We start from the raw sequence: 70,562 nt of genomic DNA, 5'->3' as shown, positions 1-70,562 counted from the left end.
CATTTCTAGATAGTTATATGACCTTTCGTAAATCATTCCCCATGCCTTGGTATCAGAATGTCACACGGTTCTTGGGAAGAAGCTACAAAACAAAGAAGCCAGCACATCGGGCAGTAAGCAGATGCACACCCAGGTTCTAACTCTGGCTTTGCAGGAAGTGTCCTCTGCCTTCCAAGAAATAAACACTGCACAGAACTGCTCTATCATGGGATACCCTCCCAGGACACGAGCTCCTCCCCAACAGAGATGCTCCATCACTGATAAGTGTCTGGGATGCTCCAAAGGGCTTCCATAAAACAGACTGAAGATACCCCCAAAATGTTATGATCATACCCAAGTTGGTTCCAGGTTGCACAGAGCTGTGCCTTGTGTGAAGTCTGAGTGTTCCCTGGGGCTCCTTCACTATTAAAGTCTCTGTCCCTACATGGATGCCATCGGGAGAAGAAATAGTTCCAGGTTATTCTAGGAGAAAGTTTTCAGGTTGTTGAGAACACATTCTCAAAAGAGCTTTTGGGTCTTATACTCATAGTCTCCCCCTTCTGTGACAATGCAAGCTCTTTCACAGTCTCCCAAGGCCATGCTGTCACTAGCAAAGACAAAACCAACGGGACTGCCTAATCTGAGACCCTGACATTCCAAAACCATGAGCCAAACAACCCCCCCCCTTTTTTTTTTTTTTTACTTACAAACCAAGCTGCCTCCAGTGTTTCATTACAGTGGAGACCTAGTTAATGTACTGGCAGATGAGGGGTGCACACACCTCTCCTGACCCCTGGCCAGCACTCTTCCCACGATTCCATTAATCCAAAGACATTTTACAGAGAAATGTTTGGGAAGTATACCAAATCCAACAGTTTATCTACCACATCTCTCTTTTTCAGTAGCCGCATTGAAAAGCAACATGCCAATACATACTTTTGTAATTCTAGGAATGGGTATCTTGCTGGCTTTCCCTGGAGCACAGAGTACCCCAAACAACTCGGGGTTCTGATATAGTCAAAGCATCAAAGTTGAATGAGAAAAATGGGACCCAGAAATTTCCCCTGCATGTTGCTAGATACTAAGGCATGCCAGAAGACAAGAAGGATCCTGTCTAAATATTGCAACGTGGTGGAATCTGTGCCATTCTCTTGCAACCAATGGATCCGATGCTGTGTGAGTTCCATGCAGCTCAAAATTAGCCTTATTTAAAGAGGCTCACTCCGGCTGTGAACTATCTGTCACTTAATCACTTGGAACCCACTCCAAAACAGGTGTATATGCTGGAACAGGTTCTGTCTGAATTAGCCAGGATTTCCTTAACCATCCCAGAACAACATTATATTCCATACATCCTCATACTCAATATTCCTTTCAGATTGTCTTTATTCTCATGGCTGGGGATTAGACAGACACCACTGCCCATTGCCCTCAGCTGACAGCAAGTGAAAATGAATGGAAATATCCCAAACGTTGAATGAGGTAAGAATCTTCAAACTAGTGAGGGAGTGGGAACACCAGCATCATTTAAAAATCTTTATATAAAAGATAGAATACACAAGAGATGCTGATGCTGTGTGGATTGGAACCCCATTTTGACGGTGATGGTAAGAGTGGTACCTACAGAGATGGGGAACTTAAAGATCACTTATTACAATCAGCTGATTCTGTGGATGAGCAAACTCAGTCTTGGGATCACAGACGCCAACCCTAAGGTCACAATACTAGTTGAGGGCACACCAGGAAGCAGAAGAGGAGACCTCTGACTTCCAAGCTAGCACTGTCTCACTTGCATGCTGCCAAGGACAAGTACCATGTTCTGGTGACAATGTAAGCTACTAAGACTTTCTGTGAGGCCAGGGAGATGGCTCAGTGGTTATGAGCACTAACTGCTTTTCCAGAGGACCTGGGTTCAATTCCAAGCACCTACATGCTAACGCCCAACTGTCTGTAACCCCAGTTTCAGGAGATCCCACCCGGTCACACATACAAACGTATGGGCAAAGCATCAATGCACAATGAAATAAAAATAAATAAAAAAAATTTAAAAGATGGTCTACTATAGATTTAGCTGTGTCTGTGTGTGGCGGGATGAGCTACTTTAACCTCAAGTCACCCCTCAAAAAAAAAGAATGGTACACTAATTACTGTCCTGTCCACTGCCAGGACAAGCAGATACTCTGAAGCACACAGCCGCTCACAAAAACCAAGATGCTCACAGAATGAGGGGCCAAGAACACAGGTCTATCTTTACCTAGTTTCAAAGTACTGTGTTTACAGTGTTTGACATCTCCCATTCTGGTCTCTGCTGATTACAAATTAAGAATATGTTTTCAGAGTGGAATTTTTAAAACACTACGCGTAACCCAGGTAATAGTTTTGGACTCAGTCTAAAGAGAAGACACTACATCTCCCTGCTACAATGTCAGCACAGCACCTCCATCTAAGCCCTTTGACCTACAGATTCATTCTTGTTCACTCCAGGCTTTGTGCATGTCAGAAAATCACTCTATGAAACCTCTACTCTTGCACCCAGATTTTATTATTTAAAAAAAACACTCATTTATCTAATATGTTAATTTTTCCCACACTTAATCACTAGAGAATGTGCTACTTGTGGCCGGAAGTTCATCTGTCAACTCTTTTCCTTCATATCTTTCAACACATTTATTGACTGTCTAGCAGCTATATGCCCATTATATCTTCTATAGCTATCCCTGAGTTCAGCTTTTAGAAGGATCCAGTTTTAACCAAATAAATGAAGTGTAAGAGCCAGATGCATAAAAATCTCTGCCCAGTCAACTCATCCATTAAGACCATCCAAATTCTACCTTACAAGTCCAAATCATGCCCCCCCCCAACGCATGCCCTAATGTATCTGCACATAGACCTGTGATGTTATCGGCCCAACACATGTGATCTCTCAGCATGAATTACCATGGCAGGTGCTATATAAAGTTTCTACAGCAAACTCCTGAACACAGAGCTGCCCAAAACCTCAGGAGATCCAGCCCTAAGCAAGACTGCATCTAATCTATGGTCCAGATCGACGCTTGTCTTCTGCCGAGTGAAGCGCAGTCTGCCAGGCAGTCTTCAGTGACTAGAGGGGAGGTCTTACTGTGTTTCTCAAGGTAAGTATGGTTTTCATCTCAACTGTAGCAAATTTCACGAGTGTTCTTTTCCCGACCCACTTAGATCATTTGCTAGATGACATAAAGTCGCTGGTGATTATACTACAAAGAGTAATTATGTGAACGTTTCTTGTACTGAAGCAAATAAATTGGAGCCTTATTCAAAATTCTGCTAAGGAAATTTTAAATTACACACACTAGTCTATTCTCGAAAGAAAAGGGAAGAATGTATTTTCAGTAGGGAGTAGGGAAAAGGAAAGGCAGTTCTCCAGTTTAACATGAGACAATGGGGGCCACGGGCTGCGCATGACACAATTAAAGGTCTTCAGCTGAATCGTTTCAGTGCAAACCCCACACTGGAGACCTGCAGACTCCAGTCACGATGGAAGTGTCTGCCATCAAAAAACATTGGGTTTTGTGGTTTGTTTTTTAAAAGAATAAGGTTTCATGGTCCTGAAACAATTGGTGACCGTGGGATGTTAAGTGTAAGACATTTCATATGAAACCTCTTATAAATCAGCTCAAAACTTTTTGCTTCACAACACCTTTTGTGATACCAGGGTAGGGCTTGGGTCCTGGGGCTGGCATTTCCCCATTCTATTGACTGGCTGCGCTCAAGCAAATGGAAACATATGTGGGCATGATGAAGGAACGGGGCTCTGAAAATAAGTCAAAGAAATTCTCTTATTCATTTAGAATTCTGTATGGGCTTTCTTTCTTTCCTTTCTCCTCTTCATCAAGGTAGGTGACTTGGTTTCAAAAATTGTCAGAACTGAATGTTTTTGGTGCTATATCCCTCCAACAAAAGCCTAACTATATGGTGATAACTTTGAAGCAAAGAAGGAAGTGAAGGCTCCTACATTCAATCAGTGTGAGACCCAGACTCACTACTATCCTTATTCACTGGAACTATCATAACTAGTACACACACTGGGATTTGAAGAAGCTGCCTCTACATGTCACAGAGTACATGTCACAGGTCATCTGATTTATAGCCGATAGGACCACAATGAAGAGTGTGATTTGAGACACTTGAGAGCAGAAACATATTTGGATTTTTTTTTTTTTTTTTTTTTTTTTTTTTTTTTTTTTTTGGTGCTCTGACTTCATCCTTCATACAAACTCCTCTGCTCCAGACTTGTTTGCACAGCACATAGACACTGATTGTGTCAAGGTCATGCAAAAGCAGATGCCCTGACTTAAAGCTGAGCAAAGAGGACATACATTCCTCATAGGGGTCCGAGCTAGTGTGGGATTAGTTTAGCATACAGTCACAAACTGCACCCCTCCAGGAAGTTCCAACACACAGTTTCTCCAAAGGTGTACATTTTAAAGACTATAAGACTTTGAAAGTACCCAGCTTCAAAATGCAAAACTCATCCTTTCTGGTTTTAAATCCTGGTAAAACAATACCAAGAAAATAATTTTAAAAGTAAATTTCAACCAGTCTCTAGGGAAAAAAAAAGGGGGGGGGAGCTAAAAGTTCCAGAAGAAAAGGATTTTTCCATTTAATAAAACTGAATTAATTGTGGAAAGGGTGGAGAGTGAATCTGGTATTCCGTGGGATTGTGGGTAAACTGTGCTAAGAAATGCGGACAGTACTTATGTTTAATGATTGAAAAATATGATAGAAAATAGAGAATATTGGTGAGAATGTTTTATAAGGCTGCAATTTGGTTGTAGCTGATATATGGCTCAAAAATTACAATTAAATAGAAATGTTCAATATCACCAAGAAAGTGGGTGTGTTTTTTTAAGAGGGGAAAAATGTTAGCAATTGAAGAAAAGTAAAGTGTTTAGAAAACAAATAAAATTAACTTTTGCTTTTTTAAAAAAAAATATGGTAGGAGTAATGTTAAACGTTTTACAGAGAGAGAATGCCCACAATTTAAAGTGTCAAATGAAATTGAAGCAAAATTTAAAGGATGTTTGTCTTTTAGGTTCTTAAACACTTCCTCTAGTACTTTTTTTAAAAATGTTTAATACTTTATTTTGTTTTTCTCCCTTGTATACACAAAGTCAACGTTCACATCAGTAACCTAAAATGAGTCATTCTTCAATAAAGGTCTCTCACACTGAGCCTCAAAAGCAATTTACTGACATTTTTATTAATTATAATTCCACCCCTGCCCCAGAAGTAACAAAACAAGGCTGCTTGGGTCAGACTAACAATCATTAAACGAAAACGAACTAAATAATAAGTTAAAAATAAAGAATGCGTTCAAACAAAGCAAGAAAGTGTTGCTCATAACCTCTTCAAAATAGAAATCTTTCCAAGCCTCACCTCTCATTCAAAGTGAAAACTCCCCTACTTTTTGTAACAAGTAATTCCACATCAAATCTATTTCAAAGAAGCCCCTGGCTCCTCCCACAAGCCCCTTTACTTCACTGAAGCTGAAAAAAGGTCAGAGCCCGGTAGTATTTTTCTCCCCAGCACCCCCTCTGTAGCTTCTTGAATGTGAGCATCTACTCATCCTAATTACCGTGGGCTCAAAAGATAATGACACATTTTAGCCCCCACGCCTCTAAACTGAAAGATTGAAAAGATTCTGCCCAATTTCAGGGGAAACAGAGGTGCGTGGGCTCACACCCTGCAGCTTTCAACCCCTGCAGTCTCTGGAAGGTTCTCCATAAGTACGGATGCCACGTGTGTATCCAGTGAGTGGGCGGGGAGTGGCCCTGCATTTTCACTCATCTCTCTGGGCTTCTCACAGGACTGTTTATAGATAGGTTAGCTGTGGGTACAGCAAAATCCGTGGGTGGATGTTCCCATACATCCCCAGGAGCTTCCGCGTGTCACCGTAAGTAACGAATTCAGCGGATGTTTAGAGTGTGGTGTGAGACAGGGACGAATTGGTCGCGCGTGAAAAAACCCGCGTGTGAAAGTAAACACAGAACTCTGTCCTCAAGGAGCAGTAAGGTCCAAATTCGTCTTCCCGAGTGGAGACGGGCTTAGGAAGCACCGGGCGGCCCTCGCCACTAGCAATCTAGATACTCGGTCGGATCTCAGGGACCAGAAGAACTGGACCGCAAACCAAAGAAACCAGCCTTTTCTGGAGCAAAGGGCGGATCTCGATTTCAAAGTAAAAAAATAAAATATAAATAAGTGTGTAGGGAGGGCGAGTCTTTGGGGGTGAAGGATACCTGGGATCAGGGAACTGTGCAATGCCGCAGGGGCGCAACTCTGACCGCGGCACCGGGTGTTTAGAGACCCGGGACCCAGCCAGCGGTTGGGCAGCCACCGAGCGACCGGCTGCGCCGCCCCCTCCCCCGCCGCTTCCTCTCGCTCTCAGCCCCTTCCCCCACATGTGGGTGACGTCAAAATTCCGCGAAAAAGCAGCGTGTTGGCTCCCCAAGCAGAGGCGTGGTTCCATCGGCCCACAGTCCCCTCCCTCGGGCCCCCCGGGGAGGTACCAGGACCCCCGACGCCATAGGCCCGACGCCCCCCCACCGTACTCTAGATTTTACTGGCAAATTCACTTCTAAAGAACAAATGCGTTTCCAGGGCTATTTTCGGCTGGGTGAGGCGTGTCCTGAAGCTGAATCAGACAGGAAGACGGGGAAGTTTGGGTCTTTAACTTTTTTTTTTTTTTTTTTTTTTTTTTTTTTTTTTTTTTTTTTTTTTTTTTTCCAAGGGAGAGGTGCGAGGTGGGTGAGCCGCCTGCAGGCCCTAGCTTCTGAATCCATCCCGACCTTATCCTGTCACCAGGGCTCTACCTGGGTCCGCGCCGACACCCACCCGAGGGTCGCTGCGGTGCACAGCCTGTGTGACTGTGTTCACCAGGTCTGCTGTCGGGGAGGGTCCTGAGTGCGCTTTTGCACTTTAACCTCTTGGTCCCGGTGTGGAGGCCTCCAGTCCTGGGTCCCTGCACATTTCCCAACTCTGCCCCACCCCCTCCCCTTCCTCACAGTTTAACCCGGGTTTTTATGTGTCCCCCCCACCCCCCTTCTGAGCCTTTTCTCAGTTAGCACTGCACTAAGCAACCGTCGGGTTTTGGAGGTTTGATTGCCTGGCCACCCATTTGTCCATGAAGTAACAAGTGCTCTGTTCTTCCGGGGAGCCAGGGATGAGGCGATGACCCCCACCCCACCCCCAATCCTGGATCGAGATGTCCCTGCTCCGAGGTGACGGGATTCGAACCAGTGGCTCGCCAGATTGGGACGTCCTCAGGGTCACCTGGCTTGCTGGTATCCGCCAGGTGAGCTTGTTAGATTGTGTGCCTAGGTGGCAGGTTCCTGCAGAAATATGCCTATAAACACCCAACGCCCGGCTGCACCTCACACCTACGGGCTTTGTCCACTTTCCAACCGAAACTGCTAGACGCAAGAGGGAGGTAGACGGGAGGGGGCACGTCCTGGAGGGATATAAGTCCAGTAAAACTTGCATTTGGTTCAAGTTTATCACTCTACCTGCGTCCCTACCCTGTAAAGGATCTTTCCACCTTCAGGGGTTAAAAAAAGGGTGGGGTGGGAGGAGAGCTCTGATTCTTATTAACCCCCGCCTCCCCCCGCAGCAGAGCACACTCGCGCTTCTGCACACCCGAGTCCACATGCAAGGAAATAATTACACTTGCCCCTAAGACGGTATGCTCTTTTCCATGTACTAGCTGGAGCACTTTTTATTTAAAAAAAAAAAGAAAGAAAGAAAGAAAGAAAGAATAAAAAATGAAAGAAAAGAAAAAAAAATGAAGACTTTTTTTTAAACACGTGGTCAAGAGTGGCGACCGACAGAGAAAACACAATTTCCAGTCTCAACCTCTCAATGGACATGCTGCCAACCTCCGCACCCTCTCACGCCGCACCCCACGTGCTGGGGACGGATTCGCAGCGAGGTTCACCTTCGGGAACCCTCATTAGTAGGAGGGGGGAGAATGGGGGAGCTGAAGCGGAAAGCCTCTCCGTCGGGAAGTGCTGTAACTTTGCCGTCTCCAGACGTAGGAGCCTCTGTCCTGCGACCCTCTTCTCCCCTCCTCCGCGGCCCTCCCTACTGCAGGCCACCTCTCCCACCCCCAGGGTCCCCTCCCCGCTGGAATTTCACTGCAAAGCCAAGAGTGGGGGATGGAAGAGGCGAGGGGCCCTCCGCTGGCTCTGGGAGGACCTGCCACCCAGACTTTGTCCTCCGGGTGGGCTAGTCCGGACGACGACCACCCGCCTCTTCTCCGCCCCCTGAGCTCCGGATGCTGTCTTCACCGGAGTTACGGAGGAGACTGCATGGTTAGCCTTCGAGTGGTGTGGAGAGACTGGATGCCCCCCAAGCTCCTCTGTTGGGGTAGATGGATACCTCAGTACACCTCTGGCACCCCATATTTTGTGCCCCTGTCCAGGAGGGGTGTCAGATCTGCTTCTCCGAAGTGGCCCTGGGGAAGTTTTGAGTCATTGCTTTATGAGGTCGTAGAGCGTAAATTCACATTTCTCTGCAGGATGACACCAAAACCTCTATTCGGGAAGCCCATCTTGATTAAAACCAACAGGTGATGGACAGAGTGCTCTAGATAAGCGTCACCTTGGGCGCAGGACTGTTCCGTCTTAAATTTACAACTTCAGTTTCTCAATGAGTTTCCCCCTCCACCCCCTAAAGCTAATGGCTTCCATTGCAATTATACATTTTCCGTTGCCCGCCCATTCCCTCCCCTTTCTTTACATGCAGTAGATTGGATACTAATTCCCGTTGCCATTGACAGGGTCCGAGGAGCCCGGGCCCCTGTGCGGGCCTAGCCCGCCCGGGTCCCTGCTCTCCCTCCGCCCTCCCCCGGCTTCCTTTTGATGTAGCGGGAAAGCGTCCTACTTTAAAAAAAAAAAAAAAAAAAAGTAATCTGCCCGGTAACAATCAGCGCGCAGTAGCAGGAGCCCCAGAGCTATTGGCTATGCAAATAGAGGGAGGGGAGACGGCGCCCCAAACTCTTACTCACCCTTTTAAAGTGATATCCCCTCCCCCCGCCCACCCCTTCCGCCCCACCCTCGTTTAAAGGGGCTGGCCCAGGGCCGGAGTTAATCGTTTGCACCTCGGCTTTATTGCCTCTCCTCTCGGGCCTTTCTGAAAGCCCACGGGTGTTGCCCCCACAGCGTGCCGCCGCACCCCTTCCCGCCTCTGCTAGCCTTAGGCGTCTCTGATGCCTCCGTTCTTAAGGAAGAAGGACTCAGTGGCCCTCTGTGTGCCCAGAGAGGTGCAACCCACGCCATGCTATCTGCACGTGCCAGCGTGGCCACCATGCGCGGGGGGGGGGGGGAGGGTGGCGCTGGGTCCTCGCCCCTTCCTCCCCAAGTGGAATATAGTTAAAGGCAGGGGTGGGAGCAGGAAGGAGGTGAGGAAACGCCAACGTGTCCCCTTCTACAAACAGCCTTGACCACAGGATGCTTTAGAGTACATGTCAGAGCCGTCCCAAAATCCTGGCGGATGAGGCGCGAGCCCCCGCGGGGTCGGGGATTGAGGGGCTTAGGACTCAGGAATCTCTGGGGAAAGGAAGGGTGGCCTTGCTGGTGCAAGGAGAGACAAACCTAAACCCTCCCTCTCCCCCTCCCCGGCCCCTCCCGAGCCATTTCCTAGAAAGCTGTATCAGTGTGGCCACGCTCGGCGCAGACACCTAGGGCGGCTTGTCAGCAGATGCAGGGGCGAGGAAGCGGGTTTTTCCTGCGTGGCCGAGGCCCGCGGAGGAACCGCGGCTAGCCCTGCCCCCGGCCTGAGGCGGCCCTGAGCGGCTGGCCGCGTTGCCCAATGGCGCCCCCCAAGAACAGGAAGGCTTCCTCAGGAGGGTCATATTTTACCAGGCTTGAGAAGCAGCCCTTCCCTCCAACATCCACCCTTTCCTCCTCTTCCTCTCCACGCACGTGGCGCGGAGCCGGAAAACAGCTTGAAAGTTATCAGGAGGCCAAGCTTCAGGGACATAACCTTTAACCCTGGGTTTGTGAGGTTGCAATTTTCTCAGATCAGCCTTTCCTTATTCCCCATTCAGGGGTCTACTTCTAAGTTATCATCCACATGTTAAATCAATCTACCTGAATCTTGAGAAGTGGACTGTTTTCCTGATCACATTGCAAGCCTCCGTAGTTAGAGGGCACACCCCCTCCCCTTAGGCCCCCATGGTATGCCTACAGAATGTCAGAAAGGATAGAGAATCAATAGGAATCCATGGGGTTTGTGGGTTCCCCTATCCGGGGCCCCTAGCATGCGGGGCTGGATAGAGGGAGAGGGCCTCGGAGAACTAGGGAGAGGAGTTGGGGGTGGGGAGCGGGGGATCGTGTTTGAAGTTTGGTCAGGCCAGCTGCTGTGCTCCTTAATAACAAGAGGGAGGGGGGAGAGAAATGGGAAAGAGGGAGGGAAAGATTGAAAGGAGGGGAGGGACGCCAGGGGAGGGGAGGAAAGGGGGAGGAGGAACCTGAGAGGGGGAGGAGATCTAACTGCCCTTCCAGCTTGCGTCACTGCCTCAGAGAGAGGAGAGCGAGCAGAGGAGAGCGAGGCAGTTCGGAGGGAAGGACCGGTGCGAGCCAGGCGGCCCTAGAGGCTCCGCTCGCCCCCCTTCCACTCTTCTCTCTCCCTCCCTCTCTCTTTCCTCTCTCTTTCCTCTCTCTGCCTCTCTCTTTGCCATTTCTTTTCTCTCCCAAATCTCCCATTCAGCCAAAGGAAGGAGGTAAGGGAAGCACACACACCCCCGCCTCCAAAAAAATAATTAAAAAAAAAAAATTACAGTCGGGACCGAGTGGTGGCCGGCTGGCTATGGAGCTGCTGTGCTGCGAGGTGGACCCGGTCCGCAGGGCCGTGCCGGACCGCAACCTGCTGGAAGACCGCGTCCTGCAGAACCTGTTGACTATCGAGGAGCGCTACCTCCCGCAGTGTTCCTACTTCAAGTGCGTGCAGAAGGACATCCAGCCGTACATGCGCAGGATGGTGGCCACCTGGATGCTAGAGGTAGGTGTGCGGGCGACGCTCTCAGGGAGAGGCAGGCCCAGCCGCTCCATCCCTACCTCCAACACGCAAAGACCCTAAAACAGAGAGAGGACTACCCCTGCGCTGGCCTCCCGGAGCTCGTGCGCGAGGTAGCCCCGCACTCTTGGGAGAGATGCTAATTCTGTCCTTTGCTAGGTTAACTAGCGGAGGAAAACGTGGGTGAGGCGAGGATGTCCCCCCCCGGGGGGGTTGGCATCCCGCGCTTGTGTGCCTTCATGTGGCTTCCTCGTCTTCCCATTCCCATTTCTGACCTGTGCTGTGGAAGTGACTCTGGCTGCCTTCAATGAGGCCCCAGGGGGTGCTGAGACCTAACAATTCATACCAACATATAAAGACCCCCCCCACTCCCAAGATTGGGGCAAACCCCCCCCCTGAGCCTTAGGACTCAGCGTTGGCACTTTGACGGGGGTTGGGGGTGGAGGGGAAACAGGGAATTCAGGAGAGCCCCGGAAGTCACACTGAATAAAAACGTGCGTTTAGGGCAATCTGAAAGAACCGCTGCTTTAGCCTTGCAGTCTTTGCCGAGAGAGCAGGGTGCCCACGTATGCACAGCTCTGGACCTGCCGTGGTTTCGCCATGTTGCTTTGCAAACTCCATTTACAAGGACTGGCAGCATTCGCCGACTCCCCCACCCCCTCTCAGCACCCCATGATCCTGGGCACCCTCTTTCTGACCGTGCCCTCTTCCCCAGACCTCAGTTCACCAAGGTTACTTACAGTTTGGCTGCTTCTTCAGCGCGCAGATTTGGGTGGGGTAGGAAGCTGGGGGGGGAGGAGGTGTGTGTACAGCGGGCTAAGGGGCACCCCCAAATGAGAGGTCAGAGTCCCGCATTCCTCCTTGAGGGGGGTTCCCTGGTTTCGTCTCACCCAGCCCCCAGCGGGGCACAGCCTTCCCTTGTGGGCCGCAGCCGAACACTCTGCAAGTTTCCCCAGTGCGATCCAGAGCCCCTGGGGTGGAGATACCGACCTTACGGACACCCGAAACCTCTATTCCAGGGAGCCTGGAGCCCCTCTGGGGTTTTCAGGCCCACAGAGCATTTCTAGAATTTTTCCTCGATTTTTTAATAATTTTTTTTGAAGCTGTCCCCTCTGCTCCGACTCCAACTGCGGCGGCTGAGGCGCGCTTCCTCCTCCTCCCTCCCCCTCTCTTCTCCACCCACCCACCGAACAGCGGCCCCTGGGCCGCCGAGACCACCCTGGGCATTTTTTTCAATTGTCGGGAATGGTAGAATAGGATCTGGGGATCCGAATGAGACCAAGAAGTAGACTCTCGGAGCCTCCAGAATATTTTTATTGATTTTTTGAAAAGATGACGAAATCCAAAAAAGAGAGTGAGTTAGTGTGCCAGAGGGAGCGGCAGGCGGCGGCGGCGGCGGCTCTGGGCTTTGCCTTGGGGTTTGTGGAGACTTTAGTTCATCACCTTTTTCAGCTTTGCGGGAATACCCGAGCCCCAAGGGCTCTTCGGATTTACCCCCAGTGTTCTCACCTCTATTCTTACTATCCTTTCTACTCTCCTCCTCCTCCCACACACAAAAAAAATAATTCTTTTTCTTACCATGGATTATGCTTTTTTTTTCCTTTCCATCTGTCTGATACTATTTTTTCACTGTCCCCTTGGACCCCACCCCACACTGATTGTAGGTCTGTGAGGAACAGAAGTGTGAAGAAGAGGTCTTTCCTCTGGCCATGAACTACCTGGACCGTTTCTTGGCTGGAGTCCCGACTCCTAAGACCCATCTTCAGCTCCTGGGCGCTGTGTGCATGTTCCTAGCTTCCAAGCTGAAAGAGACCATCCCGCTGACTGCGGAAAAGCTGTGTATTTACACCGACAACTCCGTGAAGCCCCAGGAGCTGCTGGTAATGCTGCCCTCCTTGCTCCTGATTCTGCCCTCCCCCATCACCCTAGGACCACCACACTAAGACTGTCTCCTGTAGTAGGAGAGAGCAGTCTACCCATGTTAGGAGTGAGCAGTACCTCATGGAAATTTGTGAGTGTGAAATTCTGTTGTTGAGTGAGTGTGTGAGTGTTTGGGGGGAGGGGGCATACATGGAACATTTTAGTTAATGATGTTTTAATTAAGGTCCAGATTTCCACTGAACCCTGAGAACACAGTCTGATTTCTCACATGCTAGTTGCGTTGTTTCCCAAGAGCCTGGAAGTGTAACAGGTAATGTCTTAAAAGACCAATAAAGTCTCACAATGCAAACATAGTAGCTGATCACTTAAGTATCGACAAAGCACTAAGTATGAACATATCAAATTTATGCAAAATCAACATCTGGCTTTATATTGGTGGGATCTGAAGCATGAGATTTTGGCTCCAAAAGGCACAGTGACCTGGGGGTCCCATCTGGCTCTCCCCCTCCTCCCCGCCCCGCCATCTACCTTTTTTTTTCTCGTGCACTTTCCCTCCATATTACTGCCACACACTGAAGGTTCTGCAGCTCTCTTCTGCAGTTTCTAGGGCCCACCCTCAGTGGTTTGCATGCCTTCTTTCTTACACTGAGAGAAGACCCCCCCCCCCCTATGGACTCCCTCCGCCTTGCTGCCATTGCCTGGGCCTGCATAATCTCCTGGGCAAAGACTGGCTTCTTGAAGTAAGCCCTTTGTGAGAAGCCATCCTTTCTGGGCCTGTGCTGCCACCTAGTGGCAGACATGTGCAAGACTGGGGGAGGAATTAGGGAGAATGCAAAGAGGGGCCTGAATGACTTCACCTTTGAACCACTGCCAGATTTCAGCTGCTTCGGGTTTGGTCTGAGAGGCCCCTAAAGGTGCTTTCTTCTGGAAGATCTGCTTCTTTCAATAATGGTGTCAGAGGACGAGTTTGTGCTCACATTGCCCTGGAAGAAGGAAGGCTGGGATTCAAGCCATTTCTGGTTTTTGCTTAGTTAAGGTTTTTATCCTTTCTGCAAAAAGCCCAGGCAGAATTGAAAGCTTGGGGGGGGGGATTAAAATTGAAGACCACTTTGTCTTTCTCAAAAACAAAACAAAACAAATAAACATGAAAAAGAATCTTCCATGTGGCTGGTGTGCTGGAGGATTTGTGGTATTTTTCAAGACACCCTAATTTGTCTAGGACCAGTGAAGCTAGCTCACTTCTCCAAACAGATGTGCCAGCTTCTCCCCTCCCATCCAGAAGTTATGCACCCTAGAAGCGCCCTCCTGTTTTACATGTGGAGGGAGCTTACTCCAGGACACACCCGTAGCTACTTCAGCTGTCTAGTGTTTTTTTGTTTTTATTTTTATCTAGTGCTTTATAAAGCCTGTTCTCAAGCTTAGCAGATGGAGCCAGGTGAGCTGAAGAATTATGTCGCAGCCAGGAAGTATCTGCATCTTGCACTTTGGAAGCCTACCGATTGACTGGGATAGTTCCCTTTTGAATACACTCCCTGCCCCCTGCAACAAAAACAAAACAAACAAAAATCGGGGCCTTTGCATAATTCACGCCAACCTCAAACTTTCTGCCTTTGAGAGGTAGAATCCCAGATACGTACTTCCAGGTGCACATCTTCTTAGGGTATTATTTTATTTAGTCCAGTTCCTTTAAATATGATTTCCCATGTTCACTTCACAAAAGGAGAGAGACACAAGGTAGCTTACTAGTGGGGTGCCATGGAGCCCCATAAAAGAGAAAGTTATAGCCCAATACATGGGCTGAAGAATGTTAGGACCCCGTTTAAGCACCTTCATCTTGCCTCAAGTCACTATCTGCGAAATGAGGTCACAAGTGACCACCTCAGGCCCTTTAGCCACAAAGTCAAAAGCCCAGTGAAGATTTAGGTAAAAGGGTGAGTGTCATATCCCCAAGACTTCTGCATGGTGTGTCAAAGGGGAAAGTGTTGGCGGCAGAGAGGAAAAACGACACTTTTCCCCACAGGCCAGCTAATTGGCTGCCAAGAAGTTGGGCCAAGGAAGCTTATTTTGTTCTGCATCTGCAAGCATCATTTTTTTTTTTTTTTTCATGAGGAGTGAAGAGACTATTAGTCTTATGATAGAGACATATCCAGTAAGTTCTCACGACAATGACCTTGGCTAGATCTCACTATAGTCCCAACTTTCTGAGTGGACAGGCAAGAGCATTTTGTGGAAGTTGGGTGGGGGGTGGGATAGGGAAAAAAAATCACTTAGAGTAAAGCCTGATCTTGGCAGTAGCTACCTGGCCTCTCATTATTTTCAGTGGAGCCTGACGGGGTTTTTTTTTTTTAGCCCCAGAAGAGCCACGAGCAACTTCAAAGCATGAGGGGCACAGTGACAAATGAGGCTCCCCTTGTGATCACGATCCTGCAGGGGAGCCTTAATGAATGTCCTTAAAGCTGGGCCCGGAACCCAGCCCCCAGCCCAGACCTGGAGTTGGCCTATGGATTTTCAGTGCTCTACCCTCTTCCTCCCACCCTTTGCAGGAGTGGGAACTGGTGGTGTTGGGCAAGCTGAAGTGGAACCTGGCTGCAGTCACCCCTCACGACTTCATTGAGCACATCCTACGCAAGCTGCCCCAGCAAAAGGAGAAGCTGTCCCTGATCCGCAAGCATGCGCAGACTTTCATCGCTCTGTGTGCTACGGGTGAGAGGGGATTCAATGGGCTTACACCCGGGGCCGTGGGCGGTGGTGTTGGGGATCCTGGCAAGTGGGCCTGAGCGAGCCAATCTGGAGCCTCGTTTCTGGCTTGCTCCTGCTTTATCGAAACTAGAATGTTTTCTTTTTCTGCTTCACTCGTAAATGCTTTATGAGGGCAGGTATGGTAAGGGAAACGAAGTTAGTGCCTGCTAAAATATTGTTTATGATGTCTAAAGTGCTCTTTGAAGATTATAGATACTGCTTGCTGGTTGTCTTTAAATCTTTAATCTTCTGAAGGAAAGGATGGCTTAGAGATGAGTCCAAAAGGGAGTTTAAGGAAGGTGGGGGCAAATACAGGTTAAATGACTAAAGACAAGGTAAATATGGAGCCTGCCCTGATAAGGGGAAGGAATTCCTTCTCAGTGGCTCTCTTTTATTGCCTTCTTGCTGTTCCCCTGTTGATGAGGGAGTGAGCCTTTGAGCAAAGATCCGTTGTCTGAGCTCTGGAAAGGATTTTGATACATCGCTTTATTGGCCCCACACTTGGGTAGAAGACCCTAGAACAGCATTTTTTTGTTTGGTTTGGGGTTTTTGTTTGTTTGTTTGGTTTTTTTTTGTTTTTTGTTTTTTGTTTTTTTTTTTTTTTTTGGTTTTTTAGTTTTTTTCGAGACAGGGTTTCTCTGTGTAGCCCTTGGCTGTCCTGGAACTCACTCTATAGACCAGGCTGGCCTTGAACTCAGAAATCCGCCTGCCTCTGCCTCCCAAGTGCTGGGATTAAAGGCGTGTGCCACCACTGCCCGGCTAGAACAGCATTTCTTAATCTGTGGGTCCAGACCCCACAGACTTACATATGAGATATCCTACATATCAGATATCTACATTAGAAATCATAAAGTAGCAAAATCACAAGTCACGAAGTAGCCATGGAATGATTTTTATGCTTGGGGTTCACCAATATGAGGAACTGTATTAAAGATCAGAGCCTTAAGAAGGTTGAGAAGCACTGCCCTAGAACCTTGGGGAATCCAGGGTCCAAGGGTCAAAAGTTTATCTCCTCAGGGTTAGAGAATTGACCATGAGTGGGTTGCAGCTGGATTCACCAGGTGTGTTAAAATGTATTGATGTGATGGGCAGTGGGGGTGGAGTGTAACATTTTAATTCCTTGGAACATTTAAGTATGTGTTTGTGTAGCTGCTGATGCAATGAACAATAGGGCCTGTGCTTTGTTTGAAGTTCAAAGGTCAGACAGACTTTGTAACTTACCACTGAGTGACCTTGCCCAGGCTGTTTGACCTCTCTGAAGTTCAACTGCGATCTTCAAAACAGGCCTTTGGATACATCATTCTCTAGCCTTGGCAGAATGGGTAGGAAAACTAATCCAGAGGAAAACAAGCCTTGAACTTTCTGAGATGCAGGTGCTGGTACTGACTGTGCAAGCCCCAGTCTGGAAATCGGACTTCTCCAGTTAAGGTGAATGCCAGTTTTCCTGCTACTGGATACAGGCTCTGAGTGGCTACTTTTTTAGAGGTGTGTATGTATGTGCACACACACATACACACACACATACACACGTTTGTTCATGCGGGTGTACACAGGTTACCTGGTGCTGCTTTTCTTTGGTCCAGCAGCCCTTGGGGGCCTGCATCAGGCCTTGTGGCACACTTGTGTCCCACCTCCTTTGTGGTGTTCCCTGCTGTTCCTATAGTCGGGGAAGATGATGGACAAGAAGCCTAGGAACTGTCCGTTTCCTCTTGCAGTGATTCAGTGTAGGGGAGGAGTCAGCCAGCCTTTTCTCTCTGGCCTTAGGACACCTAACCCCCTGCACCTACATTACCCCATCGCTCAGCTGCCAGAGTCCTGCTTTGAAGTTGTCTTTGAACCAACAGGTCTTTGGGGGTCCGTTCACTACTTCTTCCTCCCTGATCTTGCCCCAGGATGGGGGTGGGGTGATAGGTGGAATTACCCAGGCTCCGATAAAGTCCTCCAATTCTGTATAGACTACAGGTCCGTTCTCTATTCTTGGGGATCCCATCCCCCACTTTTGGCCATCTTGTCCAGATCCTTGGGGCAGCTGCCAACTTTGGGGTCAAAATAAGGAGCCTGGGATTTGGTGATTGAGGCAGAGGTCCATTGGGAGATGAGGGCAGTCAGGAAGATGGGCCTGTTAGGGGGCTTGACCTAGCTTTAGCCAAGGGGTGGGGAGGATAGGGGAGAGTGTACCTCCAATCTGGTCAGAACCATGTGCCAAGTCCTACTCCCGAGGCAGGGACTGATGAAAGTGGAGGAGGGGCCCTGGCCTCCTGGGCCTGGAAAGGGTAGGCCTGACCACAAGGTCCTCATGTCTCTGCACTTGGGGCCCTGCAAGTGAATAAACTTTGGAACCCTGCTGGTATGTGGGTGTGGGGTGTGTGGAGGGGAGTGTTGGGGCAAGCAGATGGCAATAGGCCAGACAGCCTAAACTCCAAGGCCAGGTGCTCTTGAAGGACAGACTTCTTGAGGACATGCGCTTCTGGGGCCAAGATCTAGTGAACCCAAGCTCACTAGGACCCTTGAATAGTAGGCTCAGAGTGACTCAAGGACCAAAGATGGGAGGGGCCTGCCTCTTCAGCCCAAGCTGGTGTTCCTGTGTGCCCCGTTACCTCACACCCTCACTCTTCTAACTCCAGTCCTGAATATTCCACCCTGGACCTGAGGATGCCTCAGAGTTTTGAGGGTTCACAAAGGCATAGGAAGGGGGCAGTCCCTGAAGAGATGGTAGTTAGCCAGCCCTGGGGAGATGTTGCTAGTTTATGGGAAAAGCCAATTGTGAAAGAGCTGGCAGTCCCTCTGAGGGGGTGTGCTGAGCGTATGTGTGTGTGAAAGGGGAAGAGAGTGTGGGGTGTCCAGGGGCCCAGTCAGGGAAGAACGTGGCTGACCAGCAGTCTTCCTTTATGGGGCTCTGGGGTAAGGTTGGTGGCAGGGCAAAGAGGTGCCCCTTCCTCCCCTATTCAGCCTACAGTGGCATCTGTGAGAGCGGTGGTCTGAGGTGCTTAGAACTGCTCTCCCAGCTGGCCTTGGTGGTAGAGTAGTTTCCGTGGGGTGAGGGTTGTTTGTAACTCCAGCTTCTGCCCAGAACATGTGGATCGGGAAAAGGCAGAAGTAAACTTCTTCCTCCTGAGGTGTTCCAGGTCAACAAACAGGTGACCTGGAGCACCTCAGGTGAATGCCACCTGAGGTAACCAGGTGACACATTGAGAGTTTCACTGTGGCTGCTGCACCCAACTGCCCGTGTAACCCTAAGGTTGAATCCTAGGGGTACACCCAGTCTTCTCTTAAAGGTGTTCATTTGGTTTCCAGACTGTGGTGGCCCTGAAAAGTCTGGGGACTTGACTCTTGTTCTAGAATGTAAGCTGAGCCTCTCTGGCAGCCAGGGAGGAAGAATGAAACCCACATTTCCACCCGGGGCCTCTGAGCTGCCCCCAGAGGGCAGTCATAGGGCTGAGGGGAGGAAGTAGCATGTTGAACTGAAGTTCTGTGACTGATACTTGCTGTCTTGTGCCCCATCTGGCCCTGAGATAGATGAGAGCTTTTCCTCCCCAGGCACAGCCTGCCCCCCTTCCTCCCACCCAAACTAAATCATCATTAGCAGTTACTGCTTTAAACTATAAACAGGTTGGCTGAACCCTTTCTGGAGGTGTCAGATGTGTGTGTGCTGAATGATATCGTGGGTGTCCTTTGCTGACCAAGGAGCACCCTGGGTCTGGTTCTTTAAACTTGTACCTCAGCACAGGTTGAAGGTGAGGAAGAAACAGAGACAACAGACCTTTTGGCTGGGTTTCCTCAGTCTCAGAACTAACTCCCTCCCCCTAGTGGACAGCAAGAGTAAAGCAGCCTCCAGGAGGCTTTTGTTAGCACAACTCGGGCTCCTGCTCCTTACTCAGTACTGCTCTCATTGGACAGGACCACAGCATCCCAGTTTTAAAACCCATCGTGTAGAACAGCTTGGCCAGCGAGATCTCATTTAAAAAAAAAAAGTGCAGGTTCCAAGCTGGCGGATATGGAGTGCTTCTCCTGGTCCTTGTGCAGATTCGGGGGCCACTTCAGACCCCCAGCTGCTTCTGTGGCATTCTTGATATTTGGTACCACGAGGAGAGAGATGGCAGATGAATCTAGGGCCCATGTGGTTGACTTCTGAGCAAGATCCCTTCTGTGTCTCCTTCTGTGGTGTGTAGGAGGTAACTTTGAGGGTTACTCTAAACCCAGACTGGATTGGGGGGTACCAAGGTCTCCTTCATCAGAGGTCCAGCACCCCTAATGAGTGAGTGGCACCGAGCAATTGTCTGACACTCCCATGTACTAGGTCCTTTGCCTGCCCCCACCAGGAGGGAGGAGGTCAGGCCTGGGGTTCCTCAGAGAAGCACTGCTCCCAGGTCCTAGGCTAACCACATCAGAGTAAATGTGGGCTGCGTGGGGGAAAGGGTGAGGATTAAGACCAAAGGTGATTGACATCTGACATCTAAGGTTTACCCTGGGCCAGGTTCTATGCATGGGTTATAGCATGCATGGCTAATCCTCAGGATAGCACTGTGAAAAGGGTAAATTAGTACTTTTGCTGTTGTTTTCCAAGACAGGGTTTCTCTGGGTAGCCCTGGCTGTCCTGGAACTCACTCTGTAGACCAGGCTGGCCTTAAACTCTGAGATCAGTCTGCCTCTGCTTCCCGAGTGCTACCACCACCTAGCAAATTAGTACCCTTTTTGTAGGTCAGAAAAGTTTCTTTCAAAGATACTCGTGTAGTGTATACGAAATCAAGCAGAGCACTCCAAACTGGCATGGACTGCAGTGCAGTAAACTGGCTAGCAGTCATAAGAGACTGCTGTTTCGTAAAAGTGCCTGTTTGTCCACTGGGGAATGGATAGTTGTGCATCCTGGAGCGTGGAATAAAGAACCAGTCAGACTCTGCCCAAGACGGACTTCTCTCAGTGCTTTCTTAGGGAAAGGGAAGAGGTAAAGACTACCCCCTCACGCACGGTCTTGTACCTGTACCCCAGGTTAAGCCACATACCCCTTCTGGCTCCACAGGCTAACCCTGAGTTGGCTTTGTTAGCAGTGTGACTTGACTGCAAAGTTCTGCAGGGATGATAGATATACCCCCAATCTGAAGCCTCTGCACAAGGAAGGGAACACTGAGGGCACTTCAGTGTCCTGTCACTGACAGGTGCTGTCATCCAGGGCCTCTGTGGGCCCAGGGCCATGGGCTGGCTACCTCCTCTATACTGTGAATATCACAGGCGGCAGCTAACGATGTCAGTGGAGAGAGAAAGAGTCTCCTGTAGCTCATATGGGGAAGACCTACAGCAGAGCAAGAGGCGAGGAAGGGAATTCAGCTTCATCACGTGGTCAGGATAAAGAAGACACAGCAGGGGTCAGCGGCCAGCAGGAGTTAGGTGAAACCCTGTAATATATGGCCCTCAAGGTGAAAATGGTGAACAGTGAAAGGAAGAAAGCCAAGGAGAGAGACAGACAGACAGACAGACAGACAGACAGGCCTACCCAGTGCTCCTGGGATTGAGCCCACGTAGGAGGGGAAGTGTGCATGGTTCACTGATTTGTGGAATGTCTAAGAACAGTAGAGCCTCAATGCTGAGACACTAGCTGTAAGAGGCCATGACATTAAGAGAAGGGAAGAGTCCAGGTTGCCATGTGCAGCCCAGGATTCTCACTATGAGCTGAAGTGTGACTTGTGTCCCCCTGTGCTCTGCCTTCATTTTCCACTAGACTTATTGGCATAACTAGAGATCAGACACTGGAAAGTGACCCCCATTTCACAGCTGCTACTAGATGATGACACTGTCACCTCTTTAAACTTTGAGTCCAAGGCAGGGGTAAAGACACAATCAACTTGATAATTCCCAGGTTTCCTCCCATCTATAACGTCACCCTCCATGGTGGCTTTGTGTGTTAAACAGATACCACACACAATGCACGCATGTTAGCAGTTAGCAGGGCCAAGCTCTCTTGACAGGATTCACCTCTGCATTGGAACCAGTAGTTACTGGATTGTAGTTACACAGCCCCTTAGAGAATCACTCAGTGACGAATGAGTTTAGGGTCCCAGGTTGCCCCTACTATTTAAGGTAAATCCCCTGTCTTAATTCTTAGAAAAATACGAGTGTGATTAGAATTTAATTGTTAGTCTTTGGTATTTGAGAAAAGTCCTGTTCTCTGCCCTCATATTCTGAAGATCCCGAATATGGGGTTGGAAGTTGAGAATCAAGAGAATTAAGCCAACTCATTCTGCTTCTTTGTTTAGCTTACATACGTGTGTGTGTGTGTGTGTGTGTGTGTGTGTGTGTGTGTGTCTGTGTGTGTACGTACCAGGCATATGCCTGATGCCTGGGGAGGTCAGAAGAAGGTATCAGACCCCTTAGGATTGGAGTTACACACAGTTCATGTGAATGCTGAAAACCAAACCTGGGTCCTCTGGGGACCTCTTAACCACTCTTACCCAGCCCCCCACTAGTAAGCCAGAGACTCAAGGCGAGATCCTATTGGAATATTATGCATTATGAAATTTCTCATGATTTCTCCCATCGCCTTGTACTTTGTCCTTCTTCTTCCAAACATGAAAAGCTCATAGCTATCCCACCTGTAGGATAGATGGAGCACTGACTTGTGCAATTGCATGCTCCTTGACTCTTCTCCAACACCCATGGGAGATACTATGTTTTAATCACCTCGCTGGTCAAGAAAAAACAAAGTTCCTGGCTTGTATTGACTTCTGGGACTCAGAGCCCCAGGTGATTTGCTATGTACTCTACATATGCGCCCTTTCTCTCCTGCCTCTGTCTCTCTGAGAATATCCACAGTTGACAAATTAATAAAGGACTCCTGTGGAAGGAGTCGGGGGAGACGGTGGCTGTGCATCCAGGGATCCTAGGGCAGTAGGTCTGCACCGTCCAACTTTGAGCATCTGCTGGCTGTTGAGTGCTGGACCCCATTTTCCTTCTGTGCCTGACTTTCAGCCTCTCGTTCTTTGCAGACTTCAAGTTTGCCATGTACCCACCGTCGATGATCGCAACAGGAAGCGTGGGAGCAGCCATCTGTGGACTTCAGCAGGATGACGAAGTGAATACACTCACGTGTGATGCCCTGACCGAGCTGCTGGCCAAGATCACCCACACTGATGTGGTAGGTACCCGCCCCCTTGGCTGTGCCCCCTTGACTGAAACCAAATTCCTCTCCTCAAGTTCCAAGAAAGATGGTTGTTTTATGATGGTGGCTCGAAGTCTTTTTGTTGTTGTTGTTGTTGTTTTCTTGGTGTCTTGTCTTTAAAGGTCAAACTCCAGCAGAGTAATGTCTTCCCTTGAGATGTTTGGGGGGGGAGGGGAGGATGTATATGGATGTGTGAAGGTGTGACTGGGGGTTGGGCTTTTGGTATCCCAGGCAACCACTGTACCATCATCATACACACCAGAAGACAGCATCAGATCCCATTATAGATCTGTCAGACACACCAGAAGACAGCATCGGATCCCATTATAGATAGTTGTGAGCCACCGTGTAGTTGCTGAAAATTGAACTCAGGCCCTCTGGGAGAGCAGTCAGTTGTCTTATCTCTAGCCTTTCTTCTCTAAATTTTATTGAGAGACAGTCTCACGAAGTTGCCTAGGCTGGTCTTGAACTTGTGATCCTCCTGCCTCTGCTTCCCTATAGCTGGGATTACAGGTGTGCACAGTGACCGCCTGCTTCCTCTTAGGGGTTTGAAAGCATGCATGTACCTTAAAATCCAGACTCAGCAGGCTGATAGAAGGGGGAGGGCTGTTGACTGACTTTCCTCTGCCGTGTAGGGTTTATGTCCATTTATGCACACGTTGTCAGGCCTCTGCTCTGCCATGGAGAGCGTCCAGGTCTACTCACTCCCCAATGAGGCGGTAAGGCACAAAGAGGGGACAGCTAAAGCTGGCTGGTGGCTGCGGCAGAAGGAGCAGATTTGAGAGGTGGCCTTGTGAGTGATACCTCAACCTGTCAGCCTTGCTACCACCCTATCTCAGGCTTTCTTTTTGCTCAAAGTTTTGGTAGATGACAAAGCACACAAGGATCGAGTGCAGTAGAAATTCAGGAACTATTATTAGCTTTAGGCTTTTTCCGTTCTGTGTGGATGGCCCCAAGTCTGCTGCTGGCTGCCAGATTTCAGGGCTCTTAAACACAGAGGTTTTGAGATGGACCAGGATCGCACAAGGTCCTGATTTCACTGGCTAGGATGTAACGGTTAAAGGGTTCCATGTGGGATGACTCTCAGAGCTCAGTGACCTGCATTTTCCCTTCAGCCAGTGGAGAGGGGGTGCAGCGGAGAGGATTAGGGGTGCAACGGAGAAGTAGGACAGGTAATGGCGGAGCAGGGACTCAAGTCTCTGAGCTCTGTCTCCAGCCTGAAAACTGCTCACCACTGTGGCTCTTGGGAGCTTTGTATTCGCAAAAGGCATTCAGCTGAAAGGCCAAGCAGAGAGAGGAGTATTGTTGGCTCCTAGGTCCTGGTGCTTCACCATGGAGAGGCTTGGGAATGCAGGGGAAATTCACAAGACACCCTCTGGATATTCAGGGGACTTGAGACTGCCCCATGAGGGAATTTACTGGGTTCAAGGGTCATGTCGCTTAATACACAGGCCTGTGGCTGGTGCCTCACTGAGGTATGCTGAGTACAGGCTATTTAAACTCAGGAAGCTCAAGGCCATCCATCAACTTACCTGTATTTGGCCACGACATTCGCTCAGAGAGGTGAAGGACTTAAAGGCCTTGGTAGAACTAACCATGGGTTTTTCTCTGAACCAGGTTTTAAATGGAACATTTTAAATGTTGGTACTAAAATGTCTGGCTTTTAGAGAGGGCTCCAAGACATGGATTGTGAAGCTCCCCACCCCCAACCCCAGCACAGCATGAAGAATGCATTTCTAACTATCCAGGTAGTAGGTGTGTGTGCGTGCGTGTGTGCATGTGTGTGTGTGTGTACACGTATGTGCGCACACATGCGTATGTGGAGGGGCTCAACCCCGGCCCTTGTCTTTACTTTTCCTAATGTTTCCTGTTAAGGATTCCTTTATAGACAGGATGCTTGCCAGTAACAAGCATGCCTTTCTTCAACTTCTGAACACACACACACAGACACGCGTACACACATTTTATACACATACATAAATACACACATATGCACATACAGACACACATACATACACCCTCATGCACACAGACACATACACACACACACACACACACACACATGTCATCACACTTTTGACAGTTGTAGGCCTGCTCTGATTGGCTGACATCCCCACCAGAGCCCCATCCTTTGCTTTTCTCTCTCACCCCACTCCTCTTTACTGTTACATATAAGTAGAAACCACTGCACACTGCTCGAGTGAGCTTCCACGGAAGGAGGCTCTCTGTCTCCGCCCAAGTTTGCATGACTGCACCCCAGCCTGTCATCTCAAACTGGAGATGGCCACCTTCACCTCATGCACTGTGCAGCAGTCAGGGAATCTCAATCTGCTGTCAGACTAGGGTCAGTAGGACAAGGCAGCTCCACTGCTTACAGCTATAGATTTGGTACTTTGTTTCTTTTAACAAACTTTTGAATTACCTTTGCTTATTTGTGTGTGTGTGTGTGTGTGTTACATACCACAACTTGCATGTGGAGGTCAGAGAACAGCCTGCTATGGAAACTGTCTCTTCTTCTACCATGTGGGTCCTGGGAATTGAACTTGGGTCAGCAAGCTTAGTGGTAGGCACCCTTACCCACTGAGCCATCTCACTGTCCCTGGCACCTCATTTCTACAAAGGACCACTGTTTTGTCTTACTTTAGGAGACAAGTCCATGTTTGCCTATAGTGAGCCCAAGAATAAACCTTGCAGTATTAAAATCTAAGCGTGGACATAGGAACTAGTAAGACCGACCTCACTTGTCCAGGTATACAGCTGGTGCTTCAAAGTTGCACATGTACGACTGGCTCCTGGAAGCTCACTCATTTGCTTTCCAGAAGTGTTTTCAAGGGTGTTGCCTGCAGCTTCCCAGGTTCTGCATGGCCTCCCCTCCATCAACATGTGTTGCCATGCTGTTTAGAGGGAGAGGGGTTCTGATTTCATGACCTCTGCTCACCCTTTTGTGGATGAAGAAGTGGTGTGTTTGAATCACGCCCCCGACTCACTTGTGGAAGCACTTAGAATGGCCAGTTATTGCAGACTGCTGCCTTGCAGAGTAGATGTGAGCAAGGCCTGGTCCCTAGACACCATGCTAGAAGCTAGAATGGGCAGATGGAGCATAGACAATAATTTAGTAATTAATCAAGAAATGGAAAGTAAGGGCTAGAGATGGTTTAAAAGCACTGACTGCTCTTTCAGAGCACCTGGGTATGATTCCCAGGACCTATGTGGCACCTCACAGTGATATGTACCGCACATACATGGTGCACAGACATATATGCAGGCAAAGCACCAATACACATAAACATAGAATAATTAAAATTTAATAAAGAAGAAAAGTATACAAGGTCCTCACAAAGGCTAGTGCGTTCTGCACTTTAAGAGAGACAGGGCATTTCTTTAGACGATGCCTAATGGTGCCTAATGCAGAATTTGACCTGAGCAAAAATTTACAAAATTATATCCTTGGACTAGAGAAGCAAAATGTGGTATGTCTATGCAATGGGATATCGTATAGCCTTTCAAAAGAAATGTCATCCTATAGACACTTAGTATATGGTTAAGCTTAAAAACATTGTGCTAAGTGAAGTAAGCCAGACACAAAAGACAAGTCATATATGAAGCAGCTGTAGAGGTCAAAGTCATAGAAACAAAAATTGGAACTGAGGTTCCCAGGACCTGGAAGGAAGGAAGGAAGACAGGCAGGCAGGAAGGTAGGTCAGTGTAAGTACACACAGAGTTTCCAGTTGGAGATGGAGCATCACAGTCATAGCATAGAGTATGGATGTACATTGCAACAAAATGCACTGAAATGGTCAATTTTATGTCTTTTTTTTTTTTTTTTTTTTTTTTTTTTTTTACGATTTATTTATTATGTATAGTGTTCTGCTTACATGTATGCCTACAGGCCAGAAGAGGGCACCAGATCTCATGATAGATGGTTATGAGCCACCATGTGGTTACTGGGAATTGAACTCAGGACCCTTGGAAGAGCAGCCAGTGCTCTTAACCTCTGAGCCATCTCTCCAGTCCCTATGTCATGGTATTCTATCCATATAAATATACTGCACTCATACGACCATCCCTGTGAAATGCCAGTTAGTATGTTGCTCTTTCCTGAAGAGAAGTTAAACCAACCCCCAGGACCATATTTGCTCCCTTGTGACAAATAAAAGCCAGGAGACACTGATAGCTGGCTGTCATTCCTGAGTTCCCCATGTTCTTCACAGTCTTTTTCAGAGCCACCATGTTCTACTCTCACTTTAGGTGGCAACTCACCGGTGGCCTGAGATCCAGGTTGAAAGTAGGTCCCCTGGACTCATCTGCCACAGCTAGACAACATTGCCCGGCTCACTGGCAGCAGATAGTTGGGACTTCAGGGACCCACGCAGCTCTGAGAAAGTGGGGCTTTGTTTTTCCATCTGGTTGCCAAAATAAATTGGACTGCTCCATTCCAAAGAGAAATCTGAGTGAGAAGCCTGACAGTTTTACAGGGAGGGAAGTCTCAGAGGGTAGTGTATTTTAGGTACTTTCCCCTTCCAGCCACAAGTTAAGAGTTACTAAAAACAGACGCTAGCCAGAGAGCCAGGCTGGCTCTCGGGGAACTTCTGCATACCTAGACTTCGGTTGCCAAGGGTGAGTTTGAGAGCAGGGATCGGCTATCTCAGTCCCCCACAGAATCAGGTTCTCTCTCTGTCTCCTCCACAGTGTAATCTCGCTGTGACCAGAATTAACCTCAGTGTTCAAGACCTACCTTGAACTTGGCTTTTTATCCCAAACCTCCGGCAGTCATCAGAAACTGAGGCTGGAGGAAGGGAGGGAAGGGGGAAGGATGGAAGGACAGAAGGCAGACAGGAGTTTCAAATGTGCCTCTCATTCATTCAGGACCTTAGGAAAGATTGATCATCTGTCTGTCTCTCCCTGTCTGTCTAGCTACATGTAGGTAATTAAACACTAGTTATGTCTCAGAAGATTGATCTTAAAGCAAGCCTCTTAATTTTCAGTGTCACACACTTAAGTCAACATATAGTGGAACTGGCATGATCAGTAGTAGAATATTTGCCTAATATGTGCAAGGTTCTGGGTTTAATCCCCAACACTTCAAGGCAGAAAAAAAAAAGTTGAATTGATATCTGCACTATAAAGATTTGAGAAAGTTTCTAGAAGATATTTAATAGAACAAATACAGGCTCTAGTAATGCTGTCAGTTCTGCCTGGATTATAACAGAACCCCTTGCCATGTTCTCCTTAACTGCCTAGAATAGATTCTAGAATATTCTTCCCTTAGGGTCGTCATGGCATTTTATGATACAGCTTCTCGGTGAATAATTACAAAACAAATAACTTAGGCAAGTATGGCTCACTTTGAACCGAAACTTTTCTGAGGGGGAAGGTGTCCCCAGCATCTCTTCTGTTCCCCCTTAGCTTGAAACTTGTATTCTCAAAACGCCTCTGACCGATGTCATCTTCAGTGTGCTTTACAGGGGATAGGAGTTCTGGAAAGCATGGCTGGAAGGCGGGCTGGGGGAGGGGAGGCGGGTAGAGCTGGGGGCTGCCTCCCTCCCTCCTCATTTCTTGTCTGCCTCATTCTGTATTCGAGGAAACGAGCCAAGCAGCCTGTGAAGAAAGGAAGAATGAGATAGTTTCCTAAGTTGTCTCTGCCTGAGTTGGCTGCCGGTCCGCGGCTCATTCAGCCCTTTGTCCCACTGTTGAGTGCAGTGCGTGTGTACTGACAATGGGTGGATGCAGTTACACCGGGGGCTCATGGTTGGAGTTCCGTGGGCCCATTCATGGAGGCAGTGGAGGGTGCGGGGCCGAGAGCTCGAGCCAGCAAGTGGAGGAAGTCGGGGGCCGAGTAAGGAGCTGAAGATCATAGCTGCTGCTGTCAGGGCTCTGAGGATGGGGGCCAGGGCAGTGCAGGGAGGAGGCTGTCATCAGAGGAGTTGGAGGGGTGCCCGACCTCCAGCGCAGTGGAGTGCCACCTGTCCGGGCTGACAGACTAGCATTATGGCTTTCCTTTTAATCAGCTTAATTTGGGGCATCTTAACACAATGCCTGCTGCTTTTGGAGGCTGCCGCAAAGCTGAGGTCCTGGAGTTCCTGCTTGTCACATGAATGTAGCATCTTTTGATCAGGGCCACTGTTGTCATCACCCCTGCACACGCACACATACGCACTTGCTTGCACACAGATATGCTTATAGACACCCATGTGCACACGGGCACACATCCACACGTGTGGCCTGGGTCTTCTTTCTGGAGAATCTCTGTCCACTATAACCTTACATCCTTAAAGAAGTAGAGAAAATTGGAAAGAGAAAAGTTCTCAGATTGGAACCTTGCATTGATTTTCTGCTGTCATTCAGAGACAAGCCACTCCCAGTTCCCAGGCTGGCAATCCTACACCTCCAAATTTGCTGATACTCTGATTAGTTTTTAAGATGTCACCTGTTAGTCCTGTCCCTTTGGAATTACTCTGAACTCCACGCTTCTCTCCTGTGGGATCCTGACACAAATTACCACCTACCCCACCCCTGCAGCCTCTGTTCTGCTCCACTGTAGGTCATGACTCCCCTGCAATGCTGTCTTCCTGGCTTTCCGCCAGCTCATAGGATGTACATTTGCCCTATAGGCTCTGAGAGGGGATCCTTCAAAGCTGGGGAGGGTATAACTGTTGGGATTGATTGATGGATGTTGAAGGAATACCATGCACCCACCCTCAGGAAGGAGTATGTGATGCATTTTCTGCAGGTAGAGGACCCTAGTTGAAAGTAGAGCTAGTAACTGACCACCTGTGAGGGAGTGGACAGTTGAGCAAACTTGATGGGTTTAGCAGTCTACTAGCTGAGTGGCAAATGGCGTTGAAGCCATCTTTCCTAGGATAACTACACCAGCCCTTGTTGCTCTCTCCAAGTGAGAGGGAGCAAAAATCAGGGATCATCCAGAGTCAGTAATGATTTGAATTAACACTCGGAAGGGAGAGCATACAGTTTATATGAAACCTTTGTATCTTCCTCCAGTGCTTAGACGAGCCAGTGGGCCTACCCTTGGCTGGACCTGTTACATCACGCTTGCATTATCTGGAGCCTTTGGCTCTGAATATCTAGTAGAAGTGACTGCCAGGTGTCTTGTCTTCCCTGTAGGGGTTTCTCACAACTGTCCCTTTAAAGTCTTGGGCAGCTAGAAGGGGAAGGCTTACTGTAGGAAGAGTAGGCGCACTGCAGATCCTAAAGCCCAGTTCTTAAGCTTTCTGCAGGCTGATTTCCTTCCGAGGACCATCTGGCATGATTAATACAACGGAAGATGTACAGTGGTCATGGTAATGGGGTAGATAGATATGCCAACCCAGATGATCTTTTCCAGGGACCAGAAGATAGCAGACAAGTAAAAAAGGGTGTATGGACTTGGCCAAAAGGCTCAAAATTTCCTACTATGGAGCAAAGTCTTCTGTGTAGATTACATCAGAAAGTATTCACCAAGTTAACAACCCCCATTCACACACCTTGAAGATTCCCCATCATTCACAGAAGGTCTCATTACACAGCCCAGGCTGTCTTCAGAGGCATAACCCTCCAGCCTTCTCCTCAACCAGCTTCCTTTCAAATGGAATGGTTCAGAGCTCTCCTCTCAACCCAGTCTCACAAAGGGCCCACATCAGCTACAAATCCTACTGTCTTAAAGTCTCAGGTAGGATTTGATTTCTGTGGCCAGGTACACAGTTGGAGCCATGGATATGGTTGCTGTCTCTGCGGTGTTCCCACTTATTCTCTCTGCCTCCCAGGAAAAAAGCTATTTATATTGCCAAATGCTGCCAGATTGGCCTAGCAGGAAACATGGCAAACAAAAGAGATGGCAGGACCCAGGCTTTTAATTGCTAATGAGGGTGGCAGGTACCAAAGATTAGGTTGAGAAATGTTGGAGCCTTGACACATGAGTACTTTACTTGGTACTGTTGAAATTAGCCTGGTGCCTGGCAGTGGTGGCGCACACCTTTAATCCCAGCACTTGGGAGGCAGAGGCAGGCGGATTTCTGAGTTCGAGGCCAGCCTGGTCTACAGAGTGAGTTCCAGGACAGCCAGAACTACACAGAGAAACCCTGTCTCGAAAAACCAAAAAAAAAAAAAAAAAGAAGAAGAAGAAGAAGAAATTAGCCTGGTAACACCCCTCTCCCCAATGCTGGACCACACTATCTCTAGGACCAACCTGTGGTACATCCTTGTCTTAAGTAATTGGTAATCTATACCTTTGTTCAAAGAAATCTAAGATGGGCATGTTTGTGTGCTTAAAAAGTTTCAGCTACTCAGGAGACTGAGGCAGGGGGATCACCTGATTGAAGCCAGCCTGAGAAACGTGTACTCTCAAAATCCAAAGGATTCTTTCAGATTCCAGGATAGATGGAGCTGTTCTCTCCGAGTGTGGTGCGCGCGCACACACACACACACACACACACACACACACACACACACCAATCATTTATTGGTTTGCTACTTAGCCCTTTATTTTTATACTTGGAGAAACAGAAATTGGGGTTTGCAAATGGAGCTGTGCCCTGCCAGGGTGGAGTGAGCACCAAACATCCCCCTCCTGCTTCCCATCCTTCCTAGGTTCTGGAGATCATTTCAACCTCTGACCTTTGCTCTTGATCTGCTGCCATTCCTCATCTTCAAGCTACAGTATGAGCTGGGGAGCAGATGAGAGATAGGAATGGAAAAAATGGAGGTCGAGGGGGTAGGGTGGGCGGGCAGGGGGAGAGGATGGAAACGTTGCCAACTTTATTTTCAGGTCTTTGGAAAATAAAAATAGTGCCTTTGTGTTTGGAAACATAAATAGCAACTTCTAAGTGGTGCGGGTCTGAAGAGTGAGATAGGGAAGTGTGTGTTGAGTTGTGAGCAGGCACCTTCTATATGCACAAGCTGCTTCAAGTAGCACAGAGAGGTGGAACCAAAAAGCTAGGGTGAAAATCCCTACTAGGGGCAGTTTCCTCAGCTTGCCCCTCCCCCTTGCTCCCCCCCCCCCCCAACCTTCTAGCCTGAGCCTTAGTCCCATCCCAGTGACAGCCGTGACATGCCCTCACATTCCATGTCTCCCAGCTAATAGAGTCTTCTGCCTGGGGCGGCTCACTCTGAATTTTCCCTACCAAATATAGACTAATAGAAGCAACAGTGCAAAATCTTGCTTAGTCCCAAATTGGACAAGCTCGAGTGTCCTGGGTTTTGTAAACATTATGCATTGTGGTTTCGTGAGAAGGGTCCAAGGGGGTAAAGGAGCAGAGGATGCAGGGACTTTTTGTTTCTGAGCACTTTAAATGGTTAAGCATCGACCCTCTTATCCATTTGTTGGTTGCTTGCTTGGCTTAAGGTATAGCACCTTGCAGGAACCAAACCTTCTGTGCCACCTTTCCCGGACAGAAAAACTTCCAGTTGACCCCTTGATGACCAGGCAATAGCTTTTTGTAGCTGGGTCACCTATCAGTCAATGTAGTTTAGACTAGGAAATGCCTGGGCTTTAACAGAAGTGCCAGCTCTGATCTGCTCAATCTGGGATAGGCTTCTAGCTAGTTCCCAGATGGTGCTGATGCTGCCGGCTGTGGACCCCACTTTGTGTACTGAGTTTCCGTGCGTTTGAGAACATTCCTATTTTCCTTCGCAGGAAAATAAGAATGCGAGTTGGACAATGTCTGCCTTTGGGAGGTGTTTGTGTGCATTTGCATGTGCTAATAGCTCTGGTCTGGACCTCTCTCCTCTAGGATTGTCTCAAAGCCTGCCAGGAGCAAATTGAGGCGGTTCTGGTTAACAGCCTGCAGCAGTTCCGTCAGGAGCAGCATAACGGATCCAAGTCTTTGGAAGATCCGGACCAAGCCACCACCCCTACAGACGTGCGGGATGTTGACCTGTGAGGAAGCCATTCAGGCGGCAAGAGAGAGTAGTGTTCGTCACCTGCTACTCCCTTCTCTCTCTAGTTATGTCTTGTTCTTTGTGTTTTAGGATGAAACTTCAAAAAAACAAAAAACAAAACAAAACAAAAAAAAGCAAAATCTGCCCCCACCTAGATCCTATTTAAAGGTCTTTTAGAAGTGAGAGGAAAAGGCCATATAGCTGAAATGCATGTGGTGCCTGTTCAAAGTCCAGTGTAAGGGGATTCCTTGTATATGCGAACCGTTGTTATTTGATGATGCAAAAGTTATAGCGAGATGCTTACAGGAGAACCCGCAGACTAGCTAGAGAATGTGTAATACTTGCAATATGGGAACAAATTAGAGGACACTGTCTTTTGTGCTTGTGAACTAGTACATATGCCCCCTTTAGTAGAACCATAAGGACCCATGGATGCCAGTAAGGCATGAGTAGTTTGCAAAGCAGTGAACCCAAGAAAGCATCAGAAACAAGAAGGGACGTGCCGGGGAGGTTGCGCAGAACTACCCAACCACATGACTGAACCATTTTGGATGTAAGAAGCGCCTTGATGCCTCACCACGTGTTTCCAAGACTGAACGTGGTGGGGTCTCTCCGTTGCCTACTCTTGCTGACTACAGTAGCTGCTACCTAAGGGATATGTCTTTTGCCAGTTGGACACAGGTGATTGGCTCCTAAGTCTCATGTTTGGTCAACTTGGGCTTCTTCTTCCAAACATGGTTCATTGTAGATGTATCCTACTGTTGTCTGATGGAGGGAATTAGCTATGGGCCATGACCAAAACTCATCTAAGGGGGAGCAGGTGGAGACCACAAATGGAGTCTGAAACAAAGCTTCCTTATGTAACAGAAGAGGGTGAGGTGATCTTTAATCCCTTATTGAGGGGAAAAACAACTTAACTTTTGGTGCTGATTGGCATATCTGGTCCACAGTTTAACGTTTTGATAAACCATTCCATTAGACAAAGCACTTTGAAAATTTTGGGGGAGGGTGGGGTGGGATATGGGGTGGTTTATGCAAATCATGTTGAATACACCTTCCTTCTTTGCCCCTCCCCCTCCCGACCTCTTCGGTTACTATTCATTTCTGGAGTTTGATATTCTGGTACCTAGCTCTGGTGTCCGTACCAGGGCTGAGAAAGCCCCCAGCTGATATCCCCCTTCCAGCATTCCTCGGAAAAGCCTGTAAACAAAGGTCTAAACCATTCTGATGGCTTAGAAGGATTGAATTCCTCCCCACCCCCCACCCCCACCTTTTTCTCCTTTGGACATGGAAAGAGAAGTTACTTCTGGTGCAAAGGCTGAACATCAGGGTGTGGCATTTTGGTCCCTTTTCTGTTTTTGTTTTTGTTTGTTTGTTAATTTTAGTGCAAAGTTATATTCATTGTACTTGAAGTCCTCTTCCACTTCTTTGAGACAGTCAGTAAACAGAAGTTGGAGTCGCAGTTGGTTTTTTGGTTTTTTGTTTTTGTTTTTTTTTTTTTTTTTTGCACAATTATAATTGACAGGTGATGAAGCTATTTGTTAAAATATCTGCCTTTTTTTTTTTTTTTTTTAAGAGAAAAGATCAGAACAGGGCTACTTTGAAGAATTGTCATACACAGGTTCCGCCTTGTTTCACGGTATGAGGGTTGAAGATGGAGAAACATCTAAAGGTCTCTTATCTTTCATTTTTTCCATTCTGTTTATTATTATTTTTTCGCTGCTAAGAAGCTAAGATCGTTCCACCCCCATTCACATTAACAGTACCTAGCTGTAATGTTTCACGGTGTGCTGCTATTTTAGAAACATTGTTATAATATATTATTTTACTGCTTAAATTTCAAGTCCCGAAGTAGATGGTTGAGAAATGAGTTCTTTGTACTGGAAACGCTTTTTCCTCTGTGCCTGTTCTTCTGGTAGCGTTGATGGGTTGTGTTTCATTTGGTTTCGTTTTGTTCCTTTTTTTCCATGCTTCTTTATTTCCAGGTTTTCTTTCTTCTGATCACATTCTTCAAAGAGAGTATTCTTTACCTCAGGTTTACTGGACAAAAAAACAAAACAAAACAAAACCAATAATGATAACAGTGTACTTCTTTTTGTTTTCATAATACCTCACAGCTATACAGTTTCTGTTTGGAAGGCCACTGGCGTGAGGCACAGGACAAGCAGAAGGAGGGAGCTGGGCATCCTCCTAGGTAGAAGGCAGGAGAGATCTGACCCCAGGGTCTCAGGCCAGGGCTCTTTTCTGTCTTGAAGGTCACCAGGCTCCTTCCTTATGATAGAAGACAATGCTGAAGGGCTCTTCTACAAGGCAGATACTCAGCAAACACAGGCAGTGGACTAGGTAGGTCAGCCTAATTTGCATGCATGCACCAGGATCAGCAATGAAGAATTCTGGCAGACAGTTAGGAGACCCTCCCCCAGTCAGACACAGGACTTTCCTATTCATGAGGCCCCTTCACCATGAACATTGACCAGTTTCCCTCTCCTTGGTATTGACACCCTAACTTCAGATAGTCTCCGAAGCCTTACCTAGGACTGAGTCTGTGGTGCGGAGTCTGCAGCACACATGGGTGGTATTCCTTTCTCCCTCTCTTGTCCTCTACAGTCTACAGTGACAGGCAAGCGCTGTGCGTGGCCAGGGTGTCTGTGTGTGGCATTGAATGGCGTCAGGTTTTGGATCCCATTGAGAGGGCAAGGTAGGAGGTACAGGTTGAATGAGTCTGGAATGCAAGTTGAAAGAAGGGAGAGGCTGTTTCTGTGGTCTCGTGTGTATTTAGGAAGGATTGGGACTTGGTGAATTAGCATAACCCTACAATTCTAGGGGCTTTGTGATGGGACAGTGGGTGATAGTTTGGGAAGTTTGAGAGGGGAAAAGGGAGCAGCCTGCAGCTAGCCAGTGTTTATCCAGAGCTCACACTGCACAGCACACTCTCCTGGTCCTTAAGAAACCTCACAGAACTTGACGGACACACTCCCTTGAGTTGTTGGGCAACTGGGGTGCCTGATGAATGACCTTTGAACTTAACAGAAACATTGAATGAAGGAAGCTGACACACAAGGGGAGAGGCAGGTTACTATCTGCCCCTCCATCCCTCTTACCTGGAACCTAAGAGACACTTCCTGTTTGCATCCTTGGAGCCTAGTAGGATGGGTCCTCTAGAGTGGCTATTCTGCCTGCTCCTCAATTACACACAGGAAGGGATTCTGGATTCCTTGGTGACCAATACCTTCTGCTTAGATCTGGGTCTCTTTGGTAGTATTTCTGTCCCAGAGGACAGAAATATAAACAATTTCAGCTTGCTCTCCCCAGCCCCCTTCATAGCCTACAGAAGGGATTGTAGATTCTGGTCTTTTTCTGCTTTGCTAATGATCTCTTCTTTGTTTTTAATTTGTCATTGTTGTTTGTTTTTTTTTCCTCCATCAGTGAGGGCTAAGTTGTACCCCTAGCCTGCCAAATTTCGATCCTTCCCTGTTTTGACCAAATCCTAGGGGAAAGAAACCTTAGTATGCCAAAAAATAATATGCCAAGCATAAGGAGATTCATAATGGCTCCTAAAACCTAGGCAGCCTGCGAGTGGTGAGCTCCTTCTAGATGGGACAGCTTGTAGAGGCTGTTTTGGTTTGAACTGTCCCCAGCACACCATGGGAAAGCAGAGCATGTCTTGTAGGCAGCTAGCTTTAAGGTGCATGCCTACCAAGACAGACTCCTCTCTAGCAGCCAAGCTTGGGGTACATGTAGCACACCCCCCCCCCAATCCCATCTTGTTGCTAGCAGAGTAAGTGACCCCTCAGGGGGAGCTTAATAGCTTTCCTATAGTCTAGCTCTTTGGGGACCCACCAGACTGTGCCTTGAGAACTGTAAGATCACAGGCTAAGATGGGGTGGCTTTCACAAAGAAGGCAGAGGAGCTTTATCTCCATGGGTTATAGGGACAGGGCTGGGAGGACCACACTTGTACCTTATGTCCTGGACAGTATACTGGTGGTGTGAGAACCAGAGGTAGCAATCAGAAGTCTAAATATGGCTTACTTTTAAGCCCAAAGGATCCCTCCTTGCTTACCTTAGACAGTCCAGTCTTGGGAATAGCTTTAAAAGGGAAATTAATACTGAGACAGCGAAGTCCCCTTAAGCAGACAGCCCTCCATAGGTCCACACTGCACACGGGCTTTTTCTCAGTGCAGACTCCAGGTGGTTGTCATCAGCTAAAGCATGCTTATCTATTTGTACAAAATAGGTTAGGGAAGCCCCCAGGAGGTGTTATAACATCCTTATACCAAGTGGCTTTTTGATGATTCTGGATTCTCAACAGCACAAGAGTCCTCGAGCCAGACTGTGTGCTAATCTGCTTTTAAACGTGGTTGGCCTGTGAGACCCATTCTTGGTTGTGGTTTTACGAAGCCATCAACGCATACGCACACTTGATGGAACTGCAGATCCGTTCCTTTGCCTGCAGCCCACTTGTGGGGGGGAAAAGTGCCTTTACTGACTTACAGTAAAGTCAACTGGTGCCTATCTTTGAAAAGAAAAAAAAAAAGAAGAAAAAGAAGAAAAAAAAAAACATTAAAATGTCTCTTAATTTTTAGTGGCTGTCATTGTTATGCTGATCATCTTGTATGTCCCCAGCAAGTCACCAGGTCATCGAATTATCTCCATGTTGTTCATTATCCTTTTGCCGTGTACCTCAGATCTATCAGTTGTGATCTCTTAGATTGTTTTGTTTCTTTCTCTCTCTTTTTTTTAAAATTTGCTTTAAGAGTGCGATGCCATATCAAATCAATGTTGTTCTCTCACGGTGTACTCTATAACAGGTGTGGGTGGGGTTTATGGTTGGGATACTAGGAGATACTAAAGTAGCAGGGTCAGTGTGAATAAAAAAGAAAAAAGGTCTTTAGGAAATCTGGGGGGAAGCACATTGTATTGACTACAGTGCTGATATGACATAGCCGTTAGGTTTTAAGTGATCTTTAAAAAAAAAACAACAACCATAACTTGTTCTTCTGATTAGTTTGAAGTTGGATTTGAAGACGATGTTGAAAGAAGTTTTGAATGCAATTAGGTTATGCTATTTGGACAATAAACTCACCTTGACCTACAATGTCTGGCTATTGTTGACTTATTTCTAGACTGCTAGCCCTCAGACGAGAACATACCCGTCCTGAGTCAGAACTCTGTTGACAACAGTTGATAATGATGTGAGATTGAAATCCTAAGTCAGAAGCAACCCCACATCCATGCTTTTACAATGCAAGTAGTTGACTCCCCCCCCCCCCTTTAGACCATGACTATAGTCAGAGGGTGTGTGGAAACATCTACAAGTGTCTTCAGGAGGTGGCTGAGGCAGCAATATCATGTCTGGGCTCCCAGAACAGCCCCTGTCTTTTGCCAAATACTCATTCTCTTGGCCGTGAGCGAGTGTCTCCTGGTATGGTTGCCAGAAACCCACTGTGTTCTCTTTAGATTCAGGGGTGTCTCTAGGGATCCCCACCCTTAGCCAGGTGAGGAACGAGAGCTTCCTGTTCCTCCAGGTTTCCATACAATGCCTTTCCTTTGCTGTATCTCTCATGTGAGGTGTGGTCTTCGAGTGCCTAAGAGGCCCCTGGAACTGGAATTACAGATGGTTGTGAGATACCATGTGAGTGCTAGGGATTAAACCAGAGAAACCAGAGCTCTTAACTGCTGAGCAATCTCTTCAGACACCTCTCTCTCTCTCTCTCTCTCTCTCTCTCTCTCTCTCTCTCTCTCTCTCTCTCTCTCTCTCTCTCTCGGTTTGGTGTGTGTATTGTGTTTGAGTTAAGTAAGGCATCTTATTACTTAGCCCTGACTATCCCGAAACTCATAATCTAGACCAAGCTGCCTTCAAACTCAAGGAGATTTTCTTGCTTCTGCCTCCCCAATACTGGGATTAAAGGCATGTGCTGCCGCACAAAGGCTTCCTTTTGTATTTTGAACAACTTTCCCGAGACTCAGACATCCATGAGTACATAGGGGTAACAACCAAATAAGACCTTGTGTTGGCTTAGCAGTGATGTTCCTAACATCCTTCTGTGAAGAGAGTGTCCAAAAGCTGCATGGTAGGCCATACATTGCTCAGCCTTGGGCTGGGGAGGGACAGTGGCAAAAATGCTGTTGAGAGGAGTGGAGAGATGGCTGGGCAGCTAAGAGTGTTTGCTGCTCTTGCAGAGGGCCTGGTTCAATTACTTGTACCCAAATCAGGTGGCTCACAACTGTAACTAGTCCTTGGGGATCCAGTGCCCTCTTTTGCCTCTTACAGCTTCTGGAGGCATTGCACATATGACACACATACATACATGAGACACAAATGTACACATAAATAAAGATATATATATATATACATATATATATACATATATATATTAATTACATGTATGTATGCATGCATGCATGTATGTAATTCTGTTGACAGTGAACATGAGGATTCACAGCACTAACGTGAGTTCAGTTAGTATATCCAGAGCCAGTATATGTGATGGGTGGCCTCCATCTGGTCTTCAGGAAACACAGTGAAAGCACTAAATCTCTGCCACTGAAGAAGGTTCTCTCTGAGGAGACAAAGCACACAGGCTTTTGTGCAGATGCATGGAGGCAGCTCGGCCACTGGGATTGAACGTGACAAGAGCTGGTGCTGAGAGAGGAGCAGGGCTTGCACCTTGGAGAATGGAGAGGTTTGCTCCAGCATGTGAACTGAAGAAAAACATTCTTAGGATGTGTGTGTACTTTGGAAACCGTGAAAAGTGGACCCTGACTTTTTCCAAAACTAAAGAGATGAGAAGTGATTGTTTCTCTAAGGGACGGAAGGGGGAAATACTTCAAATAGGCAGCCTGCAAAGCACACAGAGCACAACAGACTTTAAACTCCATAAATACGTGTGGTCCTGGGAAGTGGGATAAACTTTGCCACAGCCGCTGACCCGGGGCAACCACCTACCTGATTTCCTGAGAGGCCTGAAGGCATAGGCTGGAAATTCCCAGGTAAACGACTGGTGACTTGTACATTCTGGGCTTTGAGGGCCTTTTTTGGAGGATTGTAACTGGTCAGATGCCTCTAGTTCTGTTCACAGGCTTGAGTAACCGGAATAGGCTGCCAGAGAAACGGAGTCTGACAGTCCGGCTTACCTTTCATCCCCCTCGCCCTACCTCCCTGTTGTTACCTCACTAGCCTTCCAAAGCTTTGCTTATTAAAAACACTGGTCCCCATTTCTCAGGAAATGACAAGTTTCTGCAGCTCCTGAGACTGAAACAGTCCAGTGTTAGACTTAAGTGTGAGGCCCTTCCTGTGATGTCCACAAGGGGATGCTGGTGTCATAGATGGAACCAGCTGCAAAGCCACTAAGATGGGTTTATCTAGAGACCAGGCTTTTAGCATTTGACCTGAGAGGATGGGGGAGCAGCCTGCAGAGATCCACGTGAGACCTGTCCCACACATGAACAACGACACTTTAAGACCCTGACCCTTGGTCAGTGGTATTTATGTTGAGACACTCCCCGAGTGAGACACCGAGATACAGATGGATACAGAAGCAAGAGGTTTATTTTTCAGGGTGTCGGGGTCAACATTCAATCAGTCCCTCTAGGCAAGGGATGAGAAGGTGACCCTGAATGGCTATTACAAGCAATTTTTATACTTTTTATGGGCACAGGTTACATCGGCAAGGTTATAGTTCAAACTTATTGGCTAAACATATTGAACTCTAAATCTATTGGCTAGCAATTGAACTCTACCTGGGACTTTCCAGAGAGTCAGGTGACTGACTATCAATCAGTACATTCTGAGAATTTTTTACTCAAGAATGTTCCCGTGGTTAGAGAATGGAACTTGACCTAACCTTGCCCCAGGCGGGTGGGTGTAAGGCTGGCGAAAGCCCCCAGGGCCCTTCAACACTTCCTCACAGGGGCCCCTCATGGGGCCACAGTCTCTCTCTTTAGACCAACTGGGACCCTGATTCCTTTTTTTGTGCTCTCCAGTGTCTAGGACAGAGGCAGCAATCTCGAAAGGTGGCAGACCATCCAGATCCAGCCTGCACAGCGTGGGAAGGACTCATACAGTCACTAAAATAGGATGAGAGATCTCTTGTATAAAAATCAAGATTTTAGCAACTCACTGAGAATCTAGGTCATGGAGACGACCCCAGGGCTGCAAGGCCGGGAGGGCTGCAGTAAGGAGTCTTCCCAGCCCCTTCTCCCCCTTCCTCTACCCACCCCCACGCCCGCCATTTCTCTGTAGCTTAGACTCTGTTCTTTCGTCTGGCCTTGCAGCAGCATTGCCCCAAGGTCTGTGGAAGCTATCTGAAACCTCAGAGCACAGTTCTAGAACATTCCACCTGTAGGAGCAGCTTCTCTTCCCAGAAGACAAGAGACCCTGGATGAAGCTTTCGTCTATTGCCCTAAGGTTTTAGTCAGATGACTTAGGGGCAGGGCCAGAGTTTTGAAATTCTTAGTAGACCTCGTGAATGAGTGCAGGGTGATGCAATCCTATGTGCATTAAGCATGAGCTTCTCTCATTTTTATTTGCTGGGGGGGGCCATTTTTTATTCTGTGTGCATGAGTGCTTTGCCTGCATGTATGTATGTGCACTACATGTATGCATGGTCTCTGATGAGATAAGAGGGCATCAGATCCTCTGGGACTGGAGTTACATGTGGAGAGCTTTTGGGGCCGCTTGGCAGGAATTTGACATTGGGTCATGACAAGGAAGTAAGTTCAGGGAGGAATCTGATCTTAGGCTAGAACAGAGAAGTAAATTCAGGCAGGAATCTAATTTTAGGCTAGAACAAAGAAGTAGGCTTCAGGCAAGAATCTGACTTTGGGCTAGGACAGGGAAGTAAGCTCAGATATCTTGGTCTTCCTGATAAGCCCTTAAAAACTGAGAACACAGGAGTAATTTCGGGACTTTGCTTATTGCCTTGCTTGTCCTTGACTATTTGTGTTTATTCCTTGTTCCTTAAGCTAGAACTGACCTTACTATTGCATGTAATTAAAATGGTATAAAAGCAGATTGGGAAAAAAAAATAAGCCCACCTCAGCCTCAGAACTGGCTGGGGTCATGCTACAGTGTTGTCTAATTGTCTTTTTCTTTTTAATCTTCATTCCTGCACTGGAGAATCTGTTGACTGACTGAGCTGCCTTGGTCAGTTACAGATGGTTGTGAGCCGTGAAGTGGGTATTGGGAACTTAACTCTGGTCCTTTGCAAGAGCAACAAATGCTCTCAAACTCTGAGCCAACTCTCTAGCCTCTTGAAGGGCATTTTCTTTTACCTATAAGATTTTTAGTTTTGGAGGGCTTTTTGTTTTTTTGGTTTTGTTTTTTGGATTTTTTTGTTTTTGTTTAACTGCAAATCTGCTGGGCATGGTGGCTTATGGAGGCAAAAGAGGTAGATCCCTGTGAGTTTAAGGTTAGGCTGGTCCACATAGGGAGCTCCAGGCCATCCAGGGTTGAATAGCAAGGGTGTGGGGGGCAAAAACTATTTGGCTGGAGAGATCAATGTCAAAACTATGACTATCCCAAACTCCTTCACAGAGATGATTACAGGTACAGACAGTTCACTGCACAGATGAGGGAAGGTTACAGAGCAAAGAACTGGCTGGGAACCCCTCAGTCAACAAACGTGTCTTTGATGGCTACTTTGGCAGTGACCAGGTCCCTGTACACTTTGGTCTTGGTGGCTAGTGGCAGAGCCAGAGGAGAAGTCACGGGCCCAACTGTATTGTTAAAGAACGAAGATGCTCTAGTATGCTGCCTGCTCTGGAATCCCTGCCAGTCCTCCACTAGCCAGAAAGCCAAGGGCACAGTTGCCTAGTGACTCACAGTAAACTCAGCTCAGTTTCTTTATCTGTGAAACAAAGCTCAATAATAATCCTACTTTCCTCCAAGAGTGTTGTCAGAATGAAGTGAGTTGACTCATTGAAAAGCGTAGCGCCAGGTTGACACCCAGCATTTGATCTGCATTTGCTATCATCCTGGGCTAAAGCAGAAGGGGGAAAAAGCCGCCTAACTCAGTCTTTTAAAAAGATAATTTTATAGACAGGCACCCATGCTTCCAACATGTGATGTCAAGATGAGGGACTTGAGACAACCACCTGCTGAGTGTCTTTGGGACGTAAAGAAATATTTACAAGCTGAAGGGGTAGGGTAGCTCAGTGGTAGAGTATCTGCCTGGTGTGCACAGTCTCTGGGTTCCATCCCCACTACTTCAAGGTAAAGATTGGGCATGGTAACACCTTTAATCTCAAGACTGCAAAGGCAGAGGCAGGAGGATCTCTGTGAGTTCCAGGCCAGCCAGGGCCACATAGAGAAACCCTGTCTCAAAAAAACCGAAAGAAAAAAAAAAGAAAACCCAAGTAGAGGGCTCTCTATGAGGCACATCCAAGATTAATGTCTGACTTCTGCCCCTTATACCTATTTACAGTTTCAGATTTCAGACCTTCAATTCTAGGGTAGCACAGCCATAAGTTCCACATACATAACACAAACCAGAAAACTCCCTGAAATCAAAAACACCCTGAACCCCAAAACTTAAGAAAGTCTCAAATATCAGACATTTAAAAACACTCACTTCCATTTTCCAAGTCACTGTCAATTTCAAATAAAGGAACCATGCAATATTTATTTTTCTATACTATTACCTATGGTCTTACTTGATTCTGTTCCCTCCAAATCTTTCTAGGTATTCGTGCTAGAAGACCAGGGTTTTAGAAACTAAAAGTCATTTTCAAAAATAGACTTCTTGGTAGATTGCTTTGTTGTTTGTTTTGTTTTTTGAGACAGGGCTTCTCTGTATAGCCCTGGGGGTCCTGGAACTCACTCAGTAGACCAGGCTGGCCTCGAACTCAGAAATCTGCCTGCCTCTGCTTCCCAAGTGCTGGAATTAAAGGCATGTGCCACCACTGCCTGCAGCTTTTTTTTTTTTTTTTTTTTTTTTTTTTTTTTTTTTTTTTTTTTTTTTTGAGCTCAAGTCATCCTCAAATTTACTTTGTAGCCAAGGATGACCTTGAACTTCTGATCCCTCCTGCCTCTGCCTCCTCTGCAGGGATTATAGGTGTGGACCACAACGCCTGGTGTATGCAGTGTTGGGAACTGAACTCACGTCTTTATGCGTCCTAGGCAAACAGTATACCATCTGAACTACATTTCCAGACTAAATGTCTCTTCTTAAGCATTCCGCCAGAGCTGTGCTGCCTTCCCAGTCAATAGCCCCAAAGCTCAGTTTGATATTGACCTGGAAAATTATTAACCCTGTCACACATTTATACATTAAGTAGATGAGATGTAGAATTGGGGTGTTGTGAAGGGAGAGGAGGGATGCTTAAGCCATAAGTGCCGGCTTTGAATCCCATGGCTAACAGACCCTGTTGGTTTGAGCTTTCAGTCTCTTGTGCCTTTTAAGGTAGGAGAGCTGGATGGATTATCAGGAAGATTAAAGGAGGCAGTCCTTGTAAAGTTTGGGACACAGAAAACTTTCCTAAGACGCCAGATATGTTATCACATATAGTCCATGCCAGTAGGTAGGCAGAGGTAGGCAGATCTTTGTGAGTTCAAGGTTAGCCTAGTCTACCTAAGAGGTCCAGCCCAGCCAGATTTACACAGTGAGACAAAAGAAGAAAGAAATGAAAAGGAAAAGAAAGAAAGAAAGAAAGAAAGAAAGAAAGAAAGAAACCTATGACCCAGCCAACCTTGAACGTACACACGAAGCACGGACTTAATTTTCCTTAACAGTGTCATAAGCACACATGGTTTCTTTCCCCCCAAAAGTGAGGCTAGTCCAGGAGTGAAGAAGACATTTCTGAGGCTCTTGGCAGAGACTATTGATAACGTAAGCCATCCCGGTCAGCACTTGGAACTTTCATAATACCCCTTCACGCCACCGCTATTGCTTCCAAACAGCCATGAACCTGGCCTGGGAAAGGGTTCTTTCCCCCCCGACAAATTGACAGGCTAAACGGCAAGGCATGAAAAGGGATTACTGGGTACATGTCTTCAAATAATAGTGAGGTCCCCAGAAGCACGTCGGGCTGAGAAGGCGGCCTTCAACCGTCCGTCAGTGAAAAGGTTGGCAGTTATGAGCATCACCGGGAGCTCCTGTTAACAGATGTCAGGTGTTGGCAGACCGACTGCCAAAACCAATCTTCCTCCACCCCCAGCTACCAAGCTGATGGAGAGCTGGGCACAGTGGGCCTGGCAGGCCCCTCTTGCTTGGATCATTGGCTGCATTATTATTTCTCAGTGGCTGCGTAAAACAGATGGTTTACCGTGTAGTCTTGATTTTCTGTAGCTTTCAGGATCCTATTCTTCCCTCGGGGTCCGGCATGTAATCAGTTATGACAGCGGTGGACCATGAAGGTTCCTGCCAGTAAATCTCCCTCTTTAATACCGGTATAAACCACTGCAGCCTCCGCCTCCGGAAACCCCCGTGAAACCCCGTGGCAGATAGTTCACTCTATCACAAAGTTGCAGTTCTTTGGCTTCTGAAAGCCCCTAGTCTATACCTGAATGGCAATTGTTCTTTTTTTTGCTTGTTTTGGAGAGTGTCTTCTTAGGTACCCCAGGCCTGGAACTCTGAACTAGCTATGTGGTCTTCAACCTGAGACTTCCTGCCCCAGACTCTGGAGCACTAGGGTTACAGGCATGGTTCACTCTGTCTTCTTTGGCATTAGACTTAGGGTCCTGTTTGTACTCTGATGAGTCCTTCTTTAGTTTAGCAGATTGTTTTATAATTGGTATATTAAAAACTACACATATTTATGCTGTCTGGATTCACTATGTAATGATAGATTATGATAATGAGTCTGAAATTTGTATTTCTATCCATCAACTACCTTAGATGCTATATATTCTGGTGAATCTTCAATACATTTTAATTTGGATTCATTAAATGACTTAATTTTAAAAGCTGTGAAGTATCTCCAACAGAAACATGAATACCTGAGTTTGATCCCCAATATCCGTGTGAAAGGTAAGCCAAGGACGACCTTGAACCTCTGATCTCCCTGCCCCTGCCTATGTATGGAGCATGCTTCTAATTCCAGTGCTGGGGTTAGGGATGGACTCAGGAGGATCCCTGGGGCTTGTTGGCCATCCAGTCTAGATGAACCAGAGAGCTCTAAGTTCACTGAGAAACCCTGTTTCAATAAATGAAGTGGGGGGGGGGTAGGTATGGTGGTGTATACTTTTAATCTCAGCACCCCAGGAGGCAGAAGCTTGCAGATCTCTATGAGTTCAAGGCCAACCTGGTCTACAGAGTGAGTTCCAGGACAGCCAGGGATACGCAGAGAACCCCTGTCTTGAAAAAGCAAAAACCATCCAACCAAACAAAAACCAACCTAAAAATGGAGAGCCACGGAAGTAAGAGGGGAACTTGGTAGAAAAAGAAGGTTCCAAACAGCTAACTCTCAGGGCCAACAATGACTAGGCATTATAAACATAAGGGTGTCTGGAGTGCTTCCTCACAAGTTTAGTCAGATTTAGTTTTTCGGAAGCTCTACCTGGCATTTAAAATGTCCCTGGGTAATGTAAATGTAACCTCTATTCACCAGATATAATTGTCATCTCAGAGGCTTACTGCTGATTAAACTCTCCTGTTTTCTTTCTGAACTTCAACTGGCTGGTTCAACTCAGCTGTTCTGGCCCAGATTCCTCTCCAAGCTGACTGATTCAAATTGGCTTCCCTGAGATTCTGATTGAATTACTTTGCTTGGCCTCAAAGAAATTCTCTGGCAATATAAAACTTCTAATATAAAACTTCTCTCTCTGTCTCTCTCTGTCTCTCTCTCTCTGTCTCTCTGTCTCTCTCTGTCTCTCTCTCTCTCTCTCTCTCTCTCTCTCTCTCTCTCTGTCTCTCTCTCTCTCTCTGTCTCTCTCTCTCTCTCTCTCTCTCTCTCTCTCTCTCTCTCTCTCTCTCTCTGTGGGTGTCTTTGTGTCTGTCTGTCTGTTTCTGTGTCTCCCTCATCCCACCCTGCTGTCTTAGGTAGCCTCTCTTTCCTGTGCTATTCTCATAAGACTTGGGCATATCCTGTTTCTGACTCATTCTGTCAAATCTTTCTCTGATTCATCAATTCTTTCTCTGCATCACCTATGAGATGTCACTTGTTTGGGATTAAAAGTGTGTAGTAAGGGCATGTCAGTGTTTCAACCAGAGGGATTAAAGCTGAGTCATTCCAGCAAGATCACACAGACCTAAGTCTTTGGATGGATCCCTTGCTGAAGCAGCCATGTTTGCTGGATTAGAATTCCTCTACAGGGCAATCCACTGGGGATGAAGTTTGAGGGTCTCTGAACTAGCCCTGTGCCAACTAGCTTTGTGAGCCTAGACAAACTGCCTTAGTTTCTTTTGAGGCCACATTTCTCATCTTTGTACTGCAGATAAGAAAGCCTACCTGCGCCATCCCTCCCAACTGCTACAAAGTCAAATGCCATCCATGATACATGGTACATGGTTTTGAATCTATCTCAGACATTCTATCTCTTATCTGAAATATAATTGGGGAATCACTACAACACATGGACTGTCAAAAGCAAGGATCTGGCTAAGAATGCAAAAAGACAACACATCCAAAATTAATTATGACCCGTGTAACGCTTGGGTCTATAGTTAAACAACCTGCCTGGCAAGAATATATACATTATTATTATTCGTCATTGTCATCACCATCATTGTCATCTTTGTAAGCACCAAGACCAAAATCAAGATGGGAAGAAAAGAGTTTATTTTGCTCACACTTCCACATCTTAGTGTATCATTGAAGGAAGTCAGGACAGGAACTCAAATAAGGTAGGAACTGGAAGACAGGAGCTGAGGCAGAGGGAATGGAGGAGAGCTGCTTATGGGCTTGCTCATTGTGGCTTTCTTAGTCCAAGAATAGCACTAGTCCTTTAAGGGCTGGGCCTTCCCGCAGCAATCACTAATTTTAAAAAAATGTCCTACAGCTAGACAATTATGGGGGAATTTTCTCAGTTGAGGTTCCCTTCTGTGGTGGTTTGAATATGCTTGGCCCATGGGAAGTGGCACTATTAGGAGGTGTGGCCTTGTTGGAGAAAGTGTGTCACTGTGTAGACAGGCTTTGAGGGTTTCCAGTGCTCAAGCTCCGCCCAGTGTGGAAGAGTCAGTCTCCTTGTGGATGCCTTCAGATGAAGACACAGAACTCTTAACCCCTCTAGCACCATGCCTTCTTACATGCTGCCATGCTTCCTGCCTTGATGATAATGAACTGAACGTCTGAAACTGTAAATCAGCCCCAATTAAATGTTGTCCTTTATACAAGTTGGTTTGGTCATGGTGTCTGTATTGGTCGGGGTTCTTAAGAGTCACAGAATAGCTGGGCAGTGGTGGCGCACGCCTTTAATCTCAGCACTTGGGAGGCAGCGGCAGGCGGACTTCTGAGTTCCGAGGTCAGCCTGGTCTACAGAGTGAGTTCCAGGACAGCCAGGGCTACAGAGAGAAACCCTGTTTCAAAAAAGTCACAGAATTTATGTAATGTCTCTATATATTAAGGGAAATTATTGAAATGGCTAACAGTCTGTGGTCCAACTAATCCAAAAATAAACCCCTGTGAATGGGAAGTCTAAGAATCTAGCAGTCGCTCAGTGCCATGAGGCTGGGTATTACAGCTGGTCTTCTGTATAAGCTGGAATCTTGAAGAAGTAGGTAGCAAGTAGGCACAGGCAGGCAAAGAAGAAGAGGAAACTTCCTTCTTCCTTTGTCCTTATGGAGACCTCCAGCAGAAAGTGTGGACTAGATTAAAGGTGTGTGTGCCACCATGCCTGGACCTAAGCTGTTCTTTACTTGGAACTTCCTCTGTCCCAGGTTGCCCTTGAACTCAGAGATCTGCTTGCCTCTGTATCCCAGGATTAAAGGATATATCACCTTGCTTGGGCCTAAGCTTTTCATGGCCACTATGTTTCTTGATCCAGATCAAAAGCCTGTGTCTTCCCGCCTCAACATCTGGATCACAGCTGAGTCCCCATTTCTGGATTGTAGTTCATTCCAGATAGAGTCAAGTTGACAACTGGGATTATCAGTCACAGTGTCTCTTCAGAGCAATGAAACCCTAAGACAATTTCTTTCAGATAACAATAACCACCACATTGTTTTATCATCATCATCATCACCACCACCACCACCACCACCACCACCACCACCACCACCACCACCACCATGAGACAGGGGCTAACAATGTAGCCCCTGATGCCTGGAACTCCCTGTGTAGACCAGGCAGACCTAAAACTCAGAAGAATTTTTTGCTTCTGACTCCTGAGTGCTGGGGTTAAGGTATGTGCCACCATACTTGGCAAGAATAAATATATCCCAAAGAGACTCTTGTGCCTTCTCTTTGGCTATGAGTCTGTTGAAAGAATGGCTCCCAAGAGTCTCTCCAGGAATCTCTTGCTGGAGGAAAAAAAAAGTCCTGAAGGCAGTCAGAGGAGGGAACTCTCTCTGGGAGGAAAATCACTTGTTAGAGATAGGTGGAGCTGAGACATTCCTCTGTGGGCGGCCATACCTTGATGCCTGGGCTATTTAGTCATATCTGTTTCTTAGCTTCCATTTAAAAACTCAGAGAAAACGTAGGATCCCACCGATGGACTGAGGTGAGGAACAGTGATTACACTGAATAAGCCTCCCTTTTCTCCTTTTTACGCACCATTTATTTGGCTCTCAGTTGTCTTAGGAAGGCTAAGTGGCCAGGCCTGGCTTGCTGGGCACAGGCTGTGACCACCAACCCCTATAGCCCTATATTCCTATCATATGGCTAAGGACTAGAGAGAGACTTAGGCTCTGTCTCGAAGACATCTATTTATTTATTGAGATTTATTTTTATTTTATATGTATAGGTGCTTTGCCTGAATGTCTGTGCATAACGTGAGCAAGCCCAGGGGTCAGAAGAAGGTAACAGATCTCTTGGAACTGGAGTTACAGATGTATGATAGCTTCCGTGTGTGTGTGTGTGTGTGTGTGTGTGTGTGTGTGTGACTGTGTGTGTGTACTGGGCTTTGAATTCTCTAGATGAACAGGCAATCAGTGCTCTTAAATTGTAGAGCCAACTCCCCAAGCCCTCTCAAGGGGTTTTATACAGAACCTATGTCCCCGAATTTGTTTGTTTTTAAGGAAAAGATTTCCCTCTAGACCACTGCAACAGAGATAACATTTTTTTTTTTTTGAGACAGGGTTTCTCTGTGTAGTCCTGGCTGTCCTGGACTCACTCTGTAGACCAGGCTGGCCTCGAACTCAGAAATCCACCTGCCTCTGCCTCCCAAGTGCTGGGATTAAAGGCGTGCGCCACCACTGCCTTTAATCCCAGCGAACTGCCACTGCGAACTCAACTGTTAATACACCAGATATCAGTGAGACTTCTGGAGTGGCTTAATTATGAATGGTAGCAGCATTAGCGAAAATACTTGGTAATAATGTTTGGAAGGATCAGGCTCAGCAAATCAGAAGGCAAGAAGGGGGCCTGACAAAAGTCTTTGGTTAAGAAGTTGGGAGAGAAACTAGGTTGGTATAGATCTACATAGATTTACATACCTAGTTTGACCTCACTTCCCTGGTAAAGGATAACAGCTAACCCTCACAGGATGCAGCCTGGTTGTGTAACCATAAGAGACAGAGCCATCGCCTTGGCCCACTATACGTTCTACACCTTGCACGCCTTCCTCAAATCAGTTCAGTATGAAAGAATCAAAGCAGTCCTTATCTGCCCCTGGTGCAGGCGGAGGTCTAGTCCTGCCAAGACTCTCAGGGCGTTAACCCAGGGCGGGGCCGCGCGCACCTGCCAGGCGCCAATCACAGGCCGGCGCGCAGGGGCGCAAGCGCCACTGGCCTGGGCGGGGCCTCTCCGGGTTTCAGTCTCCGCTCCTATTGGTAACCTCATGATGACGTTTAGCCTTCTCGACCAATAGTTATGGAGCCGGTCCGCGGGGCAGACGGAAGTAGTGCAGGCAAAGTGGCCCCGCAGTCAGGCGCAGCGAGGTGCTGCAGAGCCGGATCGTGGCTTACGCGCCTTGGGCCAAGATGCCACGCTTCGCCTTGACCGTCATCCGCCAGTGAGTATCGCAATTGCTGGGAGCTTCCTGGCCTGGTTCTCTTCTGGTCCCTACGTGCTTCAATCCGAGGAGGGTGGGCTATCCATGTACTTTCCTTTGCGTACTCTCGTGTCCAATTTTTTATCCGCGACACCCTAAGTGAGGAAGTCAGGTCTTAACGTTCAACAGCATTGCGTTTTTTTCCGAGGAAAGAAGTGTGGAGAATCACATGATCAAGGTTCATAGCCATTGAGTGAAGACATGACCTGGCCTCTCGACTTCTGTGTGTCCTTTCTGCTCCCTAGTAAATTCCAGAGTTTTCAGAATTGCTGGGGCACACCTCATCTGTCCTATGCTGGTTGCCTTGTTTTCTCATCTTCCCCAACGTCCACCGCCCCCCCCCCCCCTTGTCCTCGTATCGGGGATACTTTTGAAATTTACCTCCCTTCAGAGGTTATAGTTCTGAGAACAAAATAGAGGGTCCGAGCTCTTCTCCATGTCGACCGCACACCCTGAACGTTTTTATCATGAGAGAGTTCATGGAGCAGAATTTGGCTTTAGGTCGTCTATCGGTTTCCTTCTCAGTACATATTTGCCTTGTGATGATGGTAGGCACATTCATGGTGGGTGTTTCAAGGCGTTCGTTGGGATTCTAGGCTCCAGCTAGATGCGCCTCGTAGCCTAAGCATCTGAGGACAGACTTAATCTTTCTGACCTGTGTCCTTATAAGCAGATTGGTAGCTGCAGTCGTTCTAATCTCTCTGGGTTAGAGAACCAAATGGAGAAGATGGAGCCCATGGCGTCAGAGAGGAAGAAATCTACCCGAGAATTAAATAACTTGTTCTTCTGTAAGCAAAGCTCAGATAAAACGCAGCTGAGCCTCACCTGTGTAGCCAAGACTTAACAGAACAGCTTTTCAGGGCAGGACTTTGTCTTCATAGGGCTTACAGGTTCCCTGTGTCTTAAGTGTCACTCCCTGTGTTTTCTAGAATGTTCTGGGAGATGATACAGCTTTATTGGGAACACTGAAGGAACTTGAGTCCTTTTCTGGACCCAGCTGCGAAAGCCCCTTTGAAGCTATAGGAAATCTGGGTCTGGAAAACCTACTTAGATTCTTAATGGGCAATGTCTGTGTGAATAGAGAGTTTTTGTGATTCACTGGTGAGTAAGGGGAGTTGGGACTTCAGGTAACTTAAAGTCATGTGACAAGTATTTAAATCAGAGCTTTTTTTTTTTTTTTTTTTTTTTGGTTTTTCGAGACAGGGTTTCTCTGTGTAGTCCTGGCTGTCCTGGAACTCACTCTGTAGACCAGGCTGGCCTCGAACTCAGAAAATCCGCCTGCCTCTGCCTCCCAAGTGCTGGGATTAAAGGCGTGTGCCACCACCGCCCGGCTGAATCAGAGCAAATTAACCCACTATTCTCTGCCTCTTGATTACCTTTAAAGCCCAGTGTTCGAAAGTCACTTGAAAAATATCTCCCCCTGCTATAATTTTAGGGGGTAGTAAGAGTAGTTTTCTTCAACAGTTGTGGTATTGTACCTAAAACCCCAGCAGTCAGGAGGCAGAGTTCAAGGCCAGCCTGGTCTACATTAGCAGCCAGAGGTACCTAGTGCAATCCTGTCTCAAAAGTTTTACTCTCTTTTAGACACAGAAAGACAAGTATGTTGAAATAGGCAAGGATGTGGCTAGCTGCTGGCATGGTCATCCCAGGTTTCCTGACAGATATAAGCCTGGTTGCTTCAAGAACAAACAAATTTGAAAATTTGGTAGTCACCATAGGTAAATATAATGACTCATGGAAAAGTTGGCTAATTACATTGAGATGCACTATAATGCATGACAAATGTAAAACAATTTCTAGTTTCCTTGTGTCTAACCAAACCTCCTTCATGGAAATTTTATGTTTCTCTTAATGTGTCATGTTTTACATTTTTTATTAATTATTTTTATGTTTGTAGGTGTCTGCATGTAGGCCTGTGTAGCATGTATGTTCCTGGTGATCACAGAGACCAGAGGAAGGGGTCAGATCTAGAATTGGAACTCTGGACAGTTAGCCTGCCACGTGGGTGCTGGGAATCGAACCTGGGTCCTCTGGAAGAGCAGTCAGTGCTCTAGTTGCTGAGTCATCTCCATTTTTCCCCCCATATCTTGAAATGGAGGTGGTCATTTTTGAACTAGAACACCCTGGCTTCCAAACTTCAGGTCATATATTCTCATATTCTCTCTCTCTCTCTCTCTCTCTCTCTCTCTCTCTCTCTCTTAGGTTTGTTTGTTTTGTTTTGCCTTCCCCAAGACAGGGTTTCTCTGTATAGCCCTGGCTGTCCTGAAACTCACTCTGCAGACCAGGCTGGCCTCCAACTCAGAAATCCACCTGCCTCTGCCTCCCAAGTGCTGGGATTAAAGGCGTGTGCCACCACTGCCCGACAGGCATGGATTCTCTTTAGTTTTAGTTTTTAGTTTTAGCTTTAGTTTTTTTTTGGTTTTTTTTTGTTTTTTTTTTTTTTTAGCAGACTTTAATTTACTTTTTTTTTTTTTAACTATGTTTTCCTCTGGGACTAGCCTTTGAAATCTGTATTGGTAGAAGGAGGTTAAGGACCAGGTGACATCAGGTGAGGCAGTAATTTACACACTGAATAACTGCTGTGAAAACCCCAGATGTGCACTAATTTCCCACAAAGATCAGCTTCTGTGCTGTGGCCAGCTCGAAGCTGTCGATGGAATCAGGATTTTTATAAGGATCTAACACGGGATTAAGCCTGTAAACCTGGGCCAAGGAACTCACTTGTAAGTAATAGCAAAGGGTAGCCTACAGCCTGAGTAGGGCCAGGCTTGTGTCTTGTGTATCCCCATGGTGTCCCATGCAGCACCCCTCCCCCTACCCTTCCCACAGGGCCTATAAATGGCAGGTCATGAGACTTCAGCTCTTGGCATAAGTGTCTAGACGTCTGTGGAGCCTGGTGTTCTGTTTTGGAAATGGATCACCCTGCAGAATTTGCAAATGGGCGATGCCTTCCTACTCCTTCCAATTCCACTGACCTTTCGGCAGGCTCCTCCTTCTCTGGTTCGGGGAAAGTGGCTCCCTAGCAGAGGGCTTGCTTCTTGCTTAGCCTTGCCCATCCCCTAAACACCTGCTTCAAGGATTTATAGAAACCTTTTTAAAGCTGCTAAAAGCTGTGATACTAAATATTTATACAGGTTTGGGAGAAACAGTTTTATTTTGGGTTATGTAATCTTTGAATATTTATAATGTGGCTTGAGTTCAAAACTGCCTGCTAGATGCTAAAAGGTAACAGTTGTGTGTGTGTTGGGGGGGGGTATACACACATGTGGGTGGGGAGACGAGAAGAGACTTCAGTTACTGAGCCTGGAGCTAATTTGGCAGCCAACATGTCCCAGTGATCCTCCTGTCTCTCCCCCAGTCACCAGCACTTGGGTTCAGGCACATCCCCTGGCACCTGGCATTTATGTCGCACCAGGATCTCGGCTCAGTTCTTACTTACAGAGCAGGCACTCTTAGCCACTGAACAGCTCTCCCCAGCCCCAGCAGGATCAGCCTACAGCCAAAGGAGATTGTTCACTATATCAAATCCATTTTTCTAACGTCCTGCTGAAATGAATCCCTAGATATGGGGCGGTGCCCTTGCAGAACTATCCTGTCACTGGGATTCTTTTCAGTGAGTCTTCAAAAGAATGGCCACTTCCCATATAGAGAGATTTCAGATTCTTGGTGTTGCCTGCAAAATGTTGGAGTGACGAAATTAGTAACTTTCTTGTGTGTGTGTGTGTGTGATCACCACCTTTTTTTTAAGATAAAGATTTATATTTGTTTTATATGTATCACTGTCTTGTGCGTAGGGTTTGCATCATGTGCATGCAGTCCCCCCAGAGGCCAGAAGAGGGCAGCAGATCCCCTAGAAACTGGAGTTAAAGATGGTTGTGAGTTACCAGCCAGTCCTCTTAACCACTGAGCCACCTCTCTAGCCCCTCCACCTAAATTTTTGAGCCTGGTTCTTTCATTGGTTCTGGAGGTGTCTGATTGTATTAGGCTGACTGACTCCACCTACCAAGTGGGGGTTTATTCTCTTATCACACAAGCTTTATGGCTTGTTTGGTTTTTAAATGTATATGAATGTTTTGCCTGCATATCTGTGCACGTGTCATATGTGTGCCTGATGTCTGCTGAGGTCAGAAGAGAGGGTATTGGATCATCTGGCACTGAGTTGAGAGCCACCATGTGGGTGTTGGCAATGGAGCCCTAGTCCTCCACAAGAGCAACAATTCCTATACTCACTAGCCGTCTCTCCAGCCCCTCTTGATGTCTCTTAGAATCTGTGTTCTGCATTTGTTTTTAAGAAATGAACTTTATTCAGAGTCACTGAGTGTGAAGCCAGAGATTGACAGTGCAGAGATTACACCTGTGTGGTGATCACTTTACCAGCTGACCAGCCCCCTAGCCCTACTAGGTGACTTTTATTCTAGGTCTAACCTGCCATCTAGGCATGCCCCTGTGGCGGCTCCGTCTGACCTCTCTCCTCCAGCCTCAGTTTACCCAGTTATTTCCTGGAAATCTTTTCAGTCAGTCGTGTTGGTCTTCTGGTTGCTTTAAGATTGGGATTGTTTTGATTTTTAATTCCTCAAAGTGTAACCACACTTCAGTTGGGCGCACAGTTGGTCTGCAAGGTGGCAATAGCTACCTTACAGTATGACTTCCGGTCCAGGACCTGGGTCAATTCTGGGTGGGTGCTAAACCTGTCACGAGCTCCCTCAGGGCAGTAGCTCACAGATGGTCACCCTGGTTACAGGCCGCTGCCTTGACGTAGTCTTGCTCAATCAATACGTTTATTTTAATAAGGCTGCCTCATCATTAATAAGACTAGTATGTGCACACCTGCATTTTAAATAGCTTTTTCTTTCCTCCAGCATTCATTGTTCATCAGTTTCCTGATCCATAAACATTTGCTTTAGAGGTGGCTTGATTTGGAATTCAAGAGTTGGGATAGATAATTGGAAAGAAAATATTTAGATTTTGGAAGTTTAAGATTTGTTATGGGGGCTGGAGAGATGGCTCAGTGGTTAAGAACACTGTCTGCTCTTCCAGAGGTCCCGAGTTCAATTCCTAGCAACCACATGGTGGCTCACAACCATCTATAATAGGATCCGATGCCCTCTTCTGGTGGGTCTGAACAGCGACAGTGTACTCACATACATAAAATAAATAAATCTTTAGAAAATGATTAAAAAAAATTGGTTATGAATCTCAATTGCTTTTCATTGTTTTTTTTTCCAAAAATAATATGGTAACAGTTTTTTTTTTTCTTTTCTTTTAGTGGAGAAACAAGACTTAATAAGGAGAAAATCATTCAAGGTTAGTCTCATCAGATTATTGCCCAGCTTGTTTCACTGTTAATGACTTGGCAGTTGGGGGGAAAGGGGGCAGGTAGGCCACACTGTAATAGGGTTGAAGTGGATTGGTGTTAGGGGATGAGGGTACCATGGTGACCACAGGTCACCAGGGGGAACAGAAGTCTCTAGGCCTGACATGCACAGGCTTCTCCAGTTGTGTCTCTGTGCAGACCCTCACAGGGTCACTGGAAAGTCACCTTGGGTTCTTAAGGACTTGAAATACCACAGTTGCGACTTAGAATGATGAAAGCCAGGTGACACATGCCAGTCATCCAGGCAGGTGCCTGAGGCAGGAGGATCTCTGCTTGAGGCCAGTATCTGCACTATACAAAGATTTGAAGGTTAGTTTAGGCTGTAAAAAATGATTTCGTATTAGGAAATAAGACATTTAGAGGCTGGTGATTAGTATTTTCCTGAACGGTTACTCTGATTTCTGTACTAACAATGAGAGTCTGTGGTAGGTGTGCAGCTCCTTTGCTTGTCAAAACCAAGCGCTCTGGAGCTGCATTCACATCCTCTTTTAGGTTGGTCGGGCTCCTCCTGACTTTGTCAGCTGGATGCTCACTGGTCCCCCCACCACCCTCCTTTCAAAACAAATCCCCACGCAGTCTTTGTGGGGCTGCTGAGATGGCTTAGTGGTTGAAAAAGTGTATTGTTTTTAGAGAACCCCAGTTTGGTCTCCAGTACCCACACTGGGTGACCCACAACCACCTTTAACTCCAGCTCCTGATCTGATCTCCAGGGGATCTGACACCCTCTTCTGGCCTCTACAAGACTGACAGCCAAATGCCCATACTCTGACACAGACATCCATAACTTACAGAAGTAGTGAATCTGGATCTTAAGCACAGTCCTTAGCTGGCAGCAGTCTGTCTCGTTCTTCTGATTATTGGTGTTTTTAGGTGGAACAGCACTCTCAGTGCTGTTGGCACAGTCAGCACAGACACACTTCTGGACTGTCGGTTTTCTCAGCACCCAGAAATTTCTGCTTTCACTGTCTTGTTGAGCTGAGCACATAGCTGTGGGTGGGGTAAGACTCTTAGGCCGGCATGTGCTGGACCCTGGCCTCATTCCCAACACCGAGCTATAGCACAGCTGATGAAGGAGGTCTTTTGTCAGCTGTGAATGTTAACATGGCTTATCATCCTGACAGGATCTAGAATTGTGGAAACCACTATCAGGGAACCTCTGGTTGCCTGGGAGAGATCATCTAGATTACATCCATTAAGTTGGGAAGACCCATCCTCAAAGTGGGCAGCTCCATTCCAGGACCCATGGTGAGGGGACCATTCATCCCTGAGCTTTCTAACTGGCACAGTATAACCAGCTGCACCCTCAGTCCTTCTGCATGGCTCCCCTATCATTATGGACTTGGAGCCAAAATACCCCTCGCTTTTATTGTTTTATGCCTATGAGTGGCTTGAACTCTGTGTGTGTGTTTGTGCGTTTTGGAGACCAGAAGAGAGAGCACTGGGTTCCTTAGACTTGGAATTACAGATGATTGTCTGCTCTGCTTAGCCATCTCTCTGGCTCTACCCTCCTTCCCTTGCTCTATCTAGTCAGGTCTTTTGTCAGCAGTGAGGCGAGTGAGTGGCCAGCTTATCAGTCTCTGTAGCCACTATTTAAATCTTCTCGTTGGTTCATTTTCCCTTATTGTACCTGCAAGAGTTTTTTTTTTTTTTTTTTTTTAATTGTTATTTGTACATGTAAGCGTTTTGCCTGCATGTTGTTTGTGCACTACATGCAGTGTCCCAGGAGGCCAGAAGAGGGAGTCAAGTCAGGGAAAGCAGGCTGCTGTGAGCCAGCAGCCAGTGTTCCTAACTGCTGAGCAATCTCTCCAGCCCAGGGATTTCCCTTTTTATATTATCCTACTTCATGTACTTTGTGCTTTCCCTGCCCCTAGATTCCCTCCATTTCAGGAAGCTCTCCGCCACTGTCTCTTCATTCTCCTGGCCTCTACTTCCTTATTCCTCCTTTGGAGCTCCAGTTAGATGCACGCTATAGCCTAATGTTGGTGTCTTGGGGAGGTGACTCCATCGGGACAGCTACACCAAGGAGACTTGACTTACAAGGTGACACCCAGGGAGTTCTCCTGTTTTCTGTCTGCCATTTGAGCTTCAGCACTCTGCCTCTGCAGAAGGAAGCCCAGCATCCTGTCGTCCTGTCACAGAGCTTCAGGTCCAGAGCAGCGAGAAGCAGGCGACTTTGGTTCATGAGCCACCTGACCCATGCTGCTCTGTTACAGTAGCAGAAACTAAGAGTTCTCCCTTTTGTATGACCATAACATGCCCGTGGAATGTTCGAGCTCCGAGCTCCCCCCAGTGCCTGTGCTGCCTTTTGAACCACGTCTTCAGCTCTGTTCGAGGTCCTTACCTCTCTTCTGCTAAACTGTTGCCCAAAGAGGAGTTTTCCCCATCAGTTCCTTCACTTAAAAAAAAAAAAATTGATTCTTTCGAGGACTGCCACCCTGTGATTAGTGGGTTATGTTCATCAGTTATTCAGAATCTGTCTTTATCTCTAACCTCTACCACTGCCTTTAATATCTAAAGTCTCAGTGGTTCTAAATCCCTTCTCTGTTCCTCCCGGCTTTCATTCATGAGACGTGTACTTGGGGGTTGGGTGGGGGAGCTGGAGGTTTGCACATCTATCTCTGTGTACAGCACGTGCACATGAGTGCATGTTGAATTTTGAGTTGGCCTTTGGTTTGCCTTAAATGAATGGAAGTTTATTACTCCTTATGGAGTGTTTTTCTCTGAAGGGGATTTGTGCTTGCTTTTCCTCCTGATCTGAGACTCTCGTAGACTCCTCCCAGGCTCTGTGGCTTCAGTTCAGTTGTGGTTTCTAGCCCCCTGGCCCACATGGCCCCTTCCCCTGTGTGTCAGCATGTGCCGACAGTGGAATGCCTCCATCTCCTGTCAGGGTGTAGCTCAGAGGCCTGCTCCATCCTTGAGGCCAGCAGTTTCCTTTCTTCCTTTTGGGATGGTCCTTCCTTGCCTGCTTTGTGTTTCCACTGGCTTCATAGTATTTTAATAATTCTTTAAAATGTATCTTAGCTTTCTTCTTTTGAGCCGTACTACTCCCTAGTCTAGGCTGGCCTGCAGCTACTATGTAGTCCACGACGGCCTCTAATTCACTGCATTCCTCCTGTCTAAGCTTTACAGGGGCTGAGGTTATGGGTGTGAGCCATCCTGTCTGGTGAAGTGAGAAGGATGGAAGGAAGAGGAGTAATATCCTTACACTGCTGACCTTTAGACAGTGGACTGAAGAGGAGAGAATCGAGTAGTGACCCTGCCACGGGCTGCAGCCTGCAGGAACAGCCTGCTATGTGCAGGACATCCAGTGGAGAAACAGACAGATGGAAAAGTGGGAGGAGCCCAGACTGCTCAGTGTGGGTTCCCACGAGACAAGCAGCTTCAGGGAAGTGTTGGAGTGGGCGAGTCTGTAGAGCTGTGGCTCGTGTCATGGTGTTTAGAGTCAGCTCTAAGAAGTCAGGTGGTCCAGAACCAGGGAAATCACATCATGTCACAGTAATCACTGAGGCTTCTGTCCCTTTCATGTGACTTTGCTTACATACATTTTTGAATTGGTTCTGTCCCACCACAGGACAAGGAGTAGACGCACCCCTTTCTGAGACTGGGTTTAGGCAAGCAGCTGCCGCTGGTCAGTTTCTGAGCAATGTGCAGTTTACGCACGCTTTCTCCAGTGATCTCACAAGGACTAAGCAGGTGAGTTCAGGCTACCTGTCTAGGCCAATGGGTCAGAATCCCAACAACATGGAACTTGTAAAACCTGCTTCTAAAGCCTGCTGAGATGGCTCAGTGGGTAAAGGTGTGACCCAAGTTCAATCCCTGGGGCCCATGTAATGGAAGGAGGAAACTCTTTCAAGTCGTCCTCTGACCTCCACATGCTAAACCATGATGCGCACACGCACACACGCACACACACACACACACACACACACACACACACACACACACTGAAATACTAAACACAAAACAACAGAAAAAACCCCACAAGGTATATGGGTGGGGGGTGTTCCCAGAACCTAGATGGGCACATGCGACAGCCACTAGAAATCCCAGTGATTGGGAGAAGGAAGAGAGAGAGCCCCCTGGAACAAGCTGGCTGACTAGATAAGCCAGAAATGGCTAACCTCAGGTTTAACAAGAGGCTTTGCCTCAATAAGTAATGAGGAGAGAGAGAACCAGGAGCACATTCCAGGTCAGCTTAGGGCCTCCAGGAAGGCACTGACATAAATGTGCATACGTGCATGTGTGTGTACCACACACACCAAGAGCCACAATGGAGGCTAACATTTCTGTAAGATAAAGTATTCCAGGTTTGCCAGTCTCTGGGATGTCTATGACAGCTGTTCATTTCTGTTCACATGGATAGGGTACGAATGCAGTTGCATGGAGTTTCTCAGTCCTGTTAGGGCAGAACCCCTGCTCATCCCCTCCACAAGCTGCACAACCCTACCCTCCTTCCCCCAACCCGACCTGCACAGAGAAGACTGTGCTATGTGCTAGCAAGCCATCACCCCCTAGTCTCTGTGTTTCTGGTAACCCACCCAAGAGTACCCGCCCAGGGGCTCAGTTCTGACTGTGTCTGAACACAGTCCCAGCTCACAGCTGGCACCTCATCACTCCTCACCTGAGATCTACAAAACCCCCTTTGGGCCACATGTGTGACGCTAACCTCCACCTGTGAGAACCCACACAGAGAGACTGCCTCCTAATAAACCTGCTGATATCTGGTCTAATCTGACCTCTATCTGCATAACCAAGGGAGAGAAAATGCCTGTCAGTGGGACATGTGTCTGGGTACTGTTGAGTCTTTATTTATAAAAGCAGGTGGTAGTCTGAATTGGACTAGACAGACATAGTAGTAAATACCAGAGTTAGGCGTGAAGAGAGGCCACAACCTGTGTGCCCTGTGTGCTAGGCAGGTGCTCTCTCTGCCACTGAGGGAGCTGCAGCCCCAGGCAGAGGAACTTGTGGTTGTATGTGAGGCTTTTTTCAGAGCACAGCTATTGCTAACCACTTTAAACACTGGAATGGCATGCTTTTGACACTTCATGAAGACCCATTCTTATAAAAACCAGAAAGAGAGAAAGAAACATTTGTCTTTTGGTTTTCAGACCATACACGGCATTTTGGAGAAAAGCAGATTTTGCAAAGACATGGCGGTGAAGTACGACTCCAGACTCCGAGAAAGGGTGAGTTGTGTCGCTCTCTGCTGCACAGTCACCATGAGCCGGCCCTTGGCTGAAGCACGCTTGTTTGTGTTGCTTTACATCTACACAACAGCCAGTATAGTTATACTGGTAAAAAACTATACCAGTATAGTTTTTTACCAGTATATATTCTTAAAAAAAAATATTTTTAAGAATATATATACTGGTAAAAACTTGTTTACACTGTGGGGGATTTAAATAAAAATATTTAAATTAAAAATATTTTTAAGAATATATATACTGGTAAAAACTTGTTTACACTGTGGGGGATTTAAGGTATAGGCAAAGGGCTCTCCATCCTACCCCCCACCCCATGAGTGTGGGTTGGTTTTCTTTTTTTTCTTTTTTGGGTTTTTTTTTTTTTTGGGGGGGGGTTGCTTTTTTGAGACATGGTTTCTCTGTGTAGCCCTGGCTGGCCTCGAACTGGGAAATCTGCCTGTCTCTGCCTCCCAAGCGCCACCGCTGCCCGGCAAAGATTTTTTTTGTTTGTTTGGTGGGTTGTTGTTGTTTTTTTTGTTTGTTTTGTTTTTTGTTTTTGTTTTTGGTTTTTTTTACCTGGATTGTATACCAGAAATAAGTGTTTAGAAAGCTGAGATTTCAGTTTTGGGCGAGGCACATGGAGACTTCCAGACTGAGATGTGAGCCCGGGCCTCCTAGAGCATTGAGAGGGTTTTCTGGTTTTTTTGTTTTTTTGTTTTGTTTTTGTTTTGTTTTTTTGTTTTTTTGTTTTTTTGTTTTTTTTTTGTTTTTTTTTTGTTTTTTTGGTGCCCTACAATACTGACTCCAGGCTCAGGGTCATCCCTGTCAGCTCTGCTTCCTTCTGATCCTGGGTAAAAACAATGGAATGGGAGGACATTTTAGAAGGCCTGTCTCTCTCAGCTTGTGTGTGTTCTCTGTGGTTCAGAAGACAAAAATTCTGGCAGAAGGACATTTCTGCTCTGTGCCTGAGAACCAGTGCTGAAAACATAGAATCAGGTGTGGCATTGGGTGGGAAGTGTTGCCCTGAGCACATCTCTCTCTGTCCCTGGAACTGGGCAGACCCCATGTTTGTCTGATAAAGCCCCACCATCTGCTTGGGCTAGCCTCGGGGAGTTCTTCCCCACAGCCACCTGGACCCATATTGAGATTCTTACTGTGGCCTAGGGCCTGGGCTTCTGCTGAGTGAGTCCTGCTAGCACCCAGTGTATTCTGAGCAGATGGGGTCACAGATACTCTAAGGAAGGTGAGCCCCCTCCTGGGATGGTTTCACAGGTCTTTACCGTTGTGTCGACCTGTAAGCCGAACCTTTATCTGACTGGACTGTTGCAGATGTATGGCGTCGCAGAAGGCAGGCCGCTAAGCGAGCTCCGAGCCATGGCCAGAGCCGCTGGGGAAGAGTGTCCCATGTTCACCCCACCTGGAGGAGAGACGGTAGAGCAGGTATGTAGCTTGAGTACGTTTGAGCTGGCACAGCAGTGAACTTGCCAGTGTACCAGTGACCTAGTCACTAAATTCTGACTAGTTTATATACTGGTATTTGCGACTGACAGTCAAGTGGTTTGTAAGCTTTGAATGCTCCCATATCCCACCCCATTTTTCCATGTTACCTGTCTCTGCCCCTGTGAGTTAACAGCCATTACTGATGATTGATGATACTGCTGAGAAGAACTTAACATGAGGTGGTGGTATAGGCAGTATTGGCACAGGTGGTGGGTGCAGCCATTGAATTCAACTCTGCCTCTGGACGCCCAGGGTTCTGGTCTCTGCCTGTGTGGTGAGAGACTTTCCCACTGAGGTGTTGTCCTAGCCTTTTGGGTTTTTTTTTTTCCTTTTTTTTTTTCTTTTCTTTTTTTTTAAGAATTATTTATTTGTGTATATGAGTATTCTGGAGCTGTCTTCAGACACACCAGAAGAGGGCATCAGATCCCATTACAGGTGTCTGTGAGCCATCATGTGGTTGCTGGGAATTGAACTCAGGACTTCTGGAAGAGCAGTCAGTGCTCTTAACCACTGAGCCATCTCTCCAGCCCTTCCCTTTTTCTTAATGGCTTCAGCAATGAGTGATGCTTTTGAAGTCCCATAGACACCTTGGGGTTGGAATAATTAGTTGTATTTCTTATATTTTAAGGGCATCATTCACTTTGCTTAATTTCTCTCTCTCTTCTTTCTTGTAGGTGAAAATGCGTGGGAAGGATTTCTTTGATTTCATTTGTCAGCTGATCCTGGACAAGACAGGCCAGAGAGAAAGCTACTCCCCTGGAGCGCCAGGCCACTGTTTGGGAAGCTCGTTAGCCGAGGTTTTCCCTGTGGGAAAACATGTCAGCTTGGGGTCGAATCCCGAAGGCGGAGCCCTGGGCTTAGCAGCCAGCGTCTTAGTTGTGAGCCATGGAGCTTACATGAGAAGCCTCTTTGGTTATTTTCTGAGTGACCTCAGATGCTCACTGCCAGCAACAAGAGACAAATTCGAACTTTCATCCATCACTCCCAACACTGGGATCAGTGTCTTCATCATAGACTGTGAGGAAGCATGCAAGCCATCGATTCAGTGTGTCTGTATGAACCTCCAGGACCATCTGAATGGAGCGACCGACAAGCACTGAGTTTAAAGCCGCGCAGTGCAGCCTCTGAAGGGAGTGCCTCGGCCTCTGCTCCTGCCATTTCATAAGCAGTCGAGAATTCATGTGATAAAGCCCCACCGGGGTTCTGGCTGTCTCGGACGTTAGTGGGAGTCCACTCACAGCCAACCTGGTTTTTCTGAGACAATTTCTACAGTGATTTTTGTCACTCCGTCCCATTGTGTCTCTGAACTGTTAACTTATGAGGACACTCAGCGTTGTACATTGGGGATGAGGAGCCTCCTTCCCACACACGTCCTTTCATTGGCCTTTTTTATGTCTAGATGGTGTTGGCTTTTGAAGAGAAGTGTATGATTTTCCACTTGCTTACCAAGTGCTTGCAAGAAAGAATGGTTTAAATAATTGGCTGCATATTTGCAGTGATTGTGTCAAAGTCCAAAGTGACTAAAGCTTCTTACTGTCATCAGTGTGTAAGGTAAAATGGCTGAACGCTCTAGTGTCCTCCTGAGAAACTGGCTCTTGGGATATTATTATTATTATTATTATTATTATTATTATTATTATTATTATTATTATTATTACCTCAATACAGCTGAGGGACTGAAGGGGTGGGCAGTTAAGAGTACTTCCTGTTACTCTGAGAACCCCAGTTCAGATCCCATTACCCATGTTGGGCAGCTCACAGCTGCCTGGAACTCCAGTATCAGGGCCAGGGCCAGCTCTGGGCCTCTGCAGACTCTTGAACACATACATGCACACAAATAAAAGTAATAAAAGCAGCCTGGGGGGAAGGAAAGGAACACACCACTTGATCAAAACCCATTAAGGATCCTCTGAACAGAAGGCAGAAGGAGCTTAACAGGCAAACAGTAGGTGGGGGATGCTCAAATTGTCCCTTGCTTTGCATCCAACCTGCTTGTAAAGACTTGCCAGTTGAATAGCTAAAGAGGCGCTGAAAACTGGTTTCCAGAAGGCACAGTGACCGTCTGTCCTCCAGGTGGCGCTGTAGGAAAGGGATTTTGCTTGCAGCTCACATCCTTAATTAGGAAAGCGATTGAACTGTTGAAAGTGCATAGCTCAGCTGGCCAGTAGCGCCTCACGCCTTTAATCCCAGCACTTAGGAGGTAGAGGCAGGCAGATTTCCCAGTTCGAGGCCAGCCTGGTCTACAGAGTGAGTTCCAGGACAGCCAGGGCTACACAGAGAAACCCTGTCTTGAAAAACCAAAAAGAAAAAGAATGCATGGCTCACACCACAGCCTCAGGGAAAGGAATTACAGGAGGAAAATGTGTTTGTAACAATGGACCCAGATACAGAGGAGTCTATACCAGGAATAGCTGCTGGGATTGAGAGCTGATTGACCAGGAGGCACCAAACAAACTTAAGAGACCTAGAAACAATACAGTTCACCTTCGAATGAAGTTGTAGGTCAGGGCAGTTGGTTTGTCCTTCCCCTGTCTAGACACTTTGTGGAGCTGGTGACACTTTGGGTACTAGTGGCCCCAAACTAGGGATTTCCTTGAGATTTCAAATGCATATGTACCTTGAAAAAAACATCACTAACCCTATGAGTCCAGAGTGTGGCCATGTTCCAAGCAACTCAAAGGACATGATTGAGGAGGCCACAGAAAAGTTGCCCTATAGGTAGCAGTGAACTGCAGCTCAAAAGTTGTATTAGCATTGGGGCCAGTGTTGGGTGCGTGAATTTTTGAGAGGAAAGTTACAAAAGCCTGAAAGGTCTGGGGGTGTTGCTCAGTGGGCCCTGGGTTCCATCTTTGGTATGGGGGGGGGGATAAAAAGGTTGTGGGTTTTGGTTCTCTTCCTACTTCTGTGGAGGTTCCCCCCAGGCCCCTCCCTCATCCCCTGCAAGCCTTCAGGTGTCAACTGTGGTCCAGAGATCAGTTGTGACAGCCGGCTTCATCTACAGTTTCACTCATCTGACCTGAGTCTCTGATGCCCCCTGACTGATTCTTTTCCTCTTACCAGGCTGTATTTTCGCATCCCTAAGAGTAGATGATAAAATGTTACATTGTTAAAAGGAATTAAAAAAAAAACTATAAAAATCGGCCAGAAAAATGCATAATGGATAAGCTACCTCAAACCAGTGTCAAAGTGTTATTTTGATCTAAAATCAGGTGAGAAGAAAACAACGACTTTGCCCAACAGGATAATTTTTCAGAACTCATCGGCCCCCAACAAGCTTCCAGAGATGAACTGGTACACAACTTGATACTTGTTGAGCTACATCCTTCTTCCATGGCCTCTAGTCAGACTCACATTCCACTATGTAGATTTGTTACAAAGATTCTTTTTTAGCAACTTCAGGTTGATGGAAAATTCAAGCCAAAAGGAAGTTCCCATAGCCTCCCTTCCCCAGTTTATTCTCACAGTAGTGTTAAAAGAAGTCTGTATCTGAATGAAGTGTGCCGTGTGTCAGTTTTGAGTTGCCACATCAATAACTGCATGTGTCTCACATCACAGAAGGCAGTATGCCAAGTGAATGCCAGGAGTGGATGTTGCAGCCCCCCTGAGGTCAGCGTTTTCTCTGGCTGTCATCTACATTGTACATGAAGTCCAGTGTTCACTCCATTCTTAGGGTGCCCAGCACTGCCTTTTTTCTGCTGGTATTGGATATGTGAATTTGAGAGGAAAATTCTAAAGGGGTTTGGAGGTGTTGCTCAGTGGGCCCTGGGTTCCATCCTCAGTACTGGGGACATCAGTGTTAGTGCAGAAAAGGCCTGGTGAGCCAGTGCTCCAGTGTAGCGCAGGCGCAGAGCACCACAGGAAGTCCTCTGGTCCCTCGTGGGCAGTATTGTTGGAACGCCTTTCAAATGTACGTAAATAGCCAGCTATCTGTAGTCTTTGCTTTACCTGCATTGCTTGAGGCACTATTTATTTGGGAATGTGTGGATCTCCTTAACTGTAACCAGTATTCTACTGAATAAAAAAAGCATCTTTTGTTTATAGAGAGTGTTTAGGTCTGTTCAGTATTCTCTAAGCCCAGAGTCAAGGAGAAGTCTCGGGTGGGAGGGGCTGTGAGACAATCTCACTGTGCGACATCTCAAACTTAAGATGCTTCTGTTTCACTCTTTCAATGCTGCACTGCAGCTGTCCCTCCACACTGCCCGGGGGGTCTTACCGTGTCATTCCTGTGCAGTCTGGTGGTTCCAGATCCTGTCTGATCCAGATGACACCCTGAACCCCTGCTACTCAGCCATGTCTCTCTCAGCGTTCAGCGTGCTTGCTTTACCTCTTTATACCAGCACTAGGTGCTGACTCCCTCAACTTTAGTAATCTGATAAGTGAAAGCCAGGATTGCGTGCCAATGAGCTCCAACTTGAGAAGCCCACGTGGACTCCCTCACACGTACATGGACAGTCCCCAGCACTGGTGACCCCTCCGCTGTTATAGTCTTAGCTTGCTTTTTCTCAACTGCCCCCAACGAGTGAGTCACTGAGTAATTTGGCTATGTATGTTAATATACATACAAACCTTCTAGTTGATCGTGCATTTTTCTTTTTAAAAAAGATTTTTTTTAATGGTATGTGTTTTGCCTGTGTGTATGTATATGCACCATGGAGGTCACGTGTCCCCTGGAACTGGAATTAAGGCTAGTTGTGAATCACTGTGTGGGTGCTGGGAGCCAAACCTAGGTCCTCTACAAGAGCAGTAGTCTGCTGTTAACTGGGGTGCCATCTTCCCATCCCTTCTTTTATTCAGTGATATTTTACATGTATGCATGTTTGCCTGCATGTATGTATATATGTATGTATGTATGTATGTATGTATGTATGTCCACTGTGTGTTTCTGCTTCTCACAGAGGCCAGAAGAGGGCTCCAGATCCTCCTCTCAAACCGGAGTTATGGATGACTGAGTCGCTGTGTTGTGCTGGGAACAAAGCCCAGTACAGTTAAGAACAAGTGCTCTTAGCTGCTGAGCCATCTCCCCAGCTCCCTATGCACTTTTAAATATAAGTTTAATTTTCAAGTTTATTCAAAATGTGTCCAAAATATTTGGGTTTTTTTTTTTTTAGAAGAGATAAATATATTTTGTAGTAAGTACATTTGCATATATGCATATTCACATTGACACATAATGAATTTATGAATTAATACCTCTGTTGTGTATCTCCACTCAGTCAATGTAAGTCATACCTTAAGTGAAATGGGTCTTCCTAGGTGAATATACCCAGGTTTAGTGATCAGTTAGCTATGCAAGGACAGATGGAACACTCACCAGTCTGGGAAAGAAATGGATAGAACTGCTGGTTTTGTGTTACTGTGGAGAAATACCGGAACCAATCAACTTACAAAGAAAACAAGCTTCATTTTTGCTTACCATTCTAGAGGTACTAACCCGACCACATAACCCTGTGGCCTGTGGTGAAGCAACTGGATATGGCAAGGAACAGACAGTGTAGAACTTCTCTCCTTAATCTAAGAAGCAAAGCATGAAGGCCTGGGGTCCATCATCCCTTCAAAGATACCATCCCAGTGATCTAACTAAAACCTCCCTAAGGTTTCAACCCCTTCTACTAGGGTCCTAGAGACATTCAGATCTAAACTATAGCAGGCTCCAACATGCCTTTCCTATTTTATGCAAATACTACATAAAAATATCCCATCAATGTAAAGATGGCATTTGGATAAAGTGTTGTTTATGAGAGAGATGTCACACACATCCTCTGTCCTCATGGAGGATCTCCAAGTAGGTCATTCTAACCAATGACTCCCCAGGCTCAAAAACCAGACCAGCTGAGCTTGGAAAAGGCATTCTCCAAACTGCTGAGCTGCCTGCAGGCTGTGCAGTGAGCTCCAAGTTTTCAGCTTTCAGTTCTTACCCATGCTGGCTTTGGTGACACAGCTAAGTCATATGCCCTCATCCTTATTCCTGTAAGTAACCCCGACAAACTCGTTGGTTCATCAAGCTGAACTTTGAGAGTATCTATACTTGAACTTTGTCAGTTCTGTTTCCCAAGAGGAGTGAGTAGACATTTTGTTCACAACCCCCCAGGAAAAGCATCACCCAGCAGTCCTGGTGCAGAATCTCACAGGGTAGTAACACTGTCTATTAAGAACATATGGTGTAGTTTAGAGCTAACATCTCCCCATGTATGGAAGGCCTCGTCACCAGCCGGTGGTGCTGGCGGGAGATAAAGGGGCAGGGCTTCATGAGAGATCCTTAGGTCACTGGGGGTGTACAGACTAGTTGGGCCTCAGCCTCTTTCCTGCAAGGAAGGGCTTTTCCTCTGCCACAGGCTCCCGCCACAATGTGCTGACTGTCTACCACAAACCCAAGAACGGAGGCCTTGTGGGTTGTGGACTAGAACTTCCAAAGTGTGGCTCAAACCTTTTATCTTCATAAAGTGATCAGGCCCACTATCTGTCACTAATGATGGAAGACTAATATGATGTATTTCTGGTTAACTGAAGACTAATACAATTGATGTCTGGTTAACTGAGGTTTCAGTATGGTTATGCCAGTGTGTCTTTTTCAAATTCAAATTTCTTTTAAGGAATCACTTGGGTAATCAGAAGCCCAATATTGATAGAATTTCATCATTTTTTGATCAGTAAAAAATGTTGAATATGTTTATAAATGGAAGAAGTTTTTACTTTGAAAATTCTTTTTCCTTTTCCTATTCTGTTTTCTCCAGATTTTCCAATTTTACTCTTGTGTCCCAACATGCATTTATGCAGTCATCCAGAGAGGATAAGAGACAGAAGCTGAGAGAAATCTTATTTTTATTTAAAACACAAGGGCAGAAGTGGGGCTATATTTTATAAATAACTATAAATATAGAGTGATAGGCAAAATCTTTCAAATAAATAAATAAATATTGCCACATGCAAAGGGACCTATGAAATTACAAGATGACCGTGGCTCTGCCAAAAAGAAAGCCCCATGGTGGTGTGGGGCTTGTGAGTTTACAACCAGTTTGCTACTCAGGTTCTTTCTGGGTTTTACCATGTAGTTGCCTCAGTAGGAAGGCTTCTGGTGGCTACTGTACAGACCAACACCGCAATGGGAAATGAAAGCCAGAGAAGGAAAGGTTTGGGGTACATGGCATCTACTGTTATGCACAGTGTTAGTACTTCAGGAGTGAAGCTGGTCACAGTGCCTGCTGTTCCTCTGACAAGCAAACACAGTGGATCCATGTCTAAGTCTGGGTACATGAAGACAGTGGGGAACACGAAGTTGTCTGAAGGACTGGGCCATGACTGTGCCCTTCAGGTTCTTGTTTAAGTAGAGGTAGAAAGGGGGTGCCCTTTGTTGAAGTCGATCACTAGCTAAGGTGCAGAAGGGGAGAGAATCTTAAAGCCTGCCTAACACTTCTTGCTGTTCACTGCGAGGCTATGCTCACTCCCAGGACAGCCCTGGGGTTTCTGGAACAAATGGAAGATATCTTTGTTTAATGCCCTTAGAGTTCCCAAGAGTAGCTGCCATTTTGGGGTTAACCTGGTCAGGAGTCCTCTCCTGACTCTAGCTAGCTAGTCCTGGATCCCATTTCATTTAGGAAACCAAAACGGAAAACAAAAACAAAACAAAAAACCACTTCTTTTTCTTTTCACTTCACAGAAACCCTAACCTAGAACAACTCCGGTCTCAAGGATACTTCCCCTCCCGGCACATTAACTTAGAATATATTACAACTCAACCTGCTGGCCG

The 70,562-nt window shown here is 46.9% G+C and overlaps 3 protein-coding genes across 3 annotated transcripts in view; 2 read left to right on the top strand and 1 right to left on the bottom strand.

Moving 5' to 3' along the window:
- Positions 1-10,523: 10,523 nt before the first annotated feature.
- Positions 10,524-37,768, top strand: Ccnd2 (cyclin D2). Its single transcript, XM_034511508.2, has 5 exons — positions 10,524-11,013; positions 12,693-12,908; positions 15,453-15,612; positions 22,626-22,774; positions 32,524-37,768. The coding sequence occupies exons 1-5, from the start codon at positions 10,822-10,824 to the stop codon at positions 32,671-32,673; spliced, it is 867 nt and encodes a 288-aa protein (XP_034367399.1). The 5' UTR covers positions 10,524-10,821; the 3' UTR covers positions 32,674-37,768.
- Positions 37,769-50,568: 12,800 nt separating this feature from the next.
- On the top strand, positions 50,569-64,406 carry Tigar (TP53 induced glycolysis regulatory phosphatase). Its single transcript, XM_034512681.2, has 6 exons — positions 50,569-50,722; positions 56,028-56,065; positions 59,707-59,828; positions 61,244-61,321; positions 62,648-62,758; positions 63,493-64,406. The coding sequence occupies exons 1-6, from the start codon at positions 50,691-50,693 to the stop codon at positions 63,916-63,918; spliced, it is 807 nt and encodes a 268-aa protein (XP_034368572.1). The 5' UTR covers positions 50,569-50,690; the 3' UTR covers positions 63,919-64,406.
- Positions 64,407-69,620: 5,214 nt separating this feature from the next.
- Fgf23 (fibroblast growth factor 23) overlaps positions 69,621-70,562 on the bottom strand; it is a 9,329-nt gene continuing 8,387 nt past the window's right edge. The window contains exon 3 of the mRNA XM_034512511.2: positions 69,621-70,562. This exon is cut by the window's right edge and continues 1,303 nt beyond it. The gene's annotated coding sequence lies outside the window, so the exon portion shown is untranslated.

The sequence above is a fragment of the Arvicanthis niloticus genome, chromosome 9 (genome assembly GCF_011762505.2).
Source record: "Arvicanthis niloticus isolate mArvNil1 chromosome 9, mArvNil1.pat.X, whole genome shotgun sequence".
In the NCBI taxonomy this organism is placed as follows: Eukaryota; Metazoa; Chordata; class Mammalia; order Rodentia; family Muridae; genus Arvicanthis; species Arvicanthis niloticus.
Note: the sequence above shows the minus strand (reverse complement) of the source record. Positions and strands in the feature narration are given on the sequence as shown.

Bases quoted from the DNA above. Each gene is read 5' to 3' on its own strand.
- Ccnd2 (XM_034511508.2), top strand. From the start codon at position 10,822: ATGGAGCTGCTGTGCTGCGAGGTGGACCCGGTCCGCAGGGCCGTGCCG. The intron at 12,909-15,452 runs GTAATGCTGCCC...CACCCTTTGCAG, and splicing joins TGAAGCCCCAGGAGCTGCTG to GAGTGGGAACTGGTGGTGTT. The intron at 15,613-22,625 runs GTGAGAGGGGAT...CGTTCTTTGCAG, and splicing joins CATCGCTCTGTGTGCTACGG to ACTTCAAGTTTGCCATGTAC.
- Tigar (XM_034512681.2), top strand. From the start codon at position 50,691: ATGCCACGCTTCGCCTTGACCGTCATCCGCCA. The intron at 56,066-59,706 runs GTTAGTCTCATC...GTCCCACCACAG, and splicing joins TAAGGAGAAAATCATTCAAG to GACAAGGAGTAGACGCACCC. The intron at 59,829-61,243 runs GTGAGTTCAGGC...TTTGGTTTTCAG, and splicing joins ATCTCACAAGGACTAAGCAG to ACCATACACGGCATTTTGGA.